The sequence below is a fragment of the Castanea sativa genome, chromosome 11 (assembly GCF_040712315.1).
Source record: "Castanea sativa cultivar Marrone di Chiusa Pesio chromosome 11, ASM4071231v1".
Taxonomy (NCBI): Eukaryota; Viridiplantae; Streptophyta; class Magnoliopsida; order Fagales; family Fagaceae; genus Castanea; species Castanea sativa.
This window is the reverse complement of record NC_134023.1, coordinates 47570166-47642254: the sequence shown is the minus strand read 5'-3', so window position 1 is coordinate 47642254 and position 72089 is coordinate 47570166. Positions and strand designations below refer to the sequence as shown.

General features: G+C 34.7%; 2 protein-coding genes, 1 long non-coding RNA gene and 1 pseudogene across 11 annotated transcripts; all 4 read left to right on the top strand.

Moving 5' to 3' along the window:
- The first annotated feature begins 19795 nt into the window (after positions 1-19795).
- Positions 19796-30824, top strand: LOC142615830 (T-complex protein 1 subunit alpha-like). Its single transcript, XM_075788687.1, has 17 exons — positions 19796-20216; positions 20340-20404; positions 21225-21314; positions 21441-21527; positions 21766-21825; positions 21963-22013; positions 23459-23554; positions 23726-23791; positions 23959-24176; positions 24615-24711; positions 25703-25789; positions 27589-27723; positions 28069-28173; positions 29318-29446; positions 29531-29634; positions 30285-30375; positions 30475-30824. Exons 1-17 carry the CDS (start codon positions 19949-19951, stop codon positions 30559-30561), a joined length of 1836 nt encoding a protein of 611 aa, XP_075644802.1. The 5' UTR covers positions 19796-19948; the 3' UTR covers positions 30562-30824.
- Positions 30825-32982: 2158 nt separating this feature from the next.
- LOC142614955 (protein NONRESPONDING TO OXYLIPINS 2, mitochondrial-like) lies at positions 32983-69643 on the top strand. 9 transcript variants are annotated; one of them, XR_012840617.1, is made up of 6 exons: positions 32983-33016; positions 65663-65821; positions 67023-67141; positions 68341-68388; positions 68736-68783; positions 69351-69541. XR_012840617.1 is itself a non-coding variant. In XM_075787604.1 (5 exons), exons 2-4 carry the CDS (start codon positions 65667-65669, stop codon positions 68753-68755), a joined length of 294 nt encoding a protein of 97 aa, XP_075643719.1. In that variant the 5' UTR covers positions 32983-33016; positions 65663-65666; the 3' UTR covers positions 68756-68783; positions 69351-69643. The 9 variants fall into 9 exon arrangements, 6 of the variants coding, with proteins under 6 accessions (XP_075643719.1, XP_075643716.1, XP_075643717.1 ...); XR_012840615.1 differs by having other exon boundaries at positions 66999-67141; XR_012840616.1 differs by lacking the exon at positions 68341-68388 and having other exon boundaries at positions 66999-67141; positions 68736-68806.
- LOC142615151 (uncharacterized) lies at positions 49191-52426 on the top strand (annotated as a pseudogene).
- On the top strand, positions 60480-61528 carry LOC142614703 (uncharacterized). The gene is made up of 3 exons (XR_012840515.1): positions 60480-60605; positions 60690-60793; positions 61444-61528. It is a non-coding gene; the product is annotated as an uncharacterized LOC142614703 (long non-coding RNA).
- Positions 69644-72089: the final 2446 nt, after the last annotated feature.

The window sequence follows — 72089 nt, the reverse complement described above, 5'->3', positions numbered from 1 at the left end:
GACCTTGTTCTGTGCAAAGTCACCCCGGTGTTCGGGGGCCTTTTTCGGTTGCTCGGCCACGTGTTTCCACTAGATTAGTGACCTTGCTAGGCCCGGGTTCTTTTTGGGGAGTTCTATCCCAAAACTCAACATTGGGCCACGTGGTCCAACGGCTAGTGGTGTACCTTTTAAGCCTACCAAACCATTAAAGCCAAAGTCTAAGAATCACAATAATGATTGAATAAATATGTAATATGTGCTTGATATAATAGGTTTGATTAGTGTTTGGGGGCCTTTTTCGGTTGCTCGGCCACGTGTTATCCGCTAGATTAGTGATCTTGCTAGGTTTGGGTTCTTTTTGGGGAGTTGCATCCCGAAACTCAACATTGGGCAACGTGGTCCAACAGCTACCGGTGTATTTTTAAGCCTACCAAACCATTAAAGGCAAAGTTAAGAATCATGATAATGGTCGAATAAATATACAATATGCGTTTGATATGATAGCTTTGATTAGTAGTTGAAATAAAGTAGTATTTATTTAGAAGTAAAGTAATCATGTACTCAATGATGTAAATTTAAAGATAAGTAAGCAAAGTCACTTATCTTCATATGGTTTGTAGCCCAACTGTGTAGTATCAGTGAGCTGATAAGATTCCAGCAGAATGCCAGCGGTAGAGGCTAGTTAAACTTGCCCCTCTTATCATGCATTTGAATGAGTTTAAGTTTTAGTTAATAGTTGTAATAGTAGTTGGAATAAAGTGATATGTATTTAAATGTGAAGTAATCATGTACTCAATAATGTAAATTTAAAGATAAGGAAGTAAAGCCACTTATCTTTGGATGGTTTGTAGCCCAACTGTACAGCTTCTGTGAGTTGATGATATCCCTGTAGAGTGACCCCAGCGGTAGAGAGGCAGTTTACCATAATAACTTCAAGATTGAGAGGGAAAAATGGGTGCAACTAAAGAGAGAGAGAGTATGCCTAGCTGTGTGTAGGGGCTGGTTAAGCTTGCCCCTCTTATCATGCACTTAAATGAGTTTTCCCCTTGACAATGCTTTTTTAGTTGTTGTGAAGTTATGAATAGTGTTGCCTTCCATGAGAAAGGCTTTTGTATGGAGTATTTGTGACTTCTAAGAGAAGAGTTTTATATAAGATGGATTTGTACCTTCCATAAGAAGGGTTTTGGTATGAGATCTTGTTGCCTTCTAGGAGAAGAGTTTTAGTAATAGAAGTTCATGCCTTTCATGAGAATGACTTTTATAAGAGAGATAGAGAAGAGCATTGATATGTGTTTATGAGCAGCAAAACAGTAGAACTTCAGAGTGAGAGAGTATAAGAGTGGAGTTTAGATGAGTGTAGTGAGTCATATGTAATGGTATAGTAAATGTGTATGAGATTGTGTAAGAGAAGTGGAGAAAGAGATGTTTTGTGGGATGTAGTATTTGCAATATGTATGATATATGGAAGTATGAGAGATATGGTGGTTGAAGATAGTAAAAATATGAGATTATAACCGTTGGAGAAGTTGTAGAGATTACTTTCCAAGAGGAAAGATTTTGTAAAAGAAGAGCATGGAGGTGTGTTTAGGCATTTGGAGATGGGAGCAGTAAGATAGGTGTATTTTCTGAATATAGAGAGTAAGAGAATGAGTATATGAGGGGTAATAGTGCTGCAATGTGTTTAGCAATGTTGCTGGAATTTACTGCAAGGCTTTTCTGCTGGTATGTACTGTTGGGATTTTCTGCTGGAGGATGGATGAGGGCTTATGAAGGCATTTATGAGCTAAGGGCTGAAGAGTTTAGTTCTTGATTTTGAAACTAAAATCTCAGAACTTCATTTAGAGCTTAGGGAGAGAGAATAGAAAGGTTTGTAAAAAAGTTCTTCTCCTTTGGTGTCCTCCCTTGAGGTGTTGATGAGGGATCCTATTTAGCTGAGTTTAAAGGGGTATTTTAGCAAATAATCTCAGCCAAAATCTGTCACAAATAGTAATGAATCTTCAGAAAATTCATCTTAAGATTTAGGCAAAAATGGTAAGTTTAGCTTCAAGGTGTTCTTGTTATTTTGGGTAAGAGCTGCTGGGGAAAAAGCAGCAGAAAAGGAAGGTATTTTGGCAAGAAAAAGATGGTTAGCTTAGCTGGTTTTGGTTTTAGCCAAATGTAGAAAAAATAGTAATGCTGAGGTTACTAGGTCAGCTGTTACATCTGTCTTGAAAAAGCTGTTACATCTGTCAGGAAAAGTTGTCCCAACTGTCAGGAAAAGTTGTCCCAGCTGTCAGGAAAAGCTATCCCAGCTATCAGGAAAAGCTGTGACAGCTATCATGAGACAGCTGTCACTTTGGGCAGAAGCAAAAGAGGCCAGCATGGTGATTTCAAAGTGTTGGAAAGGTCACTCAGTATTTACTTTATGGTTTTGGCTGAAAATTGTAAGATCTTTTTCAAGGGTATCTTGGGTATAGCAGTTGGCATCTGGGATTCCAGCATTAAATGGCTGCTGATATCACTCCCAGTCAGGTGTCAAGTGCTGAATACACTGTTGGGCTTTTGCTAAAAATGTTTCCCCTTTTGGGTGTTTGTGTTTTTGATGCAAGGTTCTATTACAACACATTTTTAGCAAGTAATAGAAAGATTGGTTGAAAGGTAATGAAGGTTTAGAGATTTAGTCAAAGTCTCATTGTGTTGTGACATAATCTTAGTGAGCAAGAAGAGTATTTAATGCGCTGCTCTAGTAGCTGGCAGAGAAATATATGGTCAGATTGTGGTAGACAGTAGTTGGGTATGAGAGATATAATGAACATTTTGCATATAGTTGGAGATGAAAGATAGCCAATCAGATTAGGTCATGTGTTTGAGTTGGATTTTAGCTGAAAGTAGTAATGTAGTTTATGTAGAATAATATAATGAAGTTTCTAAATTTGTATAGTAACAGCTGGGAATTGAATGAACAGTTATTTTCCCAGCAGTTAGATGGCTGGGGATATTGAGTATGTGTCATGTGATGAATATTAAGCTTTAGGAAAAGAGCAATAGGGAATTTTATCATTTTAAGTGCTATGTGATAAAAGATGCTTACCATATGTTACCCGCTACATACGGACTCGTCAGAGTTTAGAGAGTTGAAGAAAACACGCCAAGCAACATGTTTCTTTTATCAACTTTAAACTGCTGGAGCTTTTCTGAACATACCTCTTGGCCCTCCAAGCCACGACTCCTAAAGTTTCCCCAAAGAGACTTATGAACTTGGATCATAAGTCAAAGATGAGATGACATACCTCAGGTTTTGTTATCATTTTGTGTGAATATGAGCTCTTGTTGAAGAAGCCAATTGCCATGAGTGTAAGAGAGGTGATATGAGCCGTGAGCTTTGATTCATTGTGTGAGCCCAATGCATACGTTGATGTAGCATGGGTTGCCAATGAAGTAGTGCCACATGGGGTGAAAAAAGAGTCCTTAACACCCGGCAACCAAGGACCAACCCAAGGGAAACTCGGTCTAACCTAGGAAGGACCCTACTGGGTCGTCCATTACTCTAGACAAGGCAGTTATCACCGGAAGACCTTAGAAGGGCAAAGACTACCACAACCATGGAACATTGAGCACTTGAAGAAGTACCATCAATAGATGTAACAAATAATTGTATTCATTTTTTAAAGTAATAAAAGGACTATTCAGCCAATGACCCAATGCAAGCAAACCTAGTAGCTTAAAAGCCAAAAATTGGCTAAGTAACAAGATTCTGCATGTACATATGTAAGTTACTGACGAAGTCAAGAATGACAAGATCCCTGGAATGGGTGTAAGTCACAAAAATTGGCTAAGTAACAAGATTCCATATAGACGGACGTAAGTTACTAACGAAGCCAAGAATAACAAGATCTCTGGAATGGGTGTAAGTCACAAAAATTGGCTAAGTAACAAGATTCTACATAGACGGATGTAAGTTACTGACGAAGCCAAGAATGAGATTCCTAAAATGGGTATAAGTCACAAAAATTGGCTAGGTAACAAGATTCTACATAGACGAATGTAAGTTATTGACGAAACCAAGGAATGACAAAATCCCTTCATTGGGTGTAAGTCGAAGAAAAATTGGTTTCACATAGACGGATGTACAAAATCCCTCTCATGGGTATGGATCAAGACCCTCTCAACGAGTATGAGTCAGCGAAAATTTTAACTAAATGACAGCAATATAAGTTACTGACGCACAAGGATTAGGCATACAGAGATCACATGTATTCACTAAGTACTATGCAAGAAAGGAGCAAAAACAAGTACATACTAAATTATGATTGAAGGCCCAAAAACAACGGGCAACCAGCATTGTGTTAACATTATAATTAAAAGCCCATAAACACTGGGCAAAAACATCGTTCTTAGATTAAAATAAAAATATTGTTCTGAAAGTAGAATCAAAAAGCCCAAAACACACGGGGCACCCAACAAAAAAGAAAAGAAATAAAAAGAAGTCGCAAAGAAAAAGCAGGTAAACAGGTTCAGGCAGCTGTCAGAGGCAGAGAGGCGTCCCTAGGAGCATCACCCTTAGGAGCTGTGGACTAAGAAGCTTCATCAGCTGCCATCTCCTTGTCCACCTCTTCAAGGTCTACGTTCTCTAAATCCACTTTGACAGGATGCTTAACAAGACCACCTCAGGAGCTCAAAGCCTTTAAACTACCAGCTGAAGAGGATGGTGTTGTACTCCTCCGTTGTCTGGAAGGCTTCCATGGACTTCGCAGCAATCTTCTTGAGTTTTTCCTTCACAGCCAAAAGCTGCTCATCCTTCTTCAAAACTAGCTGCTTTTCCACCCTTAGCTCATCGGAGAGGCCCTTAACTTGTTCCTTGATGGTGTTAGCCTCGTCCATAACAATGATTAGATCCTTCTTCAGTTTGGAGTTCTCTACCTCCAAAACCTCCACCCGAGACACCGCAGATGCAACCTTCACCTCCTGGGTAAGGAACTTTGAAGTAACGTAAAGGCTCTCCCCTAGCACCTAAAAAAAAAAAGAGGAAATAGACCTCAGGACAAAAAAAAAAAGAGGATGAATTTGCATAAGTACACTACCTGGACGAGCTTATGGAGATGACAACCCACAACCTTGTTGGGAGACACGCCCGAGAATACTTTCATCTCCTCGGTAGTAAAGGTCTCTTGCGACCTTGCCAGCGCAACCTCAGCGTTTTCACAAACACTGGATGAACGAAAGTCAACTTTATCCTTCCTCTTGCCACCAGTGTGCTGCCTCTTCTGTTAGGGAATGATCTCTTCAACCGAGGTAGCTGGGGAGGCTATCCTCGTCGTCTCAGTCCTGGGGGTGACCGGGGTAGCTGGAGTTACGGAGACCCCCTTTTTCCACCACGCGCATAGCTCTTCCCATGGTTGGAAAGGGGCTCGTTCTTCTTGGCCCTCATTCGTGCGTACATCCCTTGATCAAACTTCGTTGTCATTCCTGTAAAAGGAAAATACTTGTAAAGAGAGAGGGAGAGAGAGAGAGAGAGAGAAGGTGAAAAAAAAGGAGCAACATGGACGAACTCTACAAACACCTACTCTTTTTCTGCTTAATTTCTATATTTCGTAGGACGAAGGCAAAAGGCTTTGGACCAAGACAGTGAAAAGCTAGATCGTCAAAATCTTCTATTGTCCTCACGTACTCGATGGCTGCTTCAACACGCTGCTTGTATCCGCCTTTAAGCTTTGGCCATCTCTTAACTGTGCGTGAAATAGTAGGCAAGAATGTTAGTAGTGGCAAAATGTGAACCAAGAAAAAAATAATAATAATATTGAAAAAGGGCTGGTGGATAGACGACGCACCTAGACTCGGGGTTCCCCACCAATGGATCAACATAGGGACGTCTCCCTAAACTTTGCCAGAAGGGGTCTCCCACTCATCTCCGGAGACAAAAAAGAATCGAGACTTCCAATACCGGAACGACGAGGGTAAGTCCCTAACAATCCTAGCTTCCTTGACCCAAGGCACTAGCTCGTAGTACCCGTACTCCTTGGATTCTCTCAAACGATACAAGTAAACGAGCTCGTCCACTTTAATCATATCTCCGTCAGTAGCGGCTAGCCATATCTCCATACAGCTGACCACTATCCTCCAGGAGCTAGCCATAAATTGTCCAGGAGCAATTTTGAAATGATTTAAAAGCTCCATGATAAAGGGATGGACCGGGAATCTGAGCCCACTCAAGAAGGCAGCCTCGTAGAAGCATACCTTCCCAGGCGAGAAATGGCAAGCTCGTTCCTCCTCACGAGGAATACGAACCCTAACCCTATCAGGGAATTGGAATCTACCCTTAAAATTTGGAGAGCGTCTCACCGTCTAAACCACACACCTCCCTAAGAGCATGGAAAACCCTAACTTCTCAAGGGACGGAGACCACGGTATCTTCCTCCACCACCACAGGATCATTGCTAGACAACAACCTGGTCTCAAGCTCGCTCGATCTTACCTCAGACATTGCCCCTCGCTCACTCACTAAACCCCCGAACTAATCAATTGACTAACAAAGCAAGGGGACCAAGTCAGCCAAAGAAACACTCAAACTACCACCCTCAAAAACAAAATATTCAACTAAAGGGAGAAAGATGCGTGAAACGCCTAAGGCTGCCCCTAAACACACAAAAAGGAATAAAATTGAGGGGCAAGCTATCCTAACTTCAGTGCTACTAACCATTAAAAACTAGAAAACGGAGGGGGAGAGAAGAGAATCCTAAAAGCCCCAAAACAAAAAAAAAAAAAAATCAAATCAGAATCCCAACACAATCTTTCTATGCCATAAAAAAACGAAGAAAGAGAGAAAAGATAGGCATACCTCGAAGGGAGCAACCACATAATGCAAAAGTTCAAACTATAAAACGCGAAAAGCTTGAGGAAAATCGCAAGAACAAATTGAAGAAGAAGATGCACAGAGCAATGATTGAGAGTTGGAAAAAGTGAAGGGGAAAGAGGAAAGGGAGAAAATTTAAAAACTAGGCACAAAAAACTGAAATTCAGTGGGAAAACCAAGAGTCACACAATTGGGGCATTAACTGCACTAGTCAGAACACGCCACGTGGCCACAATGCGTGCGGCACCGCCATTACATATTAAATGTGGAACATAACCCCAAGAGCCACGTTTGGTTAGAAAACCCTTCATCTTCCGATGGTCGTCTTGACACACCACGACGACCACGAAACCCAAGGGGGTAGCTGATGGGATTGACGAGACTTCTTTCCTTGGACGATCTCATGAAATACCTTCGTCCACCTTGACACGGTATGGACGAGGGCAAGCAAGTCATTAATAAGAATATTCAATACCTCAGACAGTTACCAGCTAGCTGTCAGACCATTGGAGTCTCATCAAGACCTGCACTAATAAGCCCTAAGGCGTTACAAAAAGAGCATTAAAACCATAATTAAGGCCCCAACGGCTAGAAACCACAAAGCTATATATACACACACTCATTAGAAGCACAGAAGGTACAGAATTTTCACCCAAAAAATACTTTTACACAGATATCTCTGATATTTAGAACTTTCTTATTTTTCTCAAAAGATTTCTATATACTGACTTTGGCATCGAAGACGTTGTGGCAGGCACCACACCAGTGACCACCTTAGGAGAGCCTTTGTTCCACGTTTGCAGGAGTAGTGACGAGGGTTTAACGCCATTTGGACGAACTAACTTGACTGACGATTTATTCATCATCAACAGAAAAAGCAATAATGAATAACAAGAACACAAAAAAGAACACCAAAATTTACATAGTTTAGTAAAGTGCCTACATTTATAGACGGCAATTGTCATGCCCCAAACCCAAAAGGGTCCAAAGCATGAGAGAAGAACCATTAAGAGCTAGAACATAGGAGATTTTTTCTTTTCTTTTCTTCTCCTTGACACATGATAAGAATAAATAACCATACTAAAATCTTCATATTACAAGTCAGAGCTCTATAACACATTTGCAAACAAGAACTCAAATCATGTTGCTCCAAATAATACATAAATATATTTCAAAGCTCCAAGTGGATAACATAAAACCACAATCCTTTCTAGAGTACACAAGCTCAACATTGAAGCTAAGCCTACCATGCCTAAGGCTAACAAACCTCAAGTACCCAACCTCCAATAAAATTAATTATGACCTCGCTAAACTTTGCAAGATTAAGTCACCAATCATTTATGGCCCAAGTCTTCAAATCTATATATATATATATATATATATATATATATATATATATATATATATATATATATATATATATATATAATAATAATAATAATAATAATAATAGGTAAAACAGAGAGAAAATCCAATTAGATTTCAAATTGGAATTCAATTATAATCTAATTTTGCGCCACGTTTCTCATCTAATCTAAGTTTTTAAATTTTTGTACCAAGTGAGTTTATATATATATATATATATATATATATATATATATATATATATATATATATAATAGGTGAAGCTAAGAGAAACTCAAATTAGAATGCCAAATTAGAGTTCCAATTTAGCACCATGTGTCCTAAATTATTTATTCTTAAAGAGTTTTATTTCTTAATTTTAAAATCAAATGTGAGATCATATTGTAAATATTCATCCAAATGAGTTATTAAATACAAAAATTAAAGAATCTAGAATAAATGAATTGTAAAAAAAAATGCTTCACAATAATTTTTTTTTTTAAAGTATGGACAATTTACATTTTATACCTAATAATATCTTTACAAATTTTTTTAAAGAATTAACAAGATATAAAAATGACTATCAATTGTATTTAAATTATATATATAGAAATTATATTATGCATCTTATTGTATATAATTAAGCGTATCCATGCATATGTATGGGGTTATAAGTTAATTTAATATAAAAATTGGATTTCAATTAAAGTTTATTGTGCGACATGTGTCCCATCTAATCTAAATTTTTAATTTTTGTACCAAATGAGTTAATTTAGTGTAAAAAACGAGGAGTCCAATATAAGTAAACCATAAAAAAACATAATTTTTGAATGATTTTATATTTATGAGTCTTTTTTTTTGTAGAACTAAAAACAGTTCAAGTTTATAAGTCATCTATATATATATATATATATATATATATATATATATATATATATATATATATATATATATATTAATAAGTAAAGTTGAGAGAAAATGCAATTAGATTTTAAATTGGAATTCAATTAGAGTCTAATTTTGCGCCATGTGTCCCTCTAATCAAAATTTTTAAATTTTTGAACCAAGTTAGTTAGTTCAATGTAAAAATTGAATTTCAATTAGAGTTTAATTTTATGGCACGTGTTCCATATAATAAAAAAAAATCATTTTTGTGTCAAATGAGTTAATTTAGAGTAGAAAAAAACAAGTCTAATATAAATAAATGATAAAAAAAAAAAAAACATAATCATATATCTAACACTATATATAAAATTAGAGGAAGAGAGAGTTTGAATGATTTTATATTTATAAGCCTTTTTTTATAACTAAAAACAATTCAATTGGCACAAAAATTATATAATGATAATAATAATAATAATAATAATAATAATAATAATAATAATAATAATAATAATAATCTATATATATAATAATAATAGGTGAAACTGAGAGAAACTCAAATTAGAATTCCAAATTAGAGTTCCAATTTTGCGCCATGTGTCCTAAATTATTTATTTTTAAAGAATTTTATTTCTTAATTTTAGAATCAAATGTGAGATCATATCATAAATATACATCCAAGTGAGTTATTAAGTACAAAAACCAAAGAGTCTATAATAAATGAATTGTAAAAAAAAAAGTTGTTTTATAATTTAAAAAATAAACAATTTACATTTTATACCTAATAATATCCTTATAAATTTTCTTAAAGAGTTAATAAAATATAAAAATGATTATCAATAGTATTTAAATTATATATATATAGGAATTATATTCTGCATCTTATTCTATATTTTTAAGTGTATTCATGTATATGGATGTAGTTACAAACTAGTAATAATAATAAGTAAAATTGAGAGAAAATTCAATTAGATTTTAAATTGGAATTCAATTAAAATCTAATTTTGCACCACGTGTCCCATCCAATCTAAATTTTTAAATTTTTTTGCCAAGTGAGTTAATCCAATGTAAAAAATTAAATTTTAATAAGAGTTTAATTTTGCGACATGCGTCCTATCTAATCTAAGTTTTTTAATTTTTGTACCAAATGAGTCAATTTAATGTAAAAAACAAGGAGTCCAATATAAGTAAATCATAAAAAACATAATTTTTGAATGATTTTATATATATGAGCCTTGTTTTTTTGGTAAAATTGAAAACAATTCAAGTTTATAAGTCATATATATATATATATATATATATGTTAATAGGTAAAACTGAGAGAAAATCCAATTAGATTTCAAATTGGAATTCAATTAGAGTCTAATTTTGCGCCACGTGTGTGTGTGTGTATATATATATATATATATATATATATATTAAAAGGGAAAGCTGAGAGAAAATCCAATTAGATTTCAAATTGGAATTCAATTAGAGTCTAATTTTGCACCACGTGTCTTATCTAATAAAAAATTTTAAATTTTTTACCAAGTTAGTTAGTTCAGTGTAAAAATTAGATTTTAATTAGAGTTTAATTTTACTGCACATGTCCCATCTAATCAAAGTTTTTTTAATTTTTGTGTCAAATGAATTAATTTAGAATAGAAAACGATGAGTCCAATATAAATAAATCATAAAAAAACATAGTCATATATCTAACACTATATATAAAATTAGAGGAAGAAAGAGTTTGAATAATCTTATATTTATGAGCCTTTTTTTATAACTAAAACAATTCAAATTTATAGGTCATCTATATATATATATATATATATATATATATATATATATATATATATATATATATATATATTAGTAGGTAAAGCTTAAAGAAAATTCAATTAGAGAGATTTTTATTTTACAACATGTGTCCTAAATTATATTAAAGTTCAATTTTACGTCATGTGTCCTAAATTATTTATTTTTAGAGAGAGTTTTATTTCTTAATTTTGGAATCAAATGAGAGACCATATCATAAATATCCATTCAAGTGAGTTATTGTGTATAAAAGCCAAAAAGTCTAAAATTAATTAACATAAAAATATTTTAAAAAATGGACAAATTACATTTTCCACCTAATAACATTCTTACAAGACTTTTAAAAGAGTTAAAAAAAAAATAAGAATGACTATTAATAATATTTAAATGATATACGTAAGAATTATACTATGCATCTTAATGTGTATTTTTAAGTATATCTATGCATATGCATGAGATTACAAGCTAGTTTAATATAGCACTCTGATCACCACCAATAAATTAAGCTCCATGCCCGATGTGTAGCTAATTTATCTGTAAAACTGTTGGAGATTGGAATGAGTTAAAGCCCAATAAGTAGCATAATTAATGGGGTTGAGGGAAATGCAAGTCTCATGATAATGGGCATTTTACAAAATATGTTATGCTTTGGGAATTTCAATGAAAATCCAGCAAATCCATTTTCATTGGTAAAATGACAAGAATGATTAAAACTATGTAGCACAAAACTTTCTTAAAATATCTCAACATGAAACTACATACTACATATACTATGAGCAATAATAAATCACCATTTCAAAATAAAAAAATCCAACCCAAGGCCACATGACAATCAACGACACAAAGCCGGAACTAATCGACTGACACAAAGCCGAAATTCATTGCCGACACAAAGTCAAAACTAATCTGCTAACACAGCTGGAATTCATTGCTGACACAAAACCGGAACTAATTTGCCAACACAAAACCTGAACTCATTGCCGACACAAAGTTGGAACTAATAACCATCACAAAGACGAGTGCTAAGATACCAATGTCACACAAACTATAGTGTCTAACTGGGTAATCACCAGGTAATCACATGTCACAGCCCAAGGGTAAATACATGAAGAGCTCACAATTTACATGAAATCATAAAATAGTTCAATTTTAAGTAGTTTCATAAAAACCTTTGAAATACCCAATATGTTCACAAGGTTTTCAAAGCCTTCAAACTCATTTCTTGTCAAAAAGATTTTGTATCAATTTTCCCAAATATCATGAGTCAAGATAAAGCATATTTAAATCTTTCACATAATACAATAAATCCATAAAATCTATTCTCAAAAATTTAATCAAAGATGCTAATCTTTTCCATGCTAACAAATCATACATTTCCCCATATGCAATAAGATATATGATGCACTTTCAACGCTTCATGCGTTTTCCATAAATGATTAACAATAATAGTACATATAGCACGTTTTAGGAAAACCATGAATGATGTTCCAAAATGGGTTTAACCATAAAATACTTTAGTGCAATAATGATTCATTTTTAAAAATCTCATTAAGAAGCCACTTACCTTGGAAGGCCAACCAATTTTACCTCAACCAAGTACCACTACCTAAGCAAGCAATCCAATTACTTAGTCCATCACCAAGAGACTCGAAACCTAGAAACACAATGATCAAGCCTATCAATAATAAGGCCTATCACTAAGTACCTTCAAACTTGTCACCACGGATTGAAAATGGTCCCCTAAAATCAAATCAAGGGCCTAAAGCCTAACTTGACTATCCCAAGGCACCTATTCCCAAGGGACATCAAACAAGCATACAAGTGATCCAAAGAATCATAATACAACCAAAGCATTTTAATACACTATTGCAAGTGATTAAACCAAACCATTATTAAAATTAACTAAGTAAAACAAATATCGAAGAAAATGCAGGAATTTACAAGCCAGCCCACTTAATGAAGGTTTCAAGTAAATTCCACAAAATCCCAATATACTCGTCATACTTTCAGATTCACTGCACAGCAGGTCAGCCCTTTTGTAAAAATCGTTTGGTCCATGAAAAGTTATCTGATTAACTTGAAATTAAATAGGGACAAGCTCTTATATGTGTAGTATGTACCATAAAAAATTTAGCTTAAAATAATTTTTCTATAATTTATTAAAAATCACATATTGCAACTGACTCAAATTTGTCCATGACATATTTAGGTTCCCAAAAGAAAATTGCTATAGTTTTAATACTAGCCCAAATGCTTTGAGACTTTATTTACATTAAAATCACATGTTAAAGCATATTAAAAACATGGATTGAAACATTTTATCTCATATAAACAAATACCACAGCAACAAATCAAGAAACCAAAACTCATAACTCATACAGACAAATAATCAAACACTTGGTATGCAAAAGCACATGCTCACATCACTTGCATGAATTCAAAGTTGTCACTACACTCACACTCACACTCACATATGTCAAAGTCATTTAAAATGCAAAGAAACACACTTCCAAAAATCAACTCCAAACTTCCACAAAAATCAACCCATACGATTGCTCAAGGAATCCTTTTTTTTAACCATGGAAATGATCACCATTTGTAAAAACCCTTAACTATTTAACAGATAAGTCCACCAAATCAAAAACCCATATACTCAAACACATATATATCACTCAAGTAGCATAGATTAGGATGAAATCTTACAACAACATGAAAAGCTACCAAAATGGTTAAAAGCTTTACCTTTAAAATTTGAGATAATGGAGGAGACCTAGAGGTTGCTGTGTAGTTTCCAGAAAATCTTACCAGAGGGTGATGGTGGAGGGAGGCACCGGTGGGATAGTAATAGAGATAGAGATGTGTGTGTATTTGTGTTTAAGTGTGAAAGAACAAATATAAGGGGAAGTCCTTAACTAGCCGACCAAGAGGGGGAGATATTAACAAAATTTGTGCGATTAAGAGAAATGGGATAGGTGGGTCACATGTGGGCTTCTAAAAACCTGACTTCTATTATTTTTTCCTCTCAAGTGGGCTAGGGTGTTACAACAACAATGTGAATAGGGGTGTCCAACCAGACCCTGTACTCGACCAACCCAGCCGATCCAACTTGAGAACCGGCCGACCCCACGCCAATGACGGTTGGCGGTGGGTCTCTGCCCCCCAAACCTAAGACCGGCAGGTCGGTTGACAGGTTTGAGCATGAAAAACTGATTTTCAACCAACCTGATTGGAAAATACATTGGAACTTGTTATTCTCCGCTGATTGGAGTGGTTGGCCGGTCTAGTTTTATCTGATCTGCCAAGATCCGGTGAGATCTCGTCGAGATTTGGCCTGATCTCTTCGAGATCTGCCGAGATCTCATCGAGATCCGCTGAGATCTCATCGAGATCTCTTCAAGATCCAGCCTAATCTTGTTGAGATCTGCCAAGATCTCTTTGAGATCTGGTCAGATCCAGCAAAAACCAGCAGATTTTGGCAAAAACCAGCAGATTTTGGCAAAATCCAGCTGCTTTCTACAAAAGGCGACATTTCACACAATCCGAAACTGACCGAGACCCGACCAGAAACTGAAGACATTTGACCACCTGAACCGCCTCCTTCGGCGGGTCGGCTCTAGGTTGGGCACAAACCCAACCCGTGGACAAGCCTATAAGAGACCCGAAGTGATCGGGTCGGTTCCGGGTTGGGCACAAACCCAACCTTGACCAACCCGTGGACAGGCCTAAATGTGAAATTTGACCATAAAAATAGGGAGATACAACAAAAGCACAAGAACACTCTCAAGAAATTCAAACCCCGAAATACATTGCAGCACTCTCTCAAAAGACACAAAACTAGAAGTACCATGTAAGATTAATATGTGCCACTTGGTGGGTCCTATCATCTATATGGTATTTAACAGGACAATGGTAACAAAGAACATTTGAAATTAGAACCAAACCTTAAATGGCCAAAATGAAACTTTTGAAACATTAGGACCTAAAATGAAAACAACCTCAGACAAACCAAAAGTGAACTTTAGTCAAACATAATACATGTATAAAATATAAGAGATTAAATTCTATAAGAATGTGGAGTAAAACCCATGTTTTACTCATCCAATTCCAACATTCCACATCATCTTGTCACATATTTAAAAATAAGTACAACCACAATCAATCAATTCTAATACCCATATATAAATCCAACCAAGTTAGGAATTTATTGAGATGTTATTAGGTATGATACAATATATTGAATTTTAAGTAAAATTTTGATGTGACAATCTCTTATCAATGATGTAAAACATGAGCTTTACAACTCATCCTTACCAAATTCAAACTTAAAGTATAAACATATAATGTTTTATATGTATAAACATAAATTATTTGATGTGTATGAAAATGTATTAGTTGCACACAGATAGATACACACATTAGATTCATTAAAATGTATTTTTTGAAATCATGAACATAAATTAAAAATAAAAGTAGTAATTGTGAGAGACCAAACATGAAATTTTGATTATGAAAAATTGTTGGGCATGTGATGTTGGTTCTTGGAAATTTTTTGTGATTATGATTTTGGCCACAATTTTATTGTTATCCAATCATCCCTTTTATTCCTATGCATGCAATCCTATTTTAGACACTAATTATCAACCAATTACAAAATTATCTAACCTTGAAACTGAAGAAAGGTGATTAAAGGACTTCTCAACCTTGAAACCAGAGCTGTCTGCGACCAAAGGGCTTCTCAACCTCAATCTTGACAAAAGGTTACCAAAGGGCTTCTCAACCTTGAAACTGGAAGAAAGAAAGTAAGTGAATCGTTGACAAGAATTCTTTCACCACCCAACCTCAGACCGGTGATAATTTAGATTCTTGCTGTTCCTGGAATAAAAGCCCAATGACAGGACAAGGAGAAACTGTAATTGTTGTAGGACGATACACATGATGAACTTAGGGATGGGTTCAAAGAAATTTATTCAATTATCTTTGAAACCAAAAATCCCTAATTTTAACAACAAATATCAGAGAGGATCAGCAAATATGAGCAATTTAAGAGCAAAATCGAGTGTCTACAGTAATAATAATTATTATTTAATGAAATAAAAGTTTTAAATTTACACTATAAAATTGTATTGCAAAAAGAAATTATTAAAATAGGGTGGAATTTTTTTTTTTCAAAGTTTGTGCATTATTTTATCATTATTATGAAATATTAATTTAGAAGATGTATAAAATGCCCATGTACATGATCATAAACCACAATGCTCATTAACATGGAAGTCGTCAATCTTCTTATTGCTACATGTACAATAACAAATGATTCGTAATGCAGACTTCCCTTTCATAAAAAATGTAATAAAAACCAAATTCATACCTCTCAATGCATGTTTTCTTCATTCTGTCAAAGCAAAATACACTAGGATGAAGATCGCCAAGATAGGAATCATTTAAAGTTTCAGCATTACTGCCGTTCATGTTTTTTTACTTCTGCTTTTAATTCCCCTCTTTTATACCAAAATGGAGAATTATATTACTTACATACACTTTAGTTTGCCTTCTGTTTAGGCAAACCAAGGGGCAAACATTTGAAATATTTTGTATTAGTTTACCTACTGATTTTTTCGCATTTCAATTAGTTTTTACTCTTATGTCAGGATTGAGCTTTGTTTTTGGAACATAAAATTCCCATTGCATCACTAACAATTCAATTTGGCTACTTATAAGAAAGTCTTTATTGAGTGGGAAATAACTAGTAGATTTGGCTTCTGCTAGGTGTGAAATAAATAGTACTACAAAGTATATAAACAACTAAAACTAGGAGATTCCTACTACAAGGTTAATAAACAACTAGTAGTATTGCACTTCTGATAAAAATGTAAATCTAAGATTAGAATAATTAAAACTTAAGAATTGCACAGCTAATTTAAAACATAATATTTTTTTTGACAAATAAAAATAAGTATAAACATATCATGTGCTATATGTATAAAAATATATGTTATTTAATATGTACAATAATGTATTAGTTGCAAATATATAGATACACACATTGTAGGTTGATTAAAATGTACTGTTTGAATTCATGAGGATAAATTAAAAGAATAATAATAATAAATTTTATACTATCTATTACAAAAAATTATAATTGATAGAGAAATTATATTGCGAAAAGAGATTACAAAAAAGGGCATGCATATGGTGGCAAATTGTATTTGGCTTTTGGTTTGTGCCAAGCCTGAGTGAACAGGAGAAGTCACATCGGTGTCCTTAGAATGACGATTTAATTGATTATATTTTTCCCTTTAGTTTGAGAGTTTTGCATGTAATCGTCACTAATATTAATTAAATAGGAAAAACATGAAAACCTAAAATGAAAGAAACTTTATTGATATTTTTTGAGATAAAAGATAGAAACTTTATTGATATTTTAAAACGTATGTCTTTGTTGAAATAACTAGAATATTATATGACTTTGGTCCTCAAAACAATCTAAGAGAAAGTTGTATGATGCGCGAGACAGTGATGGGCGGCGGCCGCAAATGGTTGGTGGTTGGAGACAGAGAGAGAGAGGGGAATTAAAAAAAAGTTTTTTATTTTTAGCATTTGTGTTGGGAAAAATGCTTTGACACCCCTTGAACTTTAGTATTGTGGCTATTACACTCCCTGAACTTTTATTTTGGCCAATTTACTCCGTAAACTTTATACATATGACAAATTAATACCTCAGTTTAACTACCATTAATATACTAATAGCAAGGGCACATAAGACTCATGTGTAGTTTGAAATACCAAAATCAATATATATATGTGTGTGTGTGTGTGTGTGTGTGTGTGAGAGAGAGAGAGAGAGAGAGAGAGAGAGAGATCAAACAAAAACCACGATGGCATCCCTTTGGCATCGGCATTGAAGTTCTTTGTCTTGTCATCAAGACCAGACTCGAGTTTATACAATGATATAAATTTTTTTTTTTAAAAAGGCGATGATATTTGCTTATAATAAACATTTGGTAACCATTAGAAGAGATCTCATGCTAGTAAAATTCCATTTGACATCTAAGTCATCTGACCTCCTATCCCACTATGAGCTACTAGTTACAAATCGAGTATTATAAAGGTGTTTTATTTTTTCTACAAACAACCTCTCAGATAGAAAACTTAAATAAATGCTATAAAAATCCATGAAAAACTATATTAGATTTCCAACATTTTTCCTTGAAGGATTTGTTTCATTCCATTCACAACATCTCTGTCCCCCTTCCAAAGTCCATCCCAATTGAGTCCAACTTGCTATAGTCATGATTCTCGCCAGAGGGTTCAACTTCCACATTGCAAAAGTATCCTCTTCAACCATTCATACTAAAACCCTAATCAAACTGATCTCACAATAAATCCAAAGTTTTAATTTACAAACCTTAACCTTACAATCCCCAATTTAAACTACACATGGGTCTCATGTGTGTTTGATGTTAGAATATTAACGGCAATTAGAATGAGGTATTAATTTGGCAAATGTATGAAGTTTATGGAGTAAATTGGCCAAATTAAAAGTTTAGGGGGTGTAATAGCCACTACACTAAAGTTCAGGGGGTGTCAAGGCATTTTTCCTCATTTGAGTTTGCACTAGTATGGTGTTTGGTGTGCTAAATGCTAAAAATGTAGCACGCCTGATGGTTGTGCTCTAAATAACAAGAGTGGACAAAGACTAAATTCATATGAAAATTAAATGGCTAAAATATAACCCAAAAAGATTAAGACTAAAATGACAAAAAAAAAAACTAAAGTTAATGATGGAACAAAAAGAGGTTGTAGGGTTCAACATGTAATTTACCGAACGAAAGAAAAAAAAAAAATTAGATTTAATAAGTATTGGCCGTAAAACTTTTGTTTTACACCTTCCAATCCTTGTTTGATATGTCAGCTTAGAACAAAGTTTCTCTCCGAACTAGTTTGGAGAGAAACCCTTCAACCTTATCATATATCTTTTTTTCAAGTGTGAATTTTAAAAAATCTAACTGTTAAATTTCATGTTCTTTATGTTCTTAACATGCATATCAAATTTCTTTCAAATTGGATTTTATTTACTATTTGATCAATGACCTTATTTTTTATACACAATTTTAGATTACAAAAACTTGAAATTTTAACATTTGTTTGATGACATAGCAGTTGATTTTTGATTTTCTTGAAATTTTACAAGCATGAAGAATATAATAAGAATATGCAATTCAACGGTTAGATTTTCAAATTTCACACTCAATATAAAAATATATGATAAGTTTGAAGGTATTCTCTCCAAACTAGTTTGGAGAAAAACTTTATATTGAAACTTAAAAAATACAACTTAACACATGATCAAGTCTCTTTAATGCCCTATTAAGCTATTACCCTTGAAAGTTGAAACTAATTACAACTATTCCAACACCCATTCCTCAACGATAGAACCACTAGACCTCCAAGCCACTAGAAACGTTGTTGGAGTATGGAGAAGAAGTTGAAACTGCCGTGAGTGTGGTGTTAGGTTTATTATTATTTTTTTCCTGATTTTTTCTTGATGGGTTTGGGTATTTTTTAGGTGTTAATTACATATTTTGTATGGTTTTTATTTTTTCTCTTGGTATCTTGATGGTTAATTTTTCTTGTTAGGTTGGTTTGAGATACGTTGAGGTTTATTTAGAATCTCATACTTTGGTACCATTTTAAATTACCAATTATCCCAAAAACTTAAAATATTGAGATATAGTAAATTTAACCATTTAATCACATTCTTCTAATAAATTTACTGCCATAACTTGCCTATGTGACGAGTTGTAAATGGTGGGTGGGTCCATATTTCCACCACTTTCAAGTTGTTACATAGAAAAATTGTGACAAAGTTGCGAAAATGGCTTCGGCATCAAACCTGCTCAATTGGACGCAGTAAGTTTTAGTCTTTTATTTGCAATAAGTTGACATGTCACATTGTTATTGGAGGTTGTAAAACCACCACCCTCCCATATGGAAAAACAAGCATAAAGCACCATCGCCCACGTCAGGCGAGTTGGTACTTTCCCAAACCTTAAAGGCTTGAGAGGTTCATAGATCCAAGTCTGAGTGGTCCCGGGTGTAGAGCGGTGGGGTTATGCACTTATGCTGCCTATTAGAGAAGAAAAAAAAAAAGAAAAGAAAAAAAAAAAAGAAGAACGACGTCGTGGCATCCCAAAACCCTTTCGCTTAAAACTTTACGCTCCATTTTCTTCTTCTCTCTTCTTCTTTTATTCTGAACATTCAAGAAACTCTCCTAGTAAACTCTCTGCCTCTCTCTCTCTCTCTCTCTCTCTCTCAGCTAACAAGAAAATGGGAACCCTTGACATTCTCGGCGATCGCCAGTCCGGTCAAGACGTTCGCACCCAAAACGGTACTCTCTCTCTCTCTCTCTCACTCACACACACAAAACCTGATTTTGTTCAATATATCGTTGTTTTGTAAAGGAACTGACTAAGGTTGTTTTGTTTTGTTTGGTGTGTTAATGGTGAAATAGTGATGGCGTGTGGAGCAGTTGCTAATATTGTCAAATCCTCACTAGGTCCTGTCGGACTCGACAAGGTATTAGTTACTACTTCCATTACTGTTGCTGTTGATGGTTTTTTTGCTGATTCCGTTGTTGCACTTTGGCTTCTTCTTGCTAGGTTTTTATTTTTATTTATTATATATTTTTATGGTGCATTTTATATTTTGGGTCTGTTGGAAAATATGTGATTTGAGGTTAAAATAAGCATTTGTAAAAAAGTTATGAGGAGACAGACAGGGTTTTGGTTTTTTTAAAAACGCTCTTTTAATATCCCAAAACGCCTAACAACGGACCATTTATAGTAAAGTGTGTGCCTGCCTCGGGTGCATACTGTTTTTTAATATTCATTTATAATGTAAGGAATTTTAAAATTTGCAATTATTTTTGTAAGGTATTGAATTACCAGTATGCTTAGTTTTGTCCGTGCGATTTGAAATTAAGCGTACTGCTTCTTCTCTATGCTGTGACTTTGCTCATACGTGAATGCCCGATGGGTTGGAATGACATTTGTATAAGGCAGCAGTGAAGATTAAAGGGTATTTTTTGTTTATTTGTCTTGTGTGTTTTTTGAGTTCAGAAGGTTACCAAACCGGTAAAGACTATGTAACTTAATAGAAGAAATATAGTTAAGATGCTGAAGTGCATGTTAATGTTATTGCATCGTGGATATTAATTGATAGAGAGGCATTGGGGACATACCCTTTTTTCCCTGTTGATTGCAAAGGTTTTGATATAGTTAAAATACTTAACTGTGTGTCAATGTTATTGCTATGTTTTCAATATTAATTGATAGATGTTTTTAATGTAATTCTGCCAAAGGGTATAATTTGATTGCTTTTTGGTTGATGGTTTCAGATGCTTGTTGATGATATTGGAGATGTGACAATTACTAATGATGGTGCTACAATACTGAAGATGTTAGAAGTTGAGCACCCTGCTGCCAAGGTGGATAAACAGTCTCATCTTGCTCATACTTTGTTTTATTACTGGATGTGTGTTTTTTCTGTGTTATTGAGCTTTGCCATTTTGTAACGTGTTTTGATTTTATTTAAAATTTTTGGTGGTCCACAGGTACTCGTGGAGTTGGCAGAACTTCAAGACCGAGAAGTTGGAGATGGGACAACATCAGTGGTCATTATAGCTGCAGAGTTGCTGAAGGTAATTGTAGCCAGCCTTTTAATTTGGGATCTTATGAAAGGAATTTTCTGATGATCTGATGAAAGACGAATTAATTAATCATGATTATGCAGAGTGCAAATAATAATCATGGTTAGAAAAAGTGAACATCTACTTTACATCCACAATTAAGTGTTGTTTTAGGGATCTCATATGATAACAACTCTTTTATGGTCTGATGGATGATGACTTAATGGTTTATTTAATCATAATTCTGCAGAGAGCAAATGATTTGGTGAGGAACAACATTCACCCTACGTCTATAATCAGTGGTTACAGAGTGAGTTTCTCTCTCTCTCTTCTGTTTTAAGTTTGAACCCTAATCAGTTTTACCACTATCTTTTGTTGCTTGTTACTTGGTAACTTGCCTTATAGTTTTATCCTTTCTATTTCTCTATGTTTTTAATGTAAAAATAGCTTGCTATGAGGGAGGCATGCAAATATGTGGAGGAAAAATTGGCTGTGAAGGTAAGGCTCCTCTGTCTTTGTCCTTAAATAATTGCATGTGTGTGTTTATATGAAACTGGACAATTAAGGTTCATAAACAGTATTATGAGTTGAAGGCATGAATGAAAGTTTGTTTCAATCACTTGCTCCGCCACTACAGACCTTATTTGAGTTTGTGAGTTTTCATCATTTATGCCCAAAATGGCTTAGAGGGTTCGGTATGCAAGACTGTGGTTCCCACTAAAGATCAGAAAATGTTGTTGTAGTATTACGTGCTCTGCTTAGTCTATTCACACATCTGTTGCAACTTTCCTATGGATTAATTGCCTACCTTTGTTTCAGGCATGTAGGCATGCAAGTTCTTCTAATGTTACAATCTCAAATTTAAGAGATCAATTAAATCTAAAAATGAAGAGCACTGGGTATTGTTTTATTACATTCATCCAGTCATACAGAGATCTTAAGAACATAGGATTAAGGGAATTTAGAAGGAGATTAACAGCATTAAAAGTGAGATTATTCCCTTCTCTCCGTGTAATTTACATAATCCTAAGGAGCCCCACTCTAAATTTGCTCTATTACGTTCATCCAATCATACAAGATCTTAAGAACATAGGCTTAAGGGAATTTAGAAGGAGATCAACGTCATCAAATGTATGATTATTTCCTTCTCTCAATGTAATTTACATAATGCATAAAGAAAATTTGCCTCTTGTAAGACTACCAAAGTCCCTTTCCAACAAATAAGTACCTCAATAACCCTTATAGGCATCATGAAATGTCCCAAAAAGAGAAAACACCAGAGCCTCGAACTCCTTTTGGCTGTACAATGATGTAATAAATGGTTTACTAACTCTCCACTAGACGACACATACAGCACCAGTGTACGATCACATCTCTCTCATTCTTAGATTGTCCATTGTTGAATTCTATGACGATGCAGCTTCTCCCCAAACAAAGAATGGAATCTTTTTGAGATGCTTTCACTCTGCTAATACTCTTCCAAGGGAACATAGAGGACCCTCTCAAAGCACCTTAGTAAGATTGTACATCTTCTGCTTCTAGTCAACCTCCTTCGCACTATAATGTTGCTTTTCTTCAAGGATAATTAGAGAAAAACAACTCAAACAAGGAATCCACTTACCTTAGTTCCCGATATTGGGAGGCTCTCAAAAAGTGAAAATCCTAATCTGTCTTCTTCTCCCGAAAGACGGAAAATATGTGGGTACCAAAGCATCCCTACCCTCAGCTAGCAAAAAAAAAATATGGAAAGAAATTATTTAAAGCCATCTCCCCACATAAGTGATAGAAAAAAAGAACTTTCCTATCATCCCCTATCACAAATTTAACCATTTCAACATAGAAGATGGACCTTATTCATTGTGTTCTTGATGGAAATGCTTTGTCTAAGCTATAACATATCTAATAGTATATTCCTGATAAGGTTGTTTTGTTGATTTTTTTAGGTTGAAAAGCTTGGAAAAGATTGTCTAATTAACTGTGCCAAGACAAGCATGTCCTCAAAGTTGATATCTGGTGACAGTGACTTCTTTGCAAATCTGGTATGCTGATTTGTTGTACATGTGAATGTAATATAGATTTTTTGTTCCAAGAATCTGGATGTCATTGAAATTGATATGCTTTCTATACTTAAACAAGCCATCTGTGTATCGTTGGCTTGTGATGAGTGTTTAGTGTGTTTTATTGGTGTTTGTATGTGTTTGTATTTCTAGGTTGTGGAAGCTGTGCAATCTGTTAAAATGACAAATGCACGGGGGGAAGTCAGATACCCAATTAAGGTAAGTGTTTGCGCATTCTCCACATCTTGCTTGGGAAGGTTTTGTAGTGTAGATGTATACTTAATACGAAATTGAAATCTCTTATGTGTTTCTTGTAAATTTTTAGACATGGTAAAATTTGTGGATATGAAAGTTGTAATGCACTAATTGTTCTTATGATGCTCCAGGGAATTAATATTTTGAAAGCTCATGGCAAAAGTGCAAAAGATAGCTATCTTTTGAATGGGTATGCTCTAAATACGGGTCGTGCTGCCCAAGGTATGCCTATTAGAGCTGCCCCTGCAAAGATTGCCTGTCTTGACTTTAATCTTCAGAAGACAAAGATGCAAATGGGTGTCCAAGTCTTAGTCAGTGATCCCAGGGAGCTTGAAAAAATTCGTGAAAGGTGATAAGATAATAAAAAGTATTTTCTTTTAGGTTAAAGATTGTCATTACTTGATTGATTATTGTCTTTGTGCACCACTGAAGCATACACTTCACTTTCCAATTGCTTGCTTCTTTGCAGTAATTGGTTTAGTATCCAATTACCTATATGATAGAGCAGTCTGGTAAAGGCACAAAATCAGCCATTTATGCATATATACATGCGTATGATTTTGTATCTTGTTAAAATTCCTTTACTATTCTGTATCTTGTTAATATTCCTTTACTATTCTTTAATGCATGTTTGGCACAATCCAAAGAGTCTCATGCTTTATGCTTTCGCTTTGTGTTGTGATAATCTTTATCACCTTTTCTCTATGGTTATTAAGATGAAAATCATTATACAATATTTGTCTACTTTCTTGCTCATGTAGAGCTTATTTTACATTTATCTTAACAGAGAAGCTGATATGACCAAAGAACGCATTCAGAGACTTTTGAAAGCTGGAGCCAATGTTGTTCTAACAACAAAAGGGATTGATGACATGGCACTTAAGGTAAGCTTCTACAGATATTTGATTCTCCAATTGCTTTACATCTATCCCATCTGGCATTGAATTGGCTGGCATGATTATTAGCATTCTATCCTATGCTACTACTTTACCTGAAGTTTGTTGCATGCATTGGTTATATAGTCATCTTTTTTGTTGGCATAACTCAAATGGTCACTTATTTTTTGGTCATGGTCTAGTGATTATTATAATTGGAGAGTGGAAAGATTTGTCGAAGTTCTACCTTTGGATACCACTTAGTTTTTCTAATTATATTTTCTAAAGGAACCAGATCCAATCTAAATTCTATTTATAGTGGACAAATTGGCATATTACCCAATTACACGTCTATTTCCATGTTCTGAGAAATATTTTCCCTCCAAAATGAGGAAAATACAATTTTATGGGGCAGATTAGAAATGTTTAATGCTGTTTGGAAATGTAAGAACCTGTGAATAATGAAACACAAAATTTTTAGGGAATTGGAAGTGTCGAAGTTCCTATTTCTTTTAAGCCCTGAGGCAAAATGAAGTTTATAGTGCCTGGAATATCACTCACCTTGGTATATCCATTTAGCACAGGAAATGTTTAAGGAAGTACATAGAGCTGTTATTGTGTTTTGTTTTAGAGAGGTATTATTGATCTATTGAATTGTCTAAGTTGGTTGCTGTACTTACAGTGGGTGGGCTAGGAAAAAGATAATTGAGCTAATGGCCTATTAGAGATGGAGGATTTTTTTTTCTCCTGGTTATTGTTTATAGCGTGATGCTTTGATATGTAAGTTTTGAGTCAATTGCTTTCTAGTTTATGTACAGTATGTTGCTGATTGTGTGGTCTATTGTGTCTTGAATGGGTTACTTTAATTACAGTGAATTCAACCTAACAAGCTGTCTTCTCAGATTGTTCTTCTGTGGTTTTCTGCTGGTTTATTGTGTTCCTACTATCAAGCTCTCAAGCAGATCTAAGTTATTGTTTGGATTCTTTGTTTCTGTTTCAGTACTTTGTTGAGGCTGGGGCCATTGCCGTGAGACGTGTTCGCAAGGAGGATATGCGCCATGTTGCCAAGGCAACAGGTGCAACCATGGTAAATTCCTAGCCTGCTTATGTATGATATTAATCTTCAAGGCTATTTTTAATTTTCTTTCAACATTGGGTAATAATTAATTCAATCATGGATGTACATAGGGCAATAGTTTGTTTGGAATGTTGTGATGCATATTTTCTGAAGCTGCAGAGCTTAAATAATTCTTGGGTGGTGAGAGGAGCAAACTTTTGAGTTTTACTTCTTGTTCTATAACTATCTATAATAAATTTTTTTTTAAAAGGAAGTATATTTTTGGTCCACATTAGGGTCTCTGCTGTTAATATACAAGCTGCAAATAGAATTATTTCACACCACCAATTAATGTGACGGAGTTATCTGATATCATAAGTATGCTGAAAGCAACACTTGGGTGTACATACAGTATCTAGTTAGGCTTCTGATTGCTAGTTGAATTTGATCAATATGTGATAAACTTTCCTTCTATCCGTAGCATTCTCTGAAGTCTAAGTACAGGCTACTCATGTTTGATCTGTTGATTCTTATAAGCTCTTTGATTAACCCTGACATAGTGTCCAAGAATAGAAGCTTTTTCCTTCATCACAAGCACGGGGATATTTTTAAATCTCAAATTCTGCATGATATAGCTTTACTGAAGACAATGGTTTACATTTTTAGCCACTGAAGTTAATCCACTCTAAAAGCTGTGTTAACTACATATATGAAACTTGGTGATTCGCTATAATTTTTGTTTGCACAAGCCGTTCTTTTTGTTTCAAAAGGTAACTGATTGGAAATCAAGAAATTAAACAGAAATTAAGAACTTAAAACATCATGTCCACTGGAAAAAGTGAACCAAATTATAGCATGTAGGAAGTACTCCTCTACTTGGCAAAGCATCTGCCTGAGTGCCTTCTGATGTCGTGGCAGTATCATGAAATGTTTACATTCAACTGGTTATTGTTGCCATAATTCTACATTCCAGCTTTTAGCCTTTTAGGTTGTATTTGAATTGCAAGGTTATTTTCTTCTTTAGTCCCATAATTAGTGTCTTTATAGAAATGATCAAATATTATAAAAAAGCAATCAATTTAAAAACATTTTAAACTTTCAACAAAGCTTTACAAAGTTGTCGCTTTGAAATTAATGTGTATTGTGGGTGTTGTGGAAAGTTCATAACTAATGCTATAAATTTTGGATGTGGACATGCATTATTGAACAAGTAAAAAAATGCAATTTGAGCCACTTATTATAAAATTGAGTACCATCCTATTCATGTTCTCATATAGGTATAGTGGTATACGTACAATTGAATATGTTTATATCTCTTGTTGGCTGTTTTATATGTTTTTATAAAATATTTTTTTTTAAATTTCCTTTTGGGCATTAATTTAGTCCTTGCCTAATAAATTAAATCATATTTGCATTAGCACATTTTAATTTCCATGTCTTCCATAATTCTCATATGATGACTGGAAGCAGCGATATCTATGATTTGAGTGAGGTCGCTTGGTGAGGCTGTGTGTTCAGTTTTGTCTTAGAGAATGCCTTGTTAGACTTGGACATGAGACCTTATTGCCCTTCTTGTCATGTTGGCATTTGATTGGTTTGAAGGCATGTGTTCCCAACTTAAGTAATGGATAATGTAGAACATTGATCCTGAATTTCCAGAGTGATGAGGGAGGGAATTTTTGGAATCTATGTTTAGTTCTTTCTTTATTCAATTCAAGTTCACACATTGTCGATTCTCTGCTGCGTGTTTATGATAATTTTATTGGATTTTGGACAGGTTAACCATTATTATTCTTTTTATGATTGTGTACTATTGATGGATGATGCAGGTCTCAACATTTGCTGATATGGAAGGAGAGGAATCATTTGATTCTTCACTGTTAGGATATGCAGATGAAGTTGTTGAGGAGCGCATTGCTGATGATGATGTGATATTGATAAAGGGGACTAAAACTACAAGTGCGGTGAGTAATTTATTCTATTTTGAATTTGGATTTAGTTTTGTGTTTGGGACCCAATTGCTTGTAATCCTTGTGGAATTCCTATGGGCTTGACAATGAGTGCTATACCTCTGTTAATTTTGATTGTTCATACCCTGTGCTAAATTATATTCAAAGAATGATTTTATTTATTTATTTATTTTATATTGGTAAGTTGCACACTATGTGAGTGCCATTGAGCTATATTCAAAGAATGCTTAATATAAAATTTTAGTTTTATTTATTTATTTAAGGTACTGATTGTTACAGATTAGTTACACATTGAGGATGTGCAATTGATGTTTCCTTTTTACGACATACTTTCTCTAGGTTTCCTTGATTCTCCGAGGGGCGAATGACTATATGCTTGATGAGATGGAGAGATCTCTGCATGATTCTCTTTCTATTGTTAAAAGGACCCTTGAATCCAATACGGTAAACTTTGTATCTTTCTTTAATACATAATTATAACTTTGAACTCTTTAGTATGTTTTTTCTTAATGTTACTCTTTGCGATTAGCTAAGGTATTAGATTATGGTTGTATTGGTTTAATTCTTAAAATGATATGGGAAAATCAAATAAGATGGTTTATTTTTTTTATGTGCTTTTGTTGTTCGAACATTAGCAACCAAAGCAATTATATCACTGACTCTGTTAACCAAATTGTTTGGCAATTACGTTAGAATCTGCTTTGTGGGCATTGAGCTTTCTATTGTATCTGCTGTTAAGCTTTTTGTGTATCTTAGTGGCACAATTGTTGCTTTGGAATGCATACTAGATTTAGCTTATAGTTTTTTTTTTTTTTCCTTGATATGTCATTACATTAATTATGAGGATATTTAGAACCTTTTTTTATGTAACGATAATTTTATTGAAATGAGTCTACTTCATGGAAAAAGACATGAAGTAGCCTAAAGAATTGCAATTGAAGAAATATCTACGAGCCATCACCAAAATCTTATCGTTAAATTTGAAATATTAGGTATCTGGTGATCTGACAAGCTTTTAGGCCTGGCATGCTAATTGCTAAAGCATGCATATGCACAAGAGAGTCATTTCCAGACTAGCAGAATCTTTTGAGATTGGAAAAGATCTTCATATTTGTTCTCGTGTTATTCTTTAGTGCGGAATCAATGCACTTTGGCATGACTTAATTTCTAGCCCAGCCAGTAACCACCAAAAATAGACGAGAGAAGTTACTAATTTATTAGAAATGTGAAATTGTATCATCTTTCTGGTGTTGAGCAGAATCTTTTAGAAGATAGTCATATCAAATTATTCAGCAAAATTTGAGTTATCAGTTATTTCATCTTCATGAGTAATTTCGCGCTTGCAGGGCTTGCCATTTAGCTGCTCATGGATTCTAATGGGCTATTTCCTAATTGTTTTTTTTTTATTCTGTCAAGAATCAAATAGGACATTTTTCTCTCCCCCTCCCCCCCCCCCCCCCCCCCCGGGTCTTTTCCCCCAAAAAAAGTCTGGGAGTGGTGTGCAATGTTTTCTAAAAAATCAAAAGAGAAATTAGAATTCATTTATCTATGTGGTTTTCATATTTTTCATTGTCATATTGCAATACAGGTGGTTGCAGGTGGAGGTGCAGTTGAGGCTGCCTTGTCTGGGTATTTGGAGTGCCTTGCTACAACTTTAGGATCCCGTGAACAGTTGGCAATTGCTGAATTTGCCGAATCTCTGTTAATTATCCCAAAGGTTTGCTATAATTTATGAGTGCATGATATAAGCCCCCATCTGCACCAATATTATTGAGGAGACAATAACATGTGTTTGTTTCAGGTGCTTGCTGTCAATGCTGCTAAGGATGCCACTGATTTAGTTGCAAAACTACGGGCTTACCATACCATAGCACAAACCCAAGCTGATAAGAAGCATTTATCCAGGTATTTATTTTGAAGCTCCTGTGAGTGGCATTCTGGATTAAAGCAATGGGCAATTTATTGCTCCCTTCCATTCTCTGCAATTTCTGTAACCTGAAACTAATCACACTAAAAATTCATTTCGAGTGGGTTACTGTTTATTATTTTTCTTCTTCTTTTCCCTAAACTGGAACTAATCACACCAAGAAATTCATTTCCATTCAAGTGTTTACTACATTTCTGCTACCATGGGTTACAGTTCATTCTAGGTAAGCTTGACAGTTATGGAATGCATATGCAGAATGCACAAAGTTAATTCTTTACTTCATTATATTATACTGCTATTTGAGGAACACCGATGAGCTCTATCTCAAATGATGCTTCCTTCCCTTTGTTAGAATAAGGTGGAGGGTCGTATGTTCAAAACTCACTGCATATGTAACTTACCAATAAAACAAAAATACTGTTTTGAGGGAACAATCATATAGTGTTATATAGTGTAATAGGTAATAGTATAATAATAACTTGTGTTTTTGCTATGTGTGTGCGCGCGTGTGTGTGTGTGAGAGAGAGAGAGAGAGAGTTCATAATGTGGATTTTTTGGCGTCTGAAGGAAATTTTGTCACATGATCTGCCATTCCATATTAATTGGTTTGTTTCTTTAATTATTGCAGCATGGGACTGGACCTTTTGAAGGGAACAGTTCGTAACAACTTAGAAGCCGGAGTCATTGAGCCTGCAATGAGTAAAGTGAAGATAATTCAGGTAAATGTTATCAAACATACAAATGCTGTTGTAACAAACTTATTATATAGATTTAAAATGGCCTCTTAAGGTTGTTTACTGAAATTATCTATTTGACAGTTTGCGACTGAAGCAGCAATAACAATTCTTCGAATTGATGACATGATCAGGCTTGTCAAAGATGAAGGTCAGGGTGACCAGGATTAGGATTGGTTTCTTTTTGGAAAAAAGAGGGGGGAGAATGTTTTTGTAGTTTGTTACTGTGGACTTTCTGGTGTCATGCTTGTAATTTTTGGCTGAGGCAATCTTTCTCTTTCAATTCTTTTTGGTCTTGTATTGTTGTAGCTTAATTTTATGGATAACGTCTTGGTAAAATGTCAGAATGCAAGTACTTTAAGTAGATTTTGTTGTAGAAATGAAAATTCAAGCAATGACTGGAAAATGAACGGTTGTGTTCAGTTTTTTGGTTTGTGGCTCGATCAAGCTTTCTTTATCGCTCACCATTTTACATATTTTTTCTGCACCTAGTTTCTTGTATAACGATGAGATTGTAACAAATGTATAGGCAAAACAGTGAGCCAGGCAATAAACTTTGTAAGCTTAGGTTGTTTATTTAGAGGCTTGGTTTATCTTCAATAGGGCGGGAATCGTTGGGATGGATCTAGATGGCTTGAACTGCCAAGCAGCTTTGTGAACTGACTTAGTAGGTTGCTAGGATCGTACTTTTATCGAGTCGTATGGTAAGTTAATTGTGGAGAATTTTTTTGTCGGTTGGAGTTGGCAAGATTTGGTTTGTCTTAGAGCTCACCCTATATTAATCTCCAATAAGAACATCATATTGAAATCAAGTAGAAGAATCTTCTTAAACATGATAGCCAGAACTGTCTTTGTCATTCTAATGATCACGAAGCAAGGTGGGTTTTACGAAAAAGAGAAGTTTTGGTCAGCCATTATAGGGACATTTGCAAGCAAGGTTGGGTTATATTTACTACTACTTAAACCATGATAAATGAAGTTTTCATTTGTAGTTGTCTTCTTTCCATTGAGAAGGAAGAAATTGTAGATCATCTATTTATAGATTGCCCCATTGCTCACATCGCATGGTCTATGTCACCATTCATCATGGCCTTTTCAATTCATTGAGCTGAACACTCCTCAATTGTTGATTGGATTAAGACTGTTTTAAACCCTTGGAGGGTTTTCAAAGTACCTTAAGATGAAGCACAGAATCTAATCCTCTTTGCAGAAATTTGCTGCAATGTGATTTGGTGGAAAAGAAACAAACAACAGGAGGTGTAGGAGTAGATAGACCCTCTAAAAAGAGCAAATTTGATCCAATGAGTTTACGCAAACTTACTCACTCTAGAACTTATCTATCCCAGCAATCTTGGTACCCTTTTTAATTAGAGAAGTAAAATTTATGGTCCACAATGTTGTTAGGTGGACATGACCTAATTGTTACCCCGAATATAGCTGAGAAAGAGGTCTGATTCCTGCTTCAACCCCATGATTGCAAGATTGCTAATGTCAGCACATACGACAAAATTGCTAGTCATTACTGCTGTCACTAGATATGACACTACTCATCTACAATATTACCCCTTTAACTAGATCTACTATGGTAAAATGAATAGTAAAAAAAATCAAATTTACTCTTCATTATTCATTAGTGATTCTTGCTGCTCCTCACTATTCAAATAGTGTCTGTTTCTACCTATGAAAAAAGCATGCTTCTCTTCATTTGTGAGCATTACTTTATTTTTTAGCTTTCATATTTTCCCTTACTTTCCCAGCTATCTACTCTTGCAATCTTTGCTTCTTTTCTACTTAAAAATATATATTCAATAGTATTTTAAGCTATAAGAGATTTTATTACTTAATTAAAATCCACGAATATCTGTTTATATATATATATATATATATATATATTATAAACTGGATAGAGAACATTAACAACAAACAAGTCTATTACAAAATAACTCCAATTTATCAAAAACCTATAATAGTTCACCATAGGCAAAAATGCAAATTACACCTTCTAACTTTACTTTTGTTTAATTAAATCCTCTACGTTTCAACTTTCAAGTTCAATCAATTAAAACCTCTCCATTAATACAATGTCTAATTTTTTAATTTTTTTTCCTTCAAATTTTTTTAAAATTATAAAATTTCAATTAATTATTGAAAAATAATTTTCAAATCATAAAAAAAAAAACAAAAGTCGATATTAAAAAAAAAACCTTAATTAAAAGGCTTAATTGAATGAAAGCAAAATTAGATAATTTAAATGAACTTTAGTCAAACTAATATAGCGTGTTTGCATTTTTGCCTTGAAAATATTATTATCAATAATAAAACTATATATTTTTTTATATCATAGAAACATGTAGTGAGATTAGTGATCAGTGGCCAAAAAATTGTGAATTAATCCTATTTGCCAAAAAATATAATTAGTAAACACTGTTACAAAACTATATTTTTTACTAACATCTCGAGTTTAAAAGACGGGAATCAGTGAGCTTTTTTTATTTTATTTTATTTTTTTGGAGAAACCTATGATCAGTGAGCTTAAAAGGTCCATAAACCCCTAAAAAAAAAAAAAACAAACACACAGGTGAAAGTGAAACCCCTCTTTTCTATTCTCTTCTCTTCTCCACCAAACCTTGATGATGGCTTCCACTTGCAACCGTGGGAAGAGAGAGAGAAAGAGAGATACGACACTGATTTAGGGAGAGGTTCAAGATTTTTAAGGTCGGACCGAAGTCGAACCGTGATAACGTCATAATTATTTTAATAATTTATTAATATAAAATAATAAAATACATATACAAAATTTAACAATTTTAATCAAAATAATATATAAAGAGGTTAAAATATTTTTTAATTAAAGAAAAGATGATATTTTTTGTTTATTACAAAAATGATAAAATATCTCTTATATTATTTAAAAATTTTCAGAAAATTTGGACAACATAATGAATTTTTTAACTTGCTTTTACTTGTTTTCAATTTTCATTCACTTTCTCTACCCGGCCCCACTCCCCAATACTTTTTCTTCTCATTCTTATCTCATTTACGTGTTCCCCTGTCTTGCCTTATTCTCTCTAGTTTTTTATTTTTATTTTTTATTTTTTTTTATAAACTGATCTCTCTAGCCTTATCAATTAACAAATTCCAATATTCTTACATTCAAAACTTCATCCTCATCGTCAATTCAAAGTAATATTTTTAGCTTTCTATCTTCTCTCTTCTAGCCTTCCTAATAGTCTGATACTTTGTCCCTTCTTCTTCCCTTTCTTCATTTTGGTTAGCTCCAAGAATGCCTACAAAACATCTCTTCGAAAATGCATGATTCAACTTTTATTCCAAAAAATCTAATGCCAATGTAAGTTTGCTCTCCATTTTCCATTACTGTATTTCTTCATTCTCTCTAATCTCTATTACTCTCGCATTTTTCTCTCTCCCCCCCCTCTCTTGGTCTCTCATTAAATGGTGAAATCCAGTGATGTAGTTGACAAACGAGATGAAAGCCGGAGATTTTTAGCAAAATTATGTGGGGGAAGAAAATCGGAAAACTCGTGCCCAGTTTCACAAATTGGACGATTTGATCGGGGTTTGAACGATTTGTTGCAAAACAGAGTTTCGATTTTTTATGTTTAAAAACCCGAATTGATGGCCAGTTTTCGGTTAATTCGGTTCGACCGTATGGTCCGGTCCGGGTTTCAAAACCATAATTTAAGCTTGATATTAACATGTCGGTCAAGTCACAAATTCGGCCATCAGTTTGGGACGTGACATTTCTTTTTACTTTTATTGAGTCTAGAGTTTTCTCACCTGTGTTTCTTTTGTATAGAGATGATGTGGGCTCATTAGGCTTGCTACTTTTCATCTGGGTTGAGCCCATTGGCTCTTGATGTCCTCTTTTCTTGCTTCCCATAAGTTTCTGCTAGGCTGGCCTATTGGACGTTTACCCTATTCTTTCTTTGTTGGGCATTTTTAAGGCCCATTCTTATTCTTTAAGGAGGGCCATCCCACTGTGGCATTCTCCTATACACTGCCCATATAGTAAAGTGGGCAATGTATCTCTTGTTCCTCATGGGTATTTTCTTTCTTGGGGCTTTTGTTTGGGCCAAGCTTGCTTATTTCCTGGGCTTGTGGGGCATAGCCCTATTGCCTTTCTTTTTCACTTATTAGTCTCTTTTTTAGGCTGGTTTGGGCTTTTCCAGCCTTGGGCCTCAGGTCCATATTAGCAAAAATGGGTATTAATAAGTGTTAACATGGTTTTTTTTTATAATTTATATATGAATCTTGATCATGTAAATAAAATATAGGAGCATATTGTTCTTGTCCGTGCAATTTATTTGGCACCAATAAAAAGAGACATTAGGGAGCGAGTAGTTCTAGGGTGGGTCTATGAAGTAGTAGTTAGTAATTAGTTATGTGATTATCACAGTCAGGTTCAAAGCTCATTAAATACTAATCCAATTAGTAAGCATACAATAAATTGCCTCAATAGTCCCAAGTAGTTATTGGGTGGGTTTACGAAGTAGTTGTTAGTTATTAGTTATGTGATTTGAGCCCCACCAGCCAGATTCAAAGCTCATTAAATACTAATCCAATCAGTAAGCATATAATAAATTGCCTTCACAGTCATTAGATTGTGTTACTCCCAGAGTTTTGTGTTGTAAAAATGCAAAAAAGTCAACAATTTGGGGCATGTTTATGAAGTTGATTGCTCTTGGCAAAGAGGGTTCTTGGTAAGAATGGGCCAAATCTCTTCATGTCATTTTCCTATATAGAGTGAGAACTGAGTCAATTTTGTCAAGTAGGATAGGATAAGTGGCAATGTAACCTTGTAGATATTTATCTTGTTTACTATTTCTAAGGAAAATGCTAATATGTGTTTGATTGATTTGCACATCTAGGGTCTACTCCCATAATTAATAGTAGTGATCAAATAGAGACACTACTGTCCTATCCTTTTATGGTTCTTGGAGGGTTCTTGGTTTTGAGAATGGGTCAAATCTCTTTATGCCATTTTCCTATATAGAGCGAGAACAAGTCCATTTTGTCAAGCAGGATAGGATAAGTGGCAATATAACCCTACACATATTTATCTTGTTTACTATTTTTAAGGAAAGGGTGAATGTTCTGAAGCCTGTGCTGTGAATGATGTGTGTATGGTGAGAAGGGCAGAAAAAATATGAAAATTCGTGGGTTTGGTATTTGGTTTTTTAATAACATGTTCTGGGGATTATCAAAATTGGATGAATGTCTCAGTTAAGTAGGCTAAATAGTTGTGTTAGGCCCAATTTCCCATATGTTTTTCTATTTGGGATTCCTAACTATGAATATTAGGACTCTAGGAGAAGTTTTAAATGCTTCATAATTTGGGAGGGAGTGGTGAAATGATTCATAAGTGGTAAGGTAGTTGAGAAGATTTAGATTCAGAAATCTACCTTTTTGAAATGTAAATTTATGTTGTTTAGATTTAGTTCAAGGTTTTATTATATATAGCTGAATATACATTTGGCAATCAAACAAATTCATTGAGAAATTGAATTAATTGTTTGATTTTCATTGTTTTCAAGTAGAATCGTGCAGAACACCGAGCTACATGATGGAAAAAGCTCCATTTTTTTCCGACAATAACCTGTCGTTGATGTAATTATTTAATATTATTTGCAATACAATATATGTTTTCCCTTTTTTTTTTGGGGGGGGGGGGGGGAGCAAAGATAAGTTATTTCATTATTTATCTTGAATTGCAATGTTGATTTGATGATGATGATCATCATGATCATGAGGATGGTGAGAAATTGATTTTAGAAGAAAAAAGTATACTACTAGGATGAACTTTTCACTTTACAGTGTATTTACATTTGAATTTTAAAGGTACTTCTATAGTCTATGCAAGGTAAGGAAAGGACTGCATACTTTTTCTTAGTATCATGCATCTTGGAAATGTTTATTTTGTTAGTGAAAAAAAGGGCTTAGATGAGTAGTTGGGTAGTTTCAAGGTAAAGTTTAATATGACATGTCAAGTCTTATGTCATTATGGAATCATTAGTCTTTCACCATTGCATAAACCAAAGATTTTGGCCCTATTTGGTTTTTTTTTTTTCATCACTCATCACTCCTCACTCAGTTTTCGTCACTCATCACTTATCACTTATCACTCATCACTCAAAATACTCCTATTTCTTATACCCACCCGTTTGGCACACATTACTCAACTTGTCATCACTCAAAATTTTTAACTTTTTGTGGGCCCCATACCTGTAACTTTGTCAGAGCAAAGCTGTTAGCCTACCCGTGGAAGGTTTCACCCCCATTTTTTCTCTTTTCTCATTTCCTGTTCACTCTTTGCCATTCTTTTTCCCTGTTGTTTGGTTGGTGAGAAAATAATAAAGGAGAAGTTCAAAATAATTTCTTCTCACTACTACTCTGTTCTTACAAAAGAAAAACATCACACAAAATGCATCAAAATAATTTCTTTCTTTTCTTGAAACAAAAACAAACAATTTTGTTGATGACAGATTTCACCACAAACCCATCGAAATCCCATAGCCAGTACAAACCCCTGAACAACCACCAAATCAACCCAACACACCTAACCCCAAACCCCAAACCCACGGCCAAACCAAAACTTGTAGACACCATCACACCACCATAATCACACCCACTTCTAAAATCTCAAACCAAATACTAGACCCACACCAGTGGCCAACACAATCATACCCACTTCTCAAATTGCAAACCAGATACGACCACAATCAAACCCACGGTCCACGCCCACCGAAAACCCACAACTTGAAACTCAATTTGAAACCCACGACCACAACCCAAACCCATAGACGAGACCCACCCCCATTGAAACAGACCCATAGACGAGACCCACCACCGAAACGCTGACCATTGTTTCAACTCCAGCCACCGTATCAACTCCACCACTGAAACGCCACACATCAATACCCAATTGCACCATTGAAACGCCACCACAAACGAGAAGAGATAGATTAGAGAAAAACAATGAGAATAGAGAGAAGAGTTAGGGAACGGAGAAGAGAGAAATAGAGAGTAAAGGCAAAAAGACCCGTTGGAGTTGCACAGGGATCGGACGGGACACTGGCATTGGGACTTGTTTGTGCTGAAGAATTATGAAATTGCCACTGATATCCCATAACTCATAACTTGAAAACAAGCTTCCCTTGTTTCCGAAGTTGGTAACTCAACTCTCAAAAAACTCAGTTTTGTTAACTAAGTTAACAACACAATAATAAGCCAAACAAGCATCCCTTCCTGTGGGGCCCAGTGATTTTGGATTATGAGTTAACAAAACTGAGTTTTGTTAACTGAGTTAACAAAATCCAAACAAGGCTTGTTGTCCACTATCATGCACATTAAATTAAGCAAGTTTTATTTAGATTGGGAGATGATGAGATATTCTTGAGGTTGGTTTGTATTTTTATAATTAAAATTGTCTTATCAAAGTTAGTGCTAAATTTGATATCTAAATCTCTTTGATTTTTATTTCCTGTTAAACTTAAGTTCATGGGTTCAATTTCTTTGGCTGAAGAAGCATTAAGATGAAGGATGTGAAATGGACAACTATCTTGCTTCTCCAACAATTTGCTTCCAAGGAAGGATGATCACACCATTCTCTTTAGCTGGATTTTTTTTTTCAATTGCTAGAAATATTTTTCTCTCCATCATAGTGGATGTTACAGTTTTAGTTGTTTAGAATAGGCTTAAAAGAAAATCTATTTGTAAGACAACACATATTTTTATGGATAGCATACTGAGTGTTATATACATTTTAAATTTGAAATTCATACCAAGTGTTATTTTTTAAAATTTATAAATTCAATTGCATTAGCTACATACTTATTTAATTATATTTATTTAAGTACGACTTTTGAAAAAAAATGTTTCTCCAAATATTTACCTAAAATTATTTGAATATATTTACTTTCTCGGATTCTAATTATTTTTATGTACAAAAAATTATTTGTGGACTCTTACAAAATTTTCATTATTTTTATTTCTATTTTGTTGAAAATAGATGTATTTGTTTTTTCCAAGAACCCAAAAATACATGTACTTATGTAATTCCTGTACATTTGCACGGATTTAAAAGCTAGTATATATAATGGGTGAGGATCAGTTTTCATTGCTTGAGTGGGAGACTTGGACTAATAATGGGTCTTCTTTTCTTTCAATCAAAAAATTTTAATGGACATGGAAGACTTTTATTAATGGGTGAGGATCAGTTTTCATTGCTTGAGTGGGAGACTTGGACTAATCATGGGTCTTCTTTTCTTTCAATCAAAAATTTTTAATGGAAATGGAAGACTTTTATTAACAGGTGAGAATCAGTTTTCATTGCTTGAGTGGGAGACTTGGACTAATAATGGGTCTTCTTTTCTTTCAATCAAAAAATTTTAATGGAAATGGAAGACTTTTATTAATGGTTGAGGATTAGTTTTCATTGCTTGAGTGGGAGACTTGGACTAATCATGGGTCTTCTTTTCTTTCAATCAAAAAATTTTAATGGAAATGGAAAACTTATTTTGTGTCATACATATATCTTTAACAATTCATAAAATAGAAAGAAAAAAGCATGTTGATTATATCAAAGTTCGGGGTAACAATTTTCAATTTATCATGGATAAAGACACTATTGCTGATATAATAACTTCTATACACAATGCTGAAATGAATAGAAAGGAAACAGTTCGAATACCATCTACTAACATCACTGAAAACCTTGTTAAAATACTGTTAAGAGAAGGTTTTATTGAAAATGTGAGGAAACATCAGGAAAACAACAAATATTTTTTTGTTTTAACACTACGACATAAAAGGAATAGGAAAAATCCGTGTTGATATTATTACATAACACAAAACACAACCACAATCACTACAAATATTATTGTATATCATTCAATAACAAATTTCATGAACAATAAATATGTAAATTATATAACACCGCAACAATATACCTCAAACCCAACCAGCCAACAAAAAAAAAAAAAGCAAGCACAGACCCATTCTCAGCAATATATCACATTCTACAAAGTTTGGCTACTATTTCATTCAATATATTTTTATTGGATGTGAATTTTGATAAATCTATCATTGGATTTATTTTCTTCTTATATTCTCTATGCTTGCAAAATTTTGATAAGATCAATAATCAATAGCTATGTCATCAATTGGTTGTTTAAATTTTAATTTTTTATAACCTAAAATTATGGATAAAAAATAAGTTTTAAATCATATAATAAATAGCATCCAATTGGCAAAAAAATTTACAGGTATTAAAAGTGTAAAAAACTTACAAATTCTTTGAATTTTATTAATACATTGAAATAAATGCATTTGCCATTACTTAATAGTTTGACATAAATGCAAAATTTAGATGAGGTGGAAGCTTAAATGAGAAGGATGTCATACAATGTGCCACATGAGGTCTCGTATAAAAAAAAAAAAATATATATATATATATATATATATATATATATATATATATATATATATGTATATATAGATGTGGAGACAAATAATATTTATTCAATTCATTGAATTTGACTCTTGCAATTATGCATTGAAGTTAGTCTTATGTAAAAAATTGAAAAGTTTTTTTGATTCCTACCTTTCCCATGACTTTTTTGATCCATCTGTATCAATTCAAAGCGTTTAAAGTTATAAATGTATACAATGTGCCATTGATATTGATCTTGAAGTTAACTTTTCAGGTTGGACTGAAATTATTCTTTGTGGGTAACCAATTAATTATACATTTTTTTCCCACACGAGACAAAGACCTAGACCTTTTTAGGTATTATATGGTTGATGACTAACTTTGTTACCCATGTGCCGTTGATTATTGACCTTGAAGGTATCTATGAGGTTGAACTTGAATTGCAATCACGATTTTTACTAAAATTTTCTCCCATTCATTTTTATTGATGATAATTAACGGGTTAATTCATTAGAGGAATCGGGTGCATTGGGATCCCCATGGAAATATTACTATTTCATTGCTTGTGCTTTCAGAACATTTGAATTTTGGAAGTACACAACTACATGCTACAGAATTCAAAATTCAAAATTATACCAGAAAAATAAATAATTGCATGCGGAAACAAGCGTATTTTGCTACACATTTTTTTTTACTAGATAGAATTTCTAATCTAACCTAATCTAAGTGTATATGTGTGTGAAACTCCCTCCTGGAGACTTGAACCCCAACCTTTGTCCCCACACCCTCTACACAGTTTGAAAAATGGACTCTTTGGCTACATAGTTAAAAAAATTAAGGCTAAACAACCATTTTCCCCCAAGAAATTATGCATGATTGCATGACACTTGAATAGAACTTAAGCCACGGGAACATTACATGCATCTCATGAGTCATGACCGAACCAGCCCAGGCAGCCTAGGTGTACGCGTGTAACCATCTCATAGTTTGGACATGAAATTTGTCAGTTTACAAAGGAAAAATAAACATAAAATTTATTTCAAAATTACTTTTTTCAATTGCTGTCCTTACAAATTTATGACACAATGTTCTGATGATGGGGAGTGTGATTACAAGGGTAAGTCATATTAGAATTAATTTAAAATAAAATATTTAACAACGTAAAATTAGTATGATTTAATTCAACACATTCTAATATTAGCTATTGGTTGGTTGATCATTTTATTTTAAGCATTGATGATACAAATACATGATAGTTATTCATGTGTTTGTGTGTGTGTGTGTATATATATTTTCCATTATAACAAGGAGAAAACGTTTTTTTCCATCTTCTCACAATTTTCTCATTTTTATCACACACTACACACATGAAGTAAAATAATTGGATAGAGAAAGAAGTTCGAACAATATTTTAATTGCAATGTGTTCACTTTTATACGATGTAATCTTAATTCTATCTCAAAAAAATAAAAAGATATCATCTTAATTAAATTGGCAAACATTCTTTTTTACATACAATGGATAAGTAGTGAAAATAATAAAATAATAGAATAATTATGGGACAAAGTTTGGCTACTATTTCATTCAATATTTTTTTTTTGAATGTGAATTTTGATAAATCCATCATTAGATTCATTTTCTTCTTATATCCTCTATGCTTGCAAAATTTTGACAAGATCAATAATTAATAGTTATGTCATCAATTGGTTGTTTAAATTTCAATTTTTATAATCTAAAATTATGGATAAAAAATAAGTTTATAAATCATATAATAAATAGCATCCAATTGGCAAAAAAAATTACGTGTATTAAAAGTGTAAAAAACTTACAAATTCTTTGAATTTTATTAATACATTGAAATAAATGCATTTGCCATTACTTAATAGTTTGACATAAATGCTAAATTTAGATGAGGTGGAAGCCTAAATGAGAAGGATGTCATACAATGTACCACTTGGCAGAACCTCATACTTTCTCACATGAAGTCTCGCATATATATATATATATATATATATATATATATATATATATATATATATATATATATTGATGTAGAGATAAATAATATTTGTCCAATTCACTGAATTTGACTCTTGCAATTATGCATTGAAGTTAGTCTTGTGTAGAAAATTGAAAAGTTTTTTTGATTCCTACCTTTCCCATGACTTTTTAGATGCATCCGTATCAATTTAAAGCATGTAAAGTTATAAATGAATACAAATTTTTTGAATTTTATTCCTACATTTTCTATGACTTTTTAAATCCATCCTTATCAATTCAAAGCATGTAAAGTTAAAAATTTATACAGATTCTTTGAATTTTATTAATACATCTGAATAAATGCATTTGCCATTATATAATAGTTTGACATAAATGCTAAATTTAAATGAGGTGGAAGCCAAAATGAGAATGACGTCATACAATGTGCCACTTAGCAGAACCTCATGCTTTTCTACATTAGGTCTCTACTTTTATATATACTAGCTTATAACCCACACAATGTGCGGGATCCTTTTATTTATTACAAAAGACAAACCATAGGTGAAAATTTAAAATTTTCATAATTAGATAATACAAAAAAAAAAAAAATTAAAAATTGCAAGAAAGAAACCTAAATTCAAGGAGTCTTTGTCTCTTAGATAGAGAAAATGAAATGTAATCTTGAACTTTCTTGCTCATTCAACAAAATTCGAAATAGACCCAAAAAAATATTGTTTTCCTTCATCACATGCACTCAATAAAATGAAAGAAAGTGAATTTTTTTTTTCTTTCTTTCGACTCCAAGAGTTAATTATTTTGTTTCTAAAAAAGAGCTAATTATTTAAAGCATGTTCCAAAGTTCCAAAAAGATAAACAAAATAAATTCAGAGTGGTCTAAGAGAGATAATAGTTGTCTTTGTTTTTGCTAGAAGCAAGTACCAGTGTCTTCAACAAACAATAATTAATAATTAAAATATCATGAAATTCAAATCCTATAGTAATAGCCTATGAATTACATCAACTACAGTAGTAAATAGTCTCACAGAATTCACTTAGCCCAAAAAAAAAATCACATTCTCACTATAAGAGTGATTCCAAAAATGTAGTGCCACTAATTTATACCAAATTATCAATTTCACTTTTTTTTTTTTTTAATGAAAATACCTACTACACCAAAGGAAAATGCAGACAATGTTTATAATTTAAAAATATAAAAATGTAAGAAACCATGGGTGAAGCCTACCAATTGTATTAAAGCAACAAAATATTGAATAGAACCCAAATGAAGGCTAGTTTAACTGTGAGAAATCTCAACCATGTATAAAAATCAAACTGAATATTACAATTTTTTGAATATAATTGAGAAATCTCAACCTTGTATAAAACTGAATATGTTATTCATTTAACTATTGATATAGATTTTCTATTTAAGTTAGCAAGATCATACGCTCTACCAGCAACCTCCTCATCATAATATTCACCTGTATACAAAACATAAATAAATGAATACACAATTTATGTGAGATAACATATCTATTACCAAGTTTATCCCCCATAAGTCTATGGAGATCCATTTGGATTCTAAAGTCGTCTTACTTTCTAAACATTCACAAATGAGAATGAACTCTTAAAATTTCATCAATAGTATACAAAAAATATTAAATATCAAGGTCTCATTTTGGCCACAAACAAAATAATATTCATATTGTGTTACCAAGTGAAAAGAGTAGGGATTTGCTTCATAGACACCCTTAGTTCAATCCAACTAATTTGAGAGGTCAGCTTGTATTTTCTAGGGTTTTTGCTTTATGTTTTGTTTATTGAATTTCTACCATGTGATGCAATCAAAGCATAACGCAATAGTTGTATTTTGCTTTTAGTTGTGATGTATATTAATAGTTAAAAAAAAAAAATCAATCAATTTTAGTAGGAAGAATAGAAGCCTTTTAGAGGCAAGGCTATAGATTTGAGTAAAAAACTGTACCAATAAGGATGTAAGTTGAGAATGATTTTTGCAATATTTTAGAATGCCACTCTTCTCCCTGCGTCTCTAATTGGTCATCATTTCAGTATGTTTACTTTATTCCTTTAATTACAAATATATCCAATTATGACCTTCTTAAAAAACATGAAAATAGAATTTGTATCACTTGTAAAATATGATTTTAGATAATCGACACGGGGACATGAATATACATGTTTGTATGATCTATAGGACAAATGATAGGAGACTCATTACAAAATCATTCCCTACTGTCATACATGCAAGAAGAGGCACTCATAAAAATAAAATAAAATAAAACCCTAGTGGAGCTCAAAATCAAGGAACAAAAAATACCCATATTTTTTTGTAATTGGATACATATGCTTTAAAGTAAATATTTGATAAAAGGGAAATACATGTACAAACACATAACAACCATGTAAGCATAAATACAGGGGAACAAAAACCTATTCTGTAGAAAACAAAATATGCAAAAAAATAAATACAGCTCATGGACATACAATACAAAAACAGAAACAACAACAGATATTACAATTACCCCCTGTAAGCACAGATTATGCAGAAAATCCTGAACCTGTTCTGTAGAAAACAAAATATGCAGCAACAGAAATACAGCCCATGGACATACATCAAAGAAACAACAACGGATATTACTCTCAACCCCCCTGTAAGCACAAATTATGCAGAAAATCCTGAACTTGTTCTGCAGAAAACAGAGTATGGAGAGTATGCAGCAGCAAAAATACAACCCATGGACATACATCATAGAAATAGCAACAGATATTACACTCAACTCCCCTGTAAGCACAAATTATGCAGAAAATCCTGAACCTGTTCTGCAGAAAACAGAATATGCAGCAGTAGAAATACAGCCCATGGACATACATCACAGAAACAACAACAGATACATCGTTTTTCTTTTGGTTCGAATAGATGCATCGATTTTCTTTGAGTGTGGCGTTTCAAGTTTGTTTTACACGTGTTTTTTTTTTAAGCGGGTCTTTTTTCTACATGGCAGAACAGCCAAATCTAAATCAATCCAACCAAGAAATTCAAACCTAAATCATATTCAATCCCCAAATTTGAAAACGAAAAAAAAAAAAAGAGCAATAACTTTACCGATTAGGGAGTAATGGGTATGCAACCTCTCTCTTTGTACCTTCCAAACTATATCTCTGCGTGTATGTGGTTCCGACAAAAAAACCTAAAAAAAGATTGAAAAAGAAAAAAGAAATATCAGTGTAATATTCAATTCTATACTTATTTGATCCCAATGAAATTTCATGAACTCAAAAACCCAAAACAATGTCAATAACAAATGAAAGCCAAAATCAAATCTAAACTAATACAACAAAAAAACTCAATAAAAAGTAACATTGTATACCCAAATTTGAAAAAAAAAACAAACAAAAAAAAAAGAGAAAAATGTACCAGTGCTGGTTCCAACAATTTGATGGTGGCAGATTTTCTCTCTCTATGTGCTTATGGTTTTGGTTGTCTAAGTCCGGTGAGGGAACAGACGGTGGTCTATATCTGTTTCGTAAGTTTTTTTTTTCCTCCTTCTTTATCTCTATATCGTAGGTTTGTTTTTTCAAGCCGTTAGTTTTCTTTTTATTGAAAAAACTATAAAAACCCAATCCCTAAGGAGAAAATAGTAAAATAGGCATAACTTTCTAACGATATAATTAGTTGTGACTGTTTGCAAACTATATTTTTTACTAGCATCTCGAGTCTAAAAGACTTGATTTTGGGCTATAAATCGAGTCTTTGATGGTCGATTTTTATAGTCTAATTTTTTCCACGTGGCGACTACTTGAAAATCGAGTCTCTAAGACTCGATTTACATCCTAAACCTTCCCTCTTTTCCTTCTTATTTTTTCTACGTTTCACATCTCTCTCCTCTTTACATCTCCATCTGTTCCTTTCTTCCTCCCTACCACTTCATCTTTTCCTTTCTTCCTCCTCCACGTTGATCTGCCGTCGAACCAAGCTGACCCAGGCCGCCGCGCGACCCAGGCCGCGCGACCTGGGCGTGCCGCGGCCTGGGCGCGACGCGACCTGGATCTGGGCGCGCGCGGCCTGGATCTGGGCTTACGCTGGGTTTTTTTTTTTTGTGGTGAGTTTTGCTCAGTCATGGTGGATGGATCTAACATTTTTTTGCTTTGTAAATCGAGTGTTAGAGACTCGATTTTCAGGTCGACTCCACGTAGAAAAAATTGCCACATCATACATTAAAAATCGACCATCAAAAACTCGATTTTTAGGCCCAAAATCGAGCCTCTTAGACTCGAGATGCTAGTAAAATATATAGTTTGCAAACCGTAACAACTAATTATATAGTTAGAAAGTTATGCCTATTTTACTATTTTCTCCCAATCCCTAATTTAACTTGAATACCCCAAACTAAAGCGTTCTTGCCCAGATTCCTTCATCAAAATCAAATTTAATCCAAACACTTAAATTGATATCAATCCGACCAAAATAACCAAATCTAGATAAAAATTAATCCATAAATTTTAACAATGAAAAAAAAAAGATAGGTTTTGTGTAGCATATATGTAAATCTAAACCTAAACCAATCTAACCAAGAAATTCAAACCTAATTAAATTCAATTCAATTCCCAAATTTGAGAACGAAAAGGAAAACAAAAAAACAAAAACAATAACTTTGTCGGTTATGGGTAAATGTCCTGTCTCTTTGATGGTCGCAGATTTTTCTCTCTCCCCAGTCCCCACTCTGTGCCTTCTTTGTTTACTGTTTGATGATGCACAAAAAATCATTAGTGAGTTGATCGTCCAAACGTGTCAATAGATGCACCTGAAGAACAAAAGAAAAGAACCAATCAAAGGGCACCGGTGGGGTACTGGCAAAAGACCCTCCGAAGGTTAAGTCAGAAGAGAACTCCAACAATGCTAGAGAGTATAAGCTTTAGAGAAATTGTGCGTACCTTATTTTCTGAGGGCCTTTGGGTTTTTATAGTAGTGTAGAACCGACCGCCGTTTCTTGTGTAGCAAGACATTTCCTTATGGAGAAGATCATCATTAATGGGCAGATATTATGAGATCCTCCTTATGTTAGGATTCTATTTGTATTGGGACTCTATTGGCTAAGGTTAATCGTGAGATGCAAGTTGTTTCCATTTAGAATTTCTTGGAGATCACTAAAACCAGGTGGATGCCACGTGGCCTTTAGATCCATCCACTATTTGTCCGTGCATTTTAGATTCGTCCACTATCAGCCCACTGATCTAGCACCGTCAAGTTTATTTAAATGGATCCATCATCCCTAATTTTACCCTCTTCACTGTTCTGCCAAGGTTTTGGGTCTACAAAATCATTTTTTGAAACTTTTTGATTTTGTCGCCTCTCTCTTTCTTTGCTTCTTTCTCCGTATACTCATTGCCTCCCTCTATTTCTTTCTCCTTTTCTTTCTGCAGCGTATGTTTGTTTTGGGCTTTTATGCTTTTTTTTTTTTTTTTTTAATAAGCGGGTTGGGTTTTTATAAGACTCTCCCGAAACGTTGCACCTTGCGGGTCTTTTAACTTAAAGTTACATACGGGTTAGTTTTAAAGTGTTTTCTTTTTCTAACGCGTCAACACCTCTTTAAAAGGCTTTTGCTTTTATATATAGTATTAGATATATTGATTGATGTGTCAACTTTAATGTACAACTCTTAATCGAAATAGTAAATTTCCAAAGTCAAATCACCATTTTAAGAGACTATATATGGTCTCACTCATTCACATGGATTTAGTCCAATAAAACAAATTAGAGGTGTTATAAAATTTGTATTACAATCTTTGATGTGATTGACTTGATCAAAGATTGAAGAAGGGTAATCTAATTAATTAAGAAAACTCTAGAAATACACTTATTTTCACTCCCAAACCTACAATATGCTTTAGTCTTAGCTTATGATAGTGCACTCAAATTTACTTTTTCATCAATTATCCGTGGTAGTCTCATTTGTATGTGCTGATATCCAATAAAAAGTTACACCCAGTACTGAATTACTAGTTAATATGAGCAAAACTCATTCATTATTCCAATGAATATAAATTTAGATATATAACCACTTAATGCCCCAAGAATATTATATATTATATAAACTATAAACTATAAATTATATAGCAATGAATTTCTTATTTATAAAAAATTATAGAATTATTAAATAGTAAGTAAAAAGTAATAATAGAAATATTATCTATTTATTTATTTTGAGAAAATTGTTAAGTTTGTTCTCTATCTATGAGCGTGAGTAGGCCTGTACACGGTGTGGTGCGGCCGGTTATGAGAGTGTTTTTAGCACTGCAACTGCACCTCACCAGTGGAGTAGTTCGGTGAATTCCTCAATTTTCTCAGAATCCAAACACAGAATTTAACACTCCCAAACCACAACATAATCATTAGATAACCCAAATATTCTGCACAAAAAAAGAAAAAAAAAAAAAAACATACACGAAAGAAAACAAACAAAATATGCACAAATTCACAATCTCTCTAAAAAAATATACCATTTCAAATCACACAAAAAAAAAAAAACTAAACTAAACTAAACTAAACCTAAGTCATAAAAGATGAAACAAAACTATCAAAGGAAAATAGATTAAGAAACCTAATAGAACAAGGGGGAGGGGAGAGGGTGAAACTCCAAGAACAAAGCATCAAGCAGTAGAGAATGGTGACAGACTGATAGCAAATGGCAGAGGCTGAAGAGGGAGGGGAGAGAGAGGAGAGGCGGAGATGCTTGCTTGGGTAAGAAAGACTAACGAGAAGAGAGAGATACGAAACTGATTGGGATGGGGATAAAATAATATTTAGGGTTTATAAAACGACAACGTTAAAAGTTTTTTTTTTTTTTAATCTAATACCAAAACGACGTCGTTTTGGAACTTATATTAAAATTAATATCAGGCTCAAACGGCGTCGTTTTGGTATTGTAGAGTTAAAATTTAGAAAGCCTACACGTCTTATCTCATTCTCTCTTGCGCCATTTCCCCTTCTTCGGTTCTTCCTTAGCCTTCCTAATTCTCCTTCCTTACCTCTCTCAAACTCTCACCTTCTCTCTACTGAAAGTCTGAAACCTATAGTAACTACATATATAAATTATACAGCATATAAATATTTATACATACACACACACACACACACACACACACACACCGGTGCGGTGCGGTTTTTCATCGGAGTGAAAAATGGTCTCCGATCACCGCACCGGCCGCCTTCGGTATGCTTAGATCTTTGCCGACCACCTCTCCGAGCATCTACGGTGGAGCATCATCGGTGCCAGTCAAATCCTGAACAGGTGAGAGTTCCTGCCTATGTTAGTATCTCTCTCTGAAGAAGCTAATTTCTTCCTACAAGATGGATCATCTGCTTATGAATACACGACCACTCTTCTCACTAACCTACCATGCCATCTTTCTTCTATTCCTCTCTTTATCGATCTCAAAATATTCCTTAGCTACCACACTTTCAAACGAAACTGATAAGCTTGCACTGCTCCAATTCAAGTCCCACATAGATAGCCCTCTTAATGTCCTGGCTTCTTGGAATGACTCTTTCCATTTCTGCCACTGGGTTGGGGTCACTTGTGGCAACAAACACCAAAGAGTCATCAGTTTGGACCTAAAAAACAATAAGTTGGTTGGCACCATATCACCCCACATTGGAAATCTTTCTTTCCTTCGATCCCTCAACCTTGCAAGTAACTCTTTCCATGGTGGAATTCCCTCAGAAATTGGTTACTTGACCAAGCTTGGATATTTGAACCTGAGTTATAATCCAATATTGGGAGGGAAAATTCCAGTCAATCTTTCTTACTGTTCCAACCTACAGTATATTGATCTCCGGTACAACAATTTAGTACAAGGAATGCCTTCAGAACTTGGCTTTTTGTCAAAACTTCAGAAACTAATTCTTCACAACAATCATCTAAGTGGAAGGTTCCCACCTTCTCTAGGGAACTTGTCCTCTCTCCAAATTCTTTCATTTGCAAATAACAATTTGGAGGGAGAAATCCCAAATACAGTAGCCCAAATGAAAAGCTTGACAACTTTTGGTGTAGGAGAAAATCATCTTTCTGGTGTGTTTCCACCTTCCATATAAAATTTATCATTGCTCACAGGTATTGCCTTGACTGATAACAACTTCACTGGTAACCTCAACCCCGACTTGGGCATTGCTCTTCAAAATCTGCAGTTACTTTGGATAGGAGGAAACCAATTTACAGGAACAATTCCAATTTCATTGTCCAATGTGTCAGACATTCAAGGGCTTGAAATCTTAGAAAATCAATTTACAGGAACCATTCCTATGAGTTTTGGTAAATCTTCAATGGTTTGGTGCTTATTCTAATCTTCTTGGAAATAACTCAATTGATGATTTGAGTTTTCTGAGTTCTTTGAACAATTGCAGCCAGTTAAACCATCTGGATGTCAGCTTCAACCAGCTTGGAGGTGAGTTGCCTAACTCCATAACAAACCTCTCAATCCAATTATTATGGCTCGGGCTAAGTGGCAATTCTATTGGTGGGAGCATACCTACATGAATATCAAATCTTGTTAGACTAACTGAACTTAACCTGGTATCTAACTTGTTAACAGGGAATATTCCATCTTCAATTGGAAAGCTCACAAACTTGAACGCGTTGTACTTGTATGAAAACAAATTGACTAGGATGTCCCGTCTTCCGTTGGCAACATGACTCAATTACTATATCTCTCCTTGTACAATAACAGCTTATAAGGGAGCATACCCACTAGTCTTGGAAGGTGTAGCCACCTGCAAGAGATATACCTTCACCATAATAAATTAAATGGCATCATACCCGAGCAACTTTTTGGCCTTCCTCTAGTCCAAATTGATGTGTCTCATAACTCCTTGACCGGTTTTTTACCACCAGATTTTGGAAACTTGAAACTTCTTGTTGACCTAGACATTTCATACAACAAACTTTCCAAAGAGATTCCAGCCCAGCTAGGGGACTGTTTGGCCCTAGAAACACTTTATATGCAAGGCAACTCCTTTGAAGGAACCATTCCTGACCTAAGTAAGTTAAAAGGTATTCAATATCTTGATCTTTCCCACAACAACTTGTCCGGCCAAATCACAAGCTATATGGCTAATTTTCCCGTGTTGCAAACTTTAAACCTGTCTTTCAACAATCTTGAGAGAGATGTACCTGTAGAAGGGGTCTTCAGAAATGCTAGTGCAATTGAAGTCAAAGGCAACACTGGTCTTTGTGGGGGGATCCAAGAGCTACATTTGCCTGCATGCCCCATTCAAAGATCCAAGAAACACAAAAAGCATTTTGCTTTTAAATTGATACTGGCAATAAGCATTGTAGCTGCTTTCTGCTTGATATTGTTTTCTTTGATGGCTCTTTCCTGGTTGAAAAAGTCGAAGAAAAAAAGCCTTTCCATTTCCACCTTTGGACCCTCCTACCAAAAGATCTCTTATAAAAAATTACACAATGCAACTGATGGATTCTCTTTGAAAAATTTAATTGGTTCAGGTAATTTTGGTAGTGTCTATAAAGGAAAACTGGGTCCAGATGAAACACATGTTGCAGTCAAGGTACTCAATCTTCAAAAGCAATGAGCTTCCAAGAGTTTCATTGCCGAATGTGAAGCCTTTAGGAACATCTGGCATCGAAACCTCATTAAGATTCTGACTGCTAGTTCGAGTATTGATTTTAAGGGCAATGATTTTAAAGCTTTAGTATATGAGTTCATGCCAAATGGAAGCTTGGAGATGCAGTTACATCCTGAAGATGGGCTCAAGAAATTGAGAAGTTTAAATCTTCTTCAAAGAATCAACATTGCTATAGACGTGGCTTCAGCTTTGCTTTATCTTCATCATCACTGCCAAACCCCTATTATTCATTGTGATCTAAAGCCAAGCAATATTCTTCTCAATGATGATATGATTGCTCATATAAGTGATTTTGGTTTGGCTAGACTCCTTTCAAAATCTGGGAAGGAAGCTTTTCTTAATCAATTAAGCTTAGCAGGGATTAAGGGAACTGTTGGATATGCTGCTCCAGGTAATGTATCATGATTTCACTCAATTGTAAAAGTATTAACGTATAATGAATGCATCAATAATCAAAACAAGGATGCATCGTATAGAATATTTATATACATCTTCACCAAATCACTAGTTTCATAGCATTGAGTAGGAATTGTTCTTAGTGTATGAAAGTGCTCTAAATTTTTGCAGAGTATGGAATGGGTAGTCAACTTTCAACTAATGGGGATGTGTACAGCTTTGGGATCCTCTTATTGGAGATGTTAACTAGAAGAAGACCCACTGATAAACTATTCAAAGATGACCTGAACCTTCACAACTTTGTTAAGTTGGCATTGCTGGGATGAGTGATGGAGATTGTGGACCATTCAATTTTGAACAAAGTAGGAGAAAATGATAACATGGTTTCAAGTTGGAGTGACTGGACAAGTGGACAAATTGAATGCTTGATATCGGTCTTTCAGATTGGACTTGCATGTTCAGCACAATCTCCTATAGACAGAATGGACATGAATAGAGTAGCCCTGGAATTGCTTTCAATTAAAAGGCAAATTCCTTCGGAAGCTTAACGTTACAGGCAAAGCCCAAGAATAGGTATCCACAGTAGTTAATTAGGTTTTTATATTTATTTAGTTATTCTATAGTCAAGGGTATTTTAGTAATTATATAATTGTTGGGTTGGGTTTTCTTCTATTAATAAGTAAGTCTTATTGTTAAAAGGACCCTTGAATCTAATACGGTAAACTTTGTCTCTTTCTTTAATACATGATTATAAGTTTGAACTCTTTAGTATGTTGTTTCTTAATGTTACTCTCTGCGATTAGCTAAGGTATTAGATTATGGTTGTATTGGTTTAATTCTTAAAATGATATGGGAAAATCAAATAAGACGGTTTTTTTTATGTGCTTTTGTTGTTCGAACATTAGCAACTAAAGCAATTATATCACTGACTCTGTTAACCAAATTGTTTGGCAATTTCATTAGAATCTGTTTTGTGGGCATTGAGCTTTCTATTGTATCTGCTGTTAAGCTTTTTGTGTATCTTAGTGGCACAATTGTTGCTTTGGAATGCATACTAGATTTAGATTATAGTATTTTTTTTTTCCTTGATGTGTCATTGGTGCGGACACAAGATACAGGCCCCCAATTATACACACGTATGGGAGGAAGAGCAAAAAGAAGACGGCACAACCTGTGGCCTTATGGATGGAGCCTATTAGTTATTGGGCTTGAGATTAAGCAAGTCCGAACATTTAATAATTAGGGTTTTGTGTTGTTAGCTATTTAAACACTTTTTCTGATTATTGTAAGACAGCTTTTTGAGAATTATAAAAAAAACTTTTGTTTTCTTTTACACTGGTGTCGACTCCGGTTTGCTTGGTGCTAACTCCAAGCAGCCCTTAGGTGCTGATTCCTATGGTTTATCCTATCATTTTTCTGTTCTATTATACTATTGTGGTTGTCCTACGTCAGTTTTGGTATCAGAGCAGACTTTCGGTCCATTCTACATAACCGTAGACAACCACGTCAAAGCAAAGCCATAAAAAAAGAGCAAGCCAACCATGACAGTACCTTTCAAATTTTTGCCCCATGAGATCTTGAACAAGCCCAAGCCAGCCCCTGCAATCCGTGTATTCCCGTAAGCCCCACATGAGTCTCTCACCCCCAAACCAACGGAGAAGCCAGCGGCGCCTCCCAAGCCGGTGACCACCATCCGTGCCCGCCTCTGATCACAGAACCCACAGCCCCAAAAAAAAAAAAAAAGAAGAAGAAGCAGAGACCCACGAAGGACCCAGCCGCCAACACCCACTGCCACGAAGCCCAACAGCCACCAGCTGTCGCGAAACCCAACAGTCACCAGCCACCAGCCACTGCGAAACCCAACGCTTCACCCTTGACCACCGCTGCTAAGGATGGCGACCACCGCCGATGCTAAGATCCGAGACAGCCGCCGCCACTCCTCCATGATTCAAGCCGCCGCTGCCTTCCCCACCTTCGCGCCACCACCGTCGTTGATCGCTAGCAACGCATGCCCATTGCCGAGCCTTTTTTTTTTTTTTTCACCTTCGAGATTTTGTTCTTTTTAGTTTCTTGGCTTTCTTTAGTCTGTAGTTTAAGTTTTTGTTTTTTAAGGCCTGCCGTTGCACTTTGCTCTTTTGTCTGTAGTTTCTTTTGTCAAACAGTGTACTTTATTATTTTGCACCAAAAAAAAAAAAAAACTGTTGCTGTGACAGCCCATTACTTGTATTGGGCTTAAGTTGTTTCCACAGGTCCACTCAGCCTAAGTCAACTCACTACTTGAGGAGCAGCCCTTGGCTACCTAGAGCAATAAGTGGAGCCACTGACTAGGGTACAATTCTGACTCTATTTTTTTTTTTGGTGGATTCAATTTTGTCTCATTAAAAAAATATTATCTTTATGTTTTTTTTATGTGCATATCCCACCATACTCCATTATCCTATCCATTTTGTGCTCAAATTAGCTGTTTTACTGTTTGTGTCCTCTTTCAGTACCCACTCTAAAATTCCATAAACAAAAAAAAAAACAAAAAACCTTTTTTTTTTTAAATATCTGATTCTTATTATTAATTGTGGAGCTTATTGGAATTTGACTTTTATTTGGGCTATCTCTTAATATTGTGAACACTGTCACTATTTGTCTGCAATTCCTTTCTTTGATTCATCAATCTAGTCTCTACATGCACTCTTGCTTGACCTTTAATTTTACATTGAGAATTGATTACTTGAATTTTTGGGAATCTCAACTGCATTCATAAATATTGTGTTGCATGCATCTACGTAGTGGTCGCGTCATGTCAAACGTTGAACATCAATCCACTTCCGAATCTAGGCCCTCTTTAGAGCAAACCATAGAAGACCTAGCCAAGAGTGTTCGTGATTTGCTGGATAGGGTAGAGCAAATTGAAACATCTCAAAGAGAGACCACTAACCATGAAGGAGATAACATACTTGGGCAAAATAACAATGGTCACTTTAATAGGGCTCCACACTTTGAACATGATCACTATAATCACTATGGTCCTAGGGATTATGATGATAGGATGTCTAAGGAAAGGATAGAAGCACCCACCTTTGATGGCTGCCTAGACCCATGGGTTTTCACTGATTGGTTACGTCAAATGGAGAAATTCTTTGACTATTACCATTGGGTTGAGAATAGGAAAGTGAGGTATGCTAGGATGAAGTTAATTGGGAGAGCTGATCTTTTCTGGGAGGACCTTGAGGAAACCCTTAGGCGACAACGTGAGCCCCCCATTATTGATTGGATGGAGATGAAGGACGCCCTCTCGAGGAATTTTCTTCCTCCAACTTATCGGAGCTCCCTCCTTGAGGAATGGGATCACCTAAGACAAGGCACTGCTCCTATGACCGAATACATAGAGAAATTCAAGAAATTCCAGAGGCGAATTCGAATAGTTAAGGAAGAGGTTGTCACACTCAATAGGTTCAAGAATGGTTTAAATGCTAACCTACTAAGCGAGATTATCACCCGAGGAGTCACCACCTTAAGAGAAGCCTATGACCTTGCTAGGAATTGTGAGTTAGCATCCAAATCTATCTTTTGGCGACGTTCTGAGCTTCGAAGCATTCCTCCCAACCCTCAACCTTTTGGTAGCAAACCTAAACTTGCCTTACCCCCTAAGGTCAACCCCAATAGCATCTCGATACAAAAAGAGGACAAGGGAAAAGGTGTGGTCAATGAGCCCTCAAGATTAGGCTCTCGCCTCCAATGCTTCAAATGCAATGGGATTGGACATGTCGCAACTAGATGTCCCTCTAGGACCCTTGTCATTCAAGAGAATGATGAAAAGGTAAAAAAATGTTGAAGAGCTAGTGTATGATCCAAATGCTGAAGAAGTCCAAGATGTTGAGGCCGAATGGGAAGATGATCCTAGCTACCTCACGTGCATTAGAGCCATCTCTCCCCAGGTTGATGATTCCAAGGCTGTTTTGGTGTCCCTAGAGTGAATATGGTAAGGTGTGCTTTGACAAAACAAAGGGAAACTGATGATTGGCAAAGAAGTGCCATCTTCCAGACTTACACTAAGTGTGGAGACAAAACGTGCAAGGTTATTATAGATAGTGGGAGTTGCATTAATGCGGTGTCCTCTAACGTTGTTTCCCGCCTAGGCTTGAAATTGATCCCACACCCTAACCCATATAAAGTTTCTTGGGTGGATACTTCCTTCATAGCCATAAAAGAAAGATGTGTTGTCCCACTACAATTCCTCACCTACAAGGCAGAAATATGGTGTGACGTAATTCCCATGGATGTAGGGCATATTATCTTAGGTAGACCTTGGCTTTATGATTTGGATGTCACCTTTCATGGGCGATCCAATTCTTGCTCATTTATGTTTGGAGGCAAGAAGATTGTGCTTAATCCTTTGAAACCCAAGCCAATCGACATGAGCAAGAAGCTAGAAGTGCCGAAGGCGAAGGGTCTGAACATCATAAGCCCAAAGGCATTTGAAAGGGTAGCAGTTCAGGAATCCATTGTGTTTGTCGTGGTTGCTAGGGAACTTCATGGAGAGACCTGTGAGGAGCAACCTGAAGAAGTGAGGTCCGTGCTCCAGGAATTTAAGGATGTTTTCCTAGAGGAACTCCCCGATCATTTACTACTTATGCGTGATATCCAACACGCCATAAATTTTGTGCCCGGAGTGACCCTACATAACTTGCCTTATTATAGAATGAGCCCTGCAGAACATCCCGAGTTGCAAAGGCAAGTAAAAGAACTACTTAGGAAGGGTTTTGTTCGTGAGAGCATGAGCCCTTGTGCAGTCCCTACACTCTTAACTCCAAAGAAAGATGGGACTTGGAGGATGTGTGTTGATAGTCGTGCCATCAATAAGATCACTGTGAAGTATCGTTTTCCTATCCCTGGGTTGGATGACATGTTGGATATGATGGCTAGAGCAACGATCTTCTCCAAGATAGACTTGAAAAGTGGCTATCATCAAATTAGGGTTCGTCCTGGTGATGAGTGGAAAACTGCCTTCAAGACGAAAGATGGTTTATATGAGTGGATGGTTATGCCTTTTGGATTGTCCAATGCTCCTAGTACCTTTATGAGAGTGATGACTCAAGTGCTCAAGCCTTTTATGGGAAAATTCTTGGTTGTGTACTTTGATGATATCCTCATTTATAGTAAGTCTAGGGAGCAACACTTAGACCACCTAACTCAAATTTGCACAACCCTTAGGAAGGAGAGTTTATATGGTAACCTCAAGAAGTGCTCTTTCTTTACAGATAAAGTTGTCTTCCTAGGTTTTATAGTGTCATCTGAAAGAGTTTCTGCCGACCCCCAGAAAGTTCAAGCAATTATGGATTGGCCCGAGCCCAAAACTATACATGAGGTTCGAAGCTTTCATGGGCTCGCTTCCTTTTATCGCCGATTCATCAAAGGATTTAGTATCATTATGTCCCCCATCACTGACTGCTTGAAACATGGGGAGTTTACTTGGACAAAGGCTGCTACTAAGGCCTTCAAGGAGGTAAAACAGAAGATGACTGAGGCACCTGTCATGCGTCTCCCTGATTTCACCAAGCCTTTTGAAGTGGAATGTGATGCCTCAGGTATTGGCATAGGGGGAGTACTTAGTCAAGAGTGCCACCCAATTTCCTATTTCAGTGAGAAGTTAAATGATGCTAAGCAAAAGTACTGCACATATGACAAAGAATTTTATGCCATTGTACGAGCTCTTTGGCATTGGCGCCATTACTTGTTGTCTCGAGAGTTTATTATCTACTTTGATCATGAAGCTTTGCGCTATCTCAATTCCCAAAAGAAGCTAAATTTTAGGCACGATAGTTGGGTTGAATTTCTGCAACGCTACTACTTTGTGGTGAAACATAGGGCGGGTGTTGAGAATAAGGCTACTGATGCACTAAGTCAAAGAGTATCTTTGCTATCAGTCATGAGTGTTAAGGTCACTGGGTTTGAACGACTTAAGGATGACTATCAGTCATGCCTAGATTTTGGGGAGCTCTACACTAGCCTAAGTAATGCTTCACGTCCCGTCTTGGATGATTATACCCTTCAGGATGGTTACTTGTTCAAAGCCAACAAGTTGTGTATCCCTCAATCATCAGTGAGAGATTTCCTAGTTTGGGAGATACATGCAGGAGGCCTTGCAGGTCATTTTGGCCGAGATAAGACAACTGAGGAAGTGGAACATCAATTCTATTGGCCTGGTCTTAAGAGGGGCGTTGCCAAGATAGTTGGTCAGTGTCGTACATGTCAACTAGCCAAACATCGCAAGCAAAACACTGGTCTGTACACGCCTTTACCTGTGCCAGATCGCCCGTGGCAGGATGTGAGTATGGACTTTGTGCTAAGTTTGCCCCGCACCTTTAGGAAGCATGATTCTATCCTAGTAGTTTTTTATCGATTCTCTAAGATGGCTCATTTCCTACCATGTTCTAAGACTTCTGATGCTTCTAAAATTGCAAAGTTTTACTTTGATGAGATTGTCAAGCTTTATGGTCTCCCCAAAACCATAGTGTCTGATAGGGATGTTCGCTTCATGAGTTATTTTTGGAAGACCTTGTGGCATTTAGTAGGCACCAAATTGAAATTTTCCACGACATTTCATCCTCAAACTGATGGTCAAACTGAGGTGGTTAATCGTAGCCTAGGGAACCTCCTTCGGTGTCTAGTGGGTGAAGCCAATCAAAATTGGGATTCAATTATTCCTATAGCCCAACTTGCATATAATAGCTCTGTCAATAGGTCTATAGGCGTTAGTCCTTTTGAGGTTGTGCATGGATATACACCTTGGAAGCCCTTAGATCTTTTGCCCATGTCCCCACATGTTAGGATTTCTGAATCTGCTGAGGCATTCGCACATGTTCATGATTTGCATACTGAGATTCACAAAAAAATTCAGGTAAGTAATTCTCAATATAAAATTCATGCTGATACTCATCGGCATCATGCAGAGTTTTAGGTAGGAGATTATGTCATGATTCGGATCCGACCTGAACGGTTTCCCTCTGGGACCGTTAAGAAATTGCAGGCTCGTAGTGCCGGTCCGTTCAAGGTATTGAAACGAATGGGCCCAAATGCATATGTCATTGACCTTCCTCATGATTATGGTATTAGCTCCTCCTTTAATATTGAGGATCTAGTTGCTTATAAAAGCCCTACAGCTATTCTTGATACTCCTTTTGATGAGCATTTGCTTAATCCTATTGATGCCCCTACGCCTACCCCTTTACCCTTAAATTTGCCCTATGCACATAAAAAATCTATTGATGCTATTTTAGATGAGCAAATTGTTTCTACCAAGGATGGAGGAGTTCACCGTTTCCTAGTTCGGTGGCGCGGGCGACCAGATTCTGATTGCACATGGATTACTAGAGATGAGCTACAGCGACTGGATCTTGCCTTACTAGAGTACTATCAAAGCTCTTCAGCTTTCCACTCGACGGGGTCGAGTTCCTCTCACCCGGGGGGAGTTGGTGCGGACACAAGATACAGGCCCCCAATTATACACACGTATGAGAGGAAGAGCAAAAAGAAGACGGCCCAACCTATAGTCTTATGGATGGAGCCTATTAGTTATTGGGCTTGAGATTAAGCAAGCCCGAACATTTAATAATTAGGGTTTTGTATTGTTAGCTATTTAAACACTTTTTCTGTTTATTGTAAGACAGATTTTTGAGAATTATAAAAAAACTTTTGTTTTCTTTTATACTGGTGCCGACTCCAGTTTGCTTGGTGCTGACTCTAAGCAGCCCTTAGGTGCTGACTCCTAGGGTTTATCCTATCATTTTTCTGTTCTATTATACTATTGTGGTTGTCCTACGTCAGTCATTACATTAATTATGAGGATATTTAGAACCCTTTTTTTTATGTAACGATTATTTTATTGAAATGAGTCTACTTCATGGAAGAAGACATGAAGTAGCCTAAAGAATTGCAATTGAAGAAATATCTACGAGCCATCACCAAAATCTTATCGTGAAATTTGAAATATTAGGTATCTGGTTATCTGACAAGCTTTTAGGCCTGGCATGCTAATTGCTAAAGCATGCTTATGCACAAGAGAGTCATTTCCAGACTAGCAGAATCTTTTGAGATTGGAAAAGAACTTCATATATGTTCTCGTGTTATTCTTTAGTGTCGAATCAATGCACTCTGGCATGACTTAATTTCTAGCCCAGCCAGTAACCGCCAAAAATAGACAAGAGAGAAGTTACTAATTTATTAGAAATGTGAAATTGTATCATCTTTCTGGTGTTGAGCAAAATCTTTTAGAAGATAGTCATATCAAATTATTCAGAAAAATTTGAGTTATCAGTTATTTCATCTTCATGAGTCATTTCACGCTTGCAAGGCTTGCCATTTAGCTGCTCATGGATTCAAATGGGCTATTTCCTAATTGTTTTTTTTCTTCTTCTCTCAAGAATCAAATAGGACATTTTTCTCTCCCCCTACCCCCCCCCCCCCCCGCCCCCCGGGTCTTTTCCCCCAAAAAAAGTCTGGGAGTTGTGTGCAATGTTTTCTAAAAAATCAAAAGAGAAATTAGAATTCATTTATCTATGTGGTTTTCATATTTTTCATTGTCATATTGCAGTACAGGTGGTTGCAGGTGGTTGCAGGTGGAGGTGCAGTTGAGGCTGCCTTGTCTGGGTATTTGGAGTGCCTTGCTACAACTTTAGGATCCCGTGAACAGTTGGCAATTGCTGAATTGCCGAATCTCTGTTAATTATCCCAAAGGTTTGCTATAATTTATGAGTGCATGATATAAGACCCCATCTGCACCGATATTATTGAGGAGACAATAACATGTGTTTGTTTCAGGTGCTTGCTGTCAATGCTGCTAAGGATGCCACTGATTTAGTTGCAAGACTACGGGCTTACCATACCATAGCACAAACCCAAGCTGATAAGAAGCATTTATCCAGGTATTTGTTTTGAAGCTCTTGTGAGTGGCATTCTGGATTAAAGCAATGGGCGATTTATTGCTCCCTGCCATTCTCTGCAATTTCTGTAACCTAAAACTAATCACACTAAAAATTCATTTCGAGTAGGTTACTGTTTATTATTTTTCTTCTTCTTTTCCCTAAACTGGAACTAATCGCACTAAGAAATTCATTTCCATTCAGGTGTTTACCACATTTCTGCTACCGTGGGTTACAGTTCATTCTAGGTAAGCTTGACAGTTATGGAATGCGTATGCAGAATGTACAGAGTTAATTCTTTACTTCATTATATTATACTACTATTTGAGGAACACCGATGAGCTCTATCTCAAATGATGCTTCCTTCCCTTTGTTAGAATAAGGTGGAGGGTGGTTTGTTCAAAACTCACTGCATATTTAACTTACCAATAAAACAAAAATATTGTTTTGAGGGAACAATCATATAGTGTTATATAGTGTAATAGGTAATAGTATAATAATAACTTGTGTTTTTGCTATGTGTGTGCACGTGTGTGTGTGTGAGAGAGAGAGAGAGAGAGAGTTCATAATGTGGACTTTTTGGCGTCTGAAGGAAATTTTGTCACATGATCTGCCATTCCATATTAATTGGTTTGGTTCTTTAATTATTGCAGCATGGGACTGGACCTTTTGAAGGGAACAGTTCGTAACAACTTAGAAGCTGGAGTCATTGAGCCTGCAATGAGTAAAGTGAAGATAATTCAGGTAAATGTTATCAAACATACAAATGCTGCTGTAACAAACTTATTATATAGATTTAAAATGGCCTCTTAAGGTTGTTTACTGAAATTACCTATTTGACTGTTTGCGACTGAAGCAGCAATAACAATTCTTCGAATTGATGACATGATCAGGCTTGTCAAAGATGAAGGTCAGGGTGACCAGGATTAGGATTGGTTTCTTTTTGGAAAAAAGAGGGGGGAGAATGTTTTTGTAGTTTGTTGCTGTGGACTTTCTGGTGTCATGCTTGTAATTTTTAGCTGAGGCAATCTTTCTCTTTCAATTCTTTTTGGTTTTGTATTGTTGTAGCTTAATTTTATGGATAACATCTTGGTAAAATGTCAGAATGCAAGTACTTTTTAAAGTAGATTTGGTTGTAGAAATGAAAATTCATGCAAAGACTGGAAAATGAACGGTTGTGTTGTTCAGTTTTTTGGGTTATGGCTCTATCAAGCTTTCTTTATCGCTCACCATTTTGCATATATTCTCTGCACCTAATTTTTTGTTTGACGATGAGCTTGCAACAAATGTATAGGCAAAACTGTGAGCCAGGCAATAAACTTTGTAAGCAGGTTGTTTATTTAGAGGCTTGGTTAATCTTACAATAGGGCGGGAATGGTTGGGATGGATCTAGATGGCTTGAACTACCAAGCAGCTTTGTGTGAACTGACTTAGTAGGTTGCTAGGTTCGTACTTTTATCGAGTCGCATAGTAAGTTAATTGTGGAGAATTTTTTTGTCGGGTGGAGTTCGCAAAATTTGGTTTTTCTTAGAGCTCACCCTATATTAATCTCCAATAAGAACATATTGAAATCAAGTAGAAGAATCTTCTTAAACATATGATAGCCAGAACTGTCTTTCTCATTCTAATGATCACGTAGCAAGGTGGGTTTTACGAAAAAAAGAAGTTTTGGTCAGCCATTATAGGGACATTTGCAAGCAAAGTTGGGTTATATGCTATTACTTGAACCATGATAAATGAAGTTTTCATTTGTAGCTGTCTTCTTTGCATTGAGAAGGAAGAAATTGCTCAAATCGCATGGTCTATGTCACCATTCATCATGGCCTTTTCAATTCATTGAGCTGAAAACTCCTCCATTGTTGATTGGATTAAGACTGTTTTAAACCCTTGGAGGGTTCTCAAAGTACCTTAAGATGAAGCACATAATCTAATCCTCTTTGCAGAAATTTGCTGCAATGTGATTTGGTGGACAAGAAACAAACAAAAGGAAGTGTAGGAGTAGATAGACCCTCTAAAAAGAGCAAATTTGATCCAATGAGTTTACGCAAACTTACTCACTCTTGAACTTATCTATCCCAGCAATCTTGATACCTTTTTTAATTAGAGAAGTAAAATTTATGGTCCACAATGTTGTTAGGTGGACATGACCCAATTGTTACTTTGAATATAGCTGAGAAAGAGGACTGATTCATGCTTCAACCCCATGATTGCAAGATTGCTAATGTCATCACATACCGACAAAATTGCTAAAATCATTATTGCTGTTACCAGACATGACACTACTCATCTACAGTATTCACCCTACTTTCAATGGATCTACCATGGTAAAATGAATAGTAAAAAAATCCAAATTTACTCTTCATTATTCATTTGTGATTCTTGCTGCTCTCACTATTCAAATAGTGTATGTATCTAGCTATAAAAAAGCATGCTTCTCTTCATTTGTGATCAGAACTTTATTTTTTAGCTTTCATATTTTCCCTTACTTTCCCAGCTATCTACTCTTGCAATATTTGCTTCTTTTCTACTTAAAAATATATATTCAATAGTATTTTAAGCTATAATAGATTTTACTACTTAATTAAAACCCACGAATATTTGTTTATATATATATATAGTATAAATTGGATAGAGAACATTAACAACATACAAGTCTATTACAAAATAACTCCAATTTATCAAAAACCTATAAAAGTTCACCATAGGTAAAAATGCAAAATTACACCTTCTAAGTTTAACCAAAATTCATTTCAGCTATCTAACTTTACTTTCGTTTAATTGAATCCTCTACATTTCAACTTTTAAGTTCAATCAATTAAAATCTCTCCATTAATACAATGTCTAAGTTTTTAATTTTTTTTCCTTAAAATTTTTTTAAAATTATAAATTTCAATTAATTATTAAAAAATAATTTTCAAATCATAAAAAAATAACAGAAGTTGATATAAAAAAAAATTAAAAAAAAACCTTAATTAAAAGGCTTAGTTGAACAAAAGCAAAATTAAATAAAATAAATGAATTTTAGTTAAATTTAAATTGCGTGTTTGCATTTTTGGAGTCTTTTGGGTAAATATTGGTAAAAATGAAGTTTTTTGGGGTTATAGTCACTGTTCGAAGTTATTTGGGAAAATGAGGAGAGAGAGTGAATTTCGGCAACAGTGTTGCCGAAATTCGAAGAAAAGTATGAGAGAGAAAATCCAAACTGAGGAGAGAGAAATTTTGAGAATTTCGGCAACAGTGTTGCCGAAATTCCTTCTGCCCAAACCCTGCCCGCTTCACTGAGTGCCCATGCGCGTGAGTGCCAAAAGGAAAAAATAAAAAAGGTTTGTGGCAATCCCATTGCCGAAAATGGAGGGAAGGGAAAAAAAAAAAAAAAAAAAAAGAGAGAATTACAGCAATGGGATTGCCGAAATAGGGGGAAAGAAAAAGAAAAAAAAAAAAAAAAAAAAGTGGCCATGTAGTGCCGAAATAGGAAAAAAAAAAAAGGAAAATTCGCAATGGGTTGCCGAAATAGGGGGAAAAAAAAAAGTGGCCATGTAGTGCCAAAATAGGAAAAAAAAAAAAGGAAAATTGGCAATGGGGTTGCCGAATAGGGGAAAAAAAAAAAGGAAAATTGGCAATGGGTTGCCGAAATAGAGGGGAAAGGAAAAAAAAAAGAAAATTGGCAATGGGGTTGCCGAAATAGGGAGGAAAGGAAAAAAAAAAAGAAAAAAAAAGAAAATTGGCAATGGGGTTGCCGAAATAGGGGGGAAAGAAAAAAAAAAAAAAAAAAAGAGGAAAATTGGCAATGGGGTTGCCGAAATAGTGGGGAAAGAAAAGAAAAAAAAAAAAAAAAATTGGCAATGGGGTTGCCGAAATAGGGGGGAAAGGAAAAAAAAAAGGAAAATTGGCAATGGGGTTGCCGAAATAGGGGGGAAAGAAGAAAAAAAAAAAAAAAAAAAAAGGAAAATTGGCAATGGGGTTGCCGAAATAGGGGAAAAAAAAAAAAAAAAAAAAAAGGTGGCTATGTAGTGCCACATTTGTTTTTTTTTTTCTTTCCCCTTATTTCGGCAATCCCATTGTCACATTTCCTCTTTTTTCTTTTTTTTTTTTCCTATTTTGGCACTACATGGCCACTTTTTTTTTTCCCCCTATTTCGGCAACCCATTGCGAATTTTCCTTTTTTTTTTTTTTCCTATTTCGGCACTACATGGCCACTTTTTTTTTTTTTTTTCTTTTTCTTTCCCCCCTATTTCGGCAATCCCATTGCTGTAATTCTCTCTTCTTTTTTTTTTTTTTTCTTTTCCCTCCATTTTCGGCAATGGGATTGCCACAAACCTTTTTTATTTTTTCCTTTTGGCACTCACGCGCATGGGCACTCAGTGAAGCGGGCAGGGTTTGGGCAGAAGGAATTTCGGCAACACTGTTGCCGAAATTCTCAAAATTTCTCTCTCCTCAGTTTGGATTTTCTCTCTCATACTTTTCTTCGAATTTCGGCAACACTGTTGCCGAAATTCACTCTCTCTCCTCATTTTCCCAAATAACTTCGAACAGTGACTATAACCCCAAAAAACTTCATTTTTACCAATATTTACCCAAAAGACTCTGCATTTTTGCCTTGAAATATTATTATCAATAATAAAACTATATTTTTTTTTATATCATAGAAACATGTAGTGAGATTAGTGATCAGTGACTAAAATTAGGAATTAATTCTGTTTGTCAAATAATATAATTAGTAACCACAAAACTATATTTTTTACTTACTCTCGTTTAAAAGACCGATCAGGAGCTTAAAAGGTCCATAAACCCCTAAAAAAACAAACACACACACAGGTGAAAGTGAAACCCCTCTTCCCTTCTCTTCTATTCTCTTCTCTTTCTCCACCAAACCTTGATGATGGCTTCCACTTGCAAACGTGTGATCGGCAGAACCTTCCTCTCGTCCCTCAAATCAACCGTTAAACCAAGGCTCCGCCCCTCTACGACGTCGTTTCCTTCTTCCACTTCCTCAACCAGACCATCCACTCGTCGTTTCTCTCCTTTTACCAGGCAGGTTACTTTTTTTTTTTCAATATGTTATAGAAATGATACAACGTAATTTGATTGTAAAGTTTTTTTTTTTTTTTTAGTATTAGGTTGCTTTATTATATCAATGTCATTATATTATAATTTGTTTAGTAACACTAAATGTAACTTAATTAAGCTTTTGGTTAGTGTTACATTGCTTTATTATTCTCATAATTTGGTGTTAAATTGTTTTTTCAAATATTTAAATAATAAAACAGTGAATTCTAAGTAATTCACATGTAAGAAAAATCAAATTTCAAAAAAAAAAAAAATATATATATATATATATATATATATATATATTATAACGATGGTGTGAAAAAGAAAAAAATTTTAGGGCCCGTTTGGATGGAGGGGAGGAGGGAGAGTAGAGGGGAGGAGAGTAGAGTTAGCTAAAAATATGCTAATTTTAGTCTCGAATTTATGAAGCACGGAGATTTCATTTGGAGTGTGCTGTACCTGTGCCATACAAACTGTGTCATGTTATAATTTTTTAGAAAGTGCCCTTAGCGCCGTGTCATACTCATACCCGTGTCCATGCTTCCTAGGTTTAATTATGGAGTGTTACTTTTGGTTAAATTGTTTTTTTTTTTTTTTTAATAATAAAACAGTCAATTCTGACTTTCTAAGTAACTGACATGTGAAAAAAAAATATTTTGTTTAGCATTAGATTGTTTAATTAGAGATGAATAATTTATAAGATATTTAAATTTGAAGCGCCTTTTATGAACAAATCATGAGTATTTAGGTTGAATAGCAAAACGTGTTTTTATAGAATGAATTGCAAATAACATTTGATTAATATAGAAGTTGTCATGTGCTTTAAAAAAAACAAGAATGAATAATCCACCAGTGAATAAGAAGTTATTGAGTGGCGTGACTGGCATTAACTAAGAGTTACACCAAGTTTAACATGATCTTTATATATATAATGATGATATGAAAAAATTTGTACTTTCAAAAGCCTAAGTGACAACATAAGAAAGAGTCTACGAAAGAGTTGACGCTTCCATTTACTATATATTATATAGATGAGATTTCTTATTTCAACATGGGTTCTGTATCTTTTCCCACATTTTTTCTCATAAGCCAAATGCCCTGCACATTTGTTCAATCATTTTCCATTCACATGTTTGAATTTTCTCCTCATTGTTTGTAGCTGTATGTATTTTGATTTGGGTAGGAATTCGGTATCAGAACTCGGTGGTGTTCAATCTCTGATGCCTCTACACAGCGCCATGGCCACAGCAAGGATGACGTCCTGCCTGAGCTTGGACGGAAGTAGCCGAGCTCTCTCACAGGGTATCCTCTGCTGCTCCTCTCCTGGACCCTAGCCTCTTTTTGTATTGTTCTTGATTGTGAGTAGTTGCTCCTCTTACTAATTAAATCCCCATAGAAATTTCCGTATTTGCTTGCGTTCAATACTTGTCGATTGACCTGTAGTGTGTATGAAAGAAAGAGAATTGAAGTTGACATTGAAAATTGACCCTTGAATTCTAGGCCCTTTTCTTTTTCTTGGTTGTTGTTTGTGTGTGTGTGTGTGTGGGGACGCGGGGGGGGGGGGGGGGGGAGGGGAATTCATAGCTGCAAATGTTCAGATAGAACCAATGCTATCATGACTGTTGTTCCACTTGTATTGGTAACTAGCGAATCAGATTGAATAAACCTTAGCATTTTTTTGTTGTTGTAGTTTTGCAAAGTTTTTTTTCCCCTAAGTAATTGGAGTCCACCTCACACTGATTTTCATTGTATCCCTAAGAATGTCCATTCTTGAATCCCTTTATTGGTGTCAGCTAAAATGGCTTTTGTCACAAAGTATTTTTTTTTAGATATAATGTTTGTAGCTATAAATATTTTAGATCTTGATCTGACTCATGATACTTATGGTAAGAATAACAAGCAATCATTAGTATTTTGAATACATCATATGGACAGAATCCTGAAGGCTATTCTAATGTTTGGAGATGGTCCCAAGAATTTCCCAATGTTGCAGGGAGTAGAATTTGAGATCCGAAATTACTTTTGAGAGATTTTGGTGGAGAATTTCATCACCAGAATCTTTAAACAATCACCATTAATAAGATAGATTTTTTTTTGGCTCTTTTATTGCGCGCGCGCGCGGGGGAACTTTTTAGTGGCAAACCTTACAGGTTATCACTGCTATATACTGGTACTCAATAAACTGAAGTTTGAGTTCTGAAGTACTATAGTATCACCTTTAAATTCACGTACATTCCCCATCAAAGAAGGTGAAAAAGAAAATGGAACTTTAGTTGTGTACTACTTTGGGATTAATGCTAGGACAACTGCAAAAATAAAACAATAGTGAAAATGATGCTTGGTGTGTCTGTTCTTTGGGACTTCATGTTACAGGTACATGCACTGTGACACAGCCAGGACAAATTCCCTACAAAATGAATATTCTTTGATTTTCTTGTACATGTGATAGTCATGTATAATTAGTTTGAATGATGTAGTGACAGATTTGTTACTTTCCTCAGATGGAGTTGATGATACATGAATTGTTTTGCTTCATACTGTCCATGAAGGTGGGCCCTTTTATTTATTTATTTAGGCTGCATATCTAAGCCTATATTCTCTCTCTCTCTCTCTTAGATGGAGGCTACAAATCACACCCTTTTATCTCTCATTGCTCTATGGAGAACCATATTATGTTAATGCTCTAGAACTTTAGACCAGAAAATGTTTTGACTATTTGAAGCCTCTCTCTTCAAGGAGGCGAATGCCAAGTAGTTTTCTTAAATATATATATATATATATATATATATATATATATATATTTTTAATATGGTTTGATTTCTGATTATCTTACACTTAGCTAGCTTCATAAAATGTTGTATGGGTAATTTAGTGACGGAATTGTTACTTTCACCAGATGGAATTGATGGTACGTGAATCATTTTGCCTCATGCTGTTCATGAAGGTGGGCTTGTCATGCATGTTTAGGTTGCATATCTGATCCATCTTTTTATCAACACATTAATATCTAGCATATGATTATTCCAATGCATGTTAACTTTTTATACTATTCAGTAATGCTGTTTAACTTTGGAATATCTATTAAGTGCCTATATTTCTCCCCCTCCAATTTGATTATTCTGTACTCTGGGTTTTCGTGTTGGCCTGTTCATCAATAAAAGTAGTTATATTCAATAGCAAATGGTAGTATAATTATTTCTTTGGAGGTTCCATGAAAATGTAATCATTCCAGGGTTATTTGCAAACCTTTTTAAAAAAAAATGAAAATCGACAGATTTGCATAGCATTTTTTGGTTGAATAATTAATATCATTACCATTATCAAGCAAACAATAAAGTTAATGTTTGGAAAGAAGTTGACAACTTCATTAAAACTGCTAAGAAAATAGCAACTGATGCATCTTCAAGTGCCATGTAAAGTAAAAGTAAACTGAAACGCATGGAATTTTATTAGAATTTTTTTTTGTTGGGTCTTTTTGGAGTTGTGATTTGATTTTCTGTTTGCTTTGCAGAGCTTGGTCTATCAGTGCCCAGGTGAGGAGGCCACACCAGTTTGAATTCCTAGGTTTTGTAATTCTTCCTAACCAGTATCCTCCTTTATGGAAATTGTTTCTGGATGAAGAAACTAAAATTGGTGTAGATTGCTCTCAAATTGGAGTTGGATATTTTTTACTCAAGGTATAGGCGATCATCTTATTTATTACATATCTTGTTGATTAAGGGTAAAAACTGCTGCTCTTGGTTTTTCTTCTCTAGGATTGGTCTAATTTCCCACTCTAATGGAAGAAAATTTTCTTGCTGTTCTCGTGGACCATGGTAACATATGTGGGTTCCTTGGTGATAATATAACTTGCCTATATAGTTATTAAAAATGCATATATTATACCGTATGTAACAACAATACTTTGGAAAATACAGGTTTTCCAATAATTAAATGTATAAAACACATATTAAATGTTACTCGTATTATAATTATACTAAAGTACTCTTTTTTTTGCCAAAAAAAAAAACCGCTTGGGGTTCGGGTTAGTTGCAAAAACACTCCTTAGGGTTTTATTTCTTCCTTACAACTCCATGAAGTTTTTATATCTGCCAAATTAACCCAGAGGACCAACATATGTTGGTTCTTATGGATTTAAAAAATCACATGACCATCATGTAACCATATTAAGAAGAACTACTAACTAATTTGTGTCACTGGTTACCTGATGCAAATAGAAGTTAGTCCAGGGGTCAATTTGGCGGTTTTAGAAACCTCAAGAAGTTATTAGGAATAATTGAAACCATCAGAGAATATCTTTGCAATTGACCCAAACCTTAGGGGAAGTGGCGGCTCCAGGAATTTTGTTCAAGGTGTTTCTTAGGAAGCATAAATTACACAATCTTATTTCTTTTTAGCTTTTATGTAATTAGGTTTGATTCAATGTTATTAATTTCATTCCGTTCCAGCTGGTAAACAAATCGAAACGGTAACTCACCATATTTCGAGTGTTTTGGGGTGTTTTGGTAAATACCGACCGAAATTCAAGATTTGGCCGACATGAAGTTTGTGCTTAAAAAAAAAAAATTGTTCTTAAAACCAAAACAAATTTGCATTCTGTAAACCAAAAAATCTCAACCAAAAAAAAAAAAAGAAATAAACCAATGTACCTTAATAGCTAAAAAAAATCGTATTGAGAAATTTGAGACTCAAAACTTGAGAAGAGGCGCTACCGCACTGGTACTGGTAAAAGACAGAAGTTACGAACAAGGAGGAAGGCAAAACATAGATGTAAAAGTGTAGATAAAGATGTGATAAAATTTAAAAGTATAAAGTATAAAAATCGAGAAAACAGAAGACGTGTGTGGTTAAGAATAAACAAGAAAAAAATAATTAAAAATGAGGAGTAACTAATATATGTCTAGTGAGAAAAAATAATACTGTAATAAAAAATTATAAAATGTTGAAAATTCTGTTGTATAGGGTAGTGTGTTTAGTAGAAGGAATCAAGCTACTGTCCCGCCTGTAGTAGTTTTATTATAATTTTAAATTTTTTTTGAGTTTTTCTTTTTTGCTTGAAAGACCTCAATATATTGTTAAGTTGCTCAAATTATGGATTAAAATTTAATTTTATTGGCATAAAAAAAATCAGGGTGGCCCCAAAAAAATTTTTAAAGGTAAATAAATATAAAATTTTAAATTATTATATATAAAAAAAAATTCAGGTCAGGGGTGTTTTTGCATTTAGACCAATTTTTATTAAAAAAAAAATACTATTTATGGCACTAGAATAATTTATTAAGTCAAGTAGTGTTGATATTATATAAGGGAATTATATCAAAATTAATATTTCTTGGTTGCAAGTTTATTTCTTATTTTTTTGATAAACTTGGTTGCATGTTATTTTTTCATATTAAACATGAACATTTTTATATTTATATAATTTGACTGATCAAATCTTAATATCATGTATAATGTAATATGTATGTATGTGCATTAGGTTTTAAATAAGTAATAATGAAATTAAAATGGGTAAAGATTACAAGCCAAACCCAATTAGATATATCAAACATTTTACTTGAAAACAGTGCCAAAAATTGTATATTAAATATATCAAATATTTAATCAGTTGGTTTATTCTTTATATCTCGTAAAATTAATTTTATAAAACTAATCTAAGATAGCATAACCAGGCCCAATCTGGTGTTCTATTGGGCTATGAGGGAATTGTAAAGGCTTTAAAAAAAAAGCATGCATTTAGAATGAACTTTTAACAGATTTGCTTATAATATGCATGTTTGGGCCAAGGAATTCATTGAGAGGCACATTTCATTCATTTTGGTGATTTAAAGTGAAAGTAGGACCTTGTACCAACCAGAATAAAAAAAAAAATTAAAAAACAAAAGAGCATCAAACCAATGGTGATCAACCACGTAGGAAGATGATATACATTGAATTCAGCGTGTTATCTTGTGACAGAGCTGTCTCCCCATTCTGTTCACAATCCATGTGAAAATGTGGTCACTCTCTTCATTTTTTTATATGAGATAAAGTCGCTCCAAGTCATTGTTATCAAATGCAAAAAGGGCCCAAGAGCCATATCCACAGACATGGCCCATTAAATATTCTAGATATTTCAGGCTTTTTTTTTTTTTTTTTCCCTCACTCCGTGTCAATCAGTTAAATTACAAAGTTTTTGGCCGTTGCGAGCTAGTCAATTGTCTTTTTTAGTTAAATTTTATCTAACCTAACCTCACTCCAAAGGCTCTAC

What these genes read in the sequence shown, in the direction of transcription:
- LOC142615830 (XM_075788687.1), top strand. Translation starts at nt 19,949, where the DNA reads ATGCTGCCTATTAGAGAAGAAAAAAAAAAAGAAAAGAAAAAAAAAAAA. An exon ending in TTGATGACATGGCACTTAAG is followed by an intron (nt 24,712 to 25,702) that starts GTAAGCTTCTAC and finishes TTTCTGTTTCAG; the next exon opens with TACTTTGTTGAGGCTGGGGC. An exon ending in GGACCCTTGAATCCAATACG is followed by an intron (nt 28,174 to 29,317) that starts GTAAACTTTGTA and finishes ATTGCAATACAG; the next exon opens with GTGGTTGCAGGTGGAGGTGC.
- LOC142614955 (XM_075787605.1), top strand. Translation starts at nt 65,667, where the DNA reads ATGATGGCTTCCACTTGCAAACGTGTGATCGGCAGAACCTTCCTCTCG. An exon ending in CGTTTCTCTCCTTTTACCAG is followed by an intron (nt 65,822 to 66,998) that starts GCAGGTTACTTT and finishes CATTGTTTGTAG; the next exon opens with CTGTATGTATTTTGATTTGG.